The sequence below is a fragment of the Crocuta crocuta genome, unplaced genomic scaffold (assembly GCF_008692635.1).
Source record: "Crocuta crocuta isolate KB4526 unplaced genomic scaffold, BGI_CrCroc_1.0 scaffold371, whole genome shotgun sequence".
Classification (NCBI taxonomy): Eukaryota; Metazoa; Chordata; class Mammalia; order Carnivora; family Hyaenidae; genus Crocuta; species Crocuta crocuta.
The window spans coordinates 150,879-222,967 of NW_027530617.1; the positions used below are offsets into that span (position 1 = coordinate 150,879).

At 35.5% G+C, this 72,089-nt stretch overlaps 1 long non-coding RNA gene and 2 pseudogenes across 1 annotated transcript in view; 1 reads left to right on the forward strand and 2 right to left on the reverse strand.

The window, feature by feature from the left end:
- Positions 1–11,157: 11,157 nt before the first annotated feature.
- Positions 11,158–14,310, reverse strand: LOC144234727 (uncharacterized; annotated as a pseudogene).
- A 321-nt stretch (positions 14,311–14,631) lies between these two features.
- LOC144234728 (vimentin pseudogene) lies at positions 14,632–36,331 on the forward strand (annotated as a pseudogene).
- A 22,421-nt stretch (positions 36,332–58,752) lies between these two features.
- LOC144234743 (uncharacterized) overlaps positions 58,753–72,089 on the reverse strand; it is a 15,330-nt gene continuing 1,993 nt past the window's right edge. Inside the window, exons 2-3 of the long non-coding RNA XR_013336053.1 lie at positions 61,685–61,751; positions 58,753–58,805 (exon numbers count right to left, since the gene is read on the reverse strand). This is a non-coding gene — a long non-coding RNA (uncharacterized LOC144234743). The remainder of the gene's footprint in view (positions 58,806–61,684; positions 61,752–72,089) is intronic.

Below are 72,089 nucleotides of genomic sequence, written 5' to 3' on the forward strand. Positions count from 1 at the left end.
GCATCCATCCATGTCAAACATTCAATAAGGTTGGCTAGCTATTACCTTAAATAGCCAAGCACTTGTACCTGAGAAAGTTGTCACAAATGTGATTCCATCAAATCTTCCCCAAAATGGCAAGTACTTATTTGGGCCCATTTTCTAGAGGAAGAAAAACCCTTGAGGAGGTTAAGTAAATACCGAAACAGTACTTTGGGCTTTATTCTCTGTCTCATGTTCTTTGCACTGTATCATGTACTTACCAATAGCTGAGGTTCTGAACAGTTGGCACTTTTTCTGACCAATAAAATATTATATTGCTGTCAATCTGTGTATTACTAAAGGACAATTATAACATATATTAACCTACATTGTAAGGTGAACAAATTTTATTAAAAACCCTACTGTATTTCTCATTATTAGACAAAGCATATGGAAATAAAGACCTGTGTGTGTGTGTGTGTGTGTGTGTGTGTGTGTGTGTGTGTGTTTGTGAGATTATATATTTTGCATTAGAAATAAGAGTTTCTCAGAGAGTTCAGCATCTTATTAAGGAAATGGAGTCAGTTAAGTGATTTATAGTTTGTTCACCTAATAGACATAATTGGCACCTGAAACTCAATCTCCATAGCTCTATTTATCTTTCTACTATAGTTGAAACCTATTATAATCTCATGAAGTATTCACGAAGGAAACACACGTGGAAATACACCTAGAATGAGAGAGAGAATTCCATCTTCACAGCTAAGCAACTTAGTGTCATATGGCAAGTCAGTGGCAAGGATAGGACTGAACCTGTGTCCCCTCCCTCTTTCTCAAGGGTTTTCCCCAGCATATTGGACTGGTGCTTAATCTTCTCCTTTCATGAGTCTACATAATGCTTCAATTCTAGCATCAGGAAGAAACAAAAAGGACTGTGTCTCATAAGAACTAATGTCAATCAATGCATCAGATAAAAGAGGACCCCTCCAAGCAACAGCATTTAGGAAAAATACTTTTGTGAGATTAAAGCACATGTTTGGTTTTAGTTTGTATATTTGTGGATCAGTGACAGGGTGTTTTGGTTATTTTATTTATTCATTTATTTATGTATATTTTTTGCCACCACAGTACTAATACTAGAAGCAAAATACATAGGAATAGCTAATTAACCCATATAAATTGCTTACATAGTAATAAATATTTATTATTGTTATTATTATATCAGACTACTTTCTAAAATTTTTATTTCAGGGGCACCAGGATAACTCAGTTGGTTGAGTGTCCAACTCTTGATCTCTGTAATAGGAACTGGTATCATGGAAAGAAAGCAAGATGCAACATGAAGGATTAGGTTGTCATCTTTATTATTATTTTATTTTATTTTTATTTTTAGAGAGAGAGAGAGTGACCACAAGTGGGGTGGGACAGAGGGAGAAGGAGCGAATCCCAAGAAGGCTATGTGCCCAACATGCAGCCCAATGCAACGTTCCATTTCATGATCATGAGATCATAACCTGAGCTTAAATCAAGAGTCAGATACTTAACCAATTGAGCTACCCTGATCCCCTTTATTCTTGTTTAAGTATCTCTGTAAACCTGGGCAAGATATTTTGGTTTTGAAGATCTCATTCTTTGTCATGTTTAGAAAATATGCTTTTTTTATTAAATTAGAGGGGAATTAGATGTTCTTCACCCAACATTGGTAACATTTATAGAGCATTTCCCATGAACAAAGCACTCTCTAATCTCAATATTTTCCAAACATACTATCATTTAGTGTTAACATAACTTCTTGAAAGTGGTCATCAATTAATAGATGTAAACATTGGAAATCAGAGAAGATAATGGATAAATGTGACAGAACAGGGATTTACACATAGATCTCTCTGAGAACTGACTTTTTGTTACATTATTCTAATTGTCAAACATCAGGGAAACATTTCCTAACATGTGAACCCTAAAATTCTCAAAAAAAAAAAAAGACACTAGAATATTACAATTTGAATATCCTCTCCACCATCCACAAATGGAAACCTATACTTGGTACGTAAATGATAGAGAAAGATTTGGGCTATTGCAGATAACAACTGCAGGAAAACAATGCAATTTAAGATAAAAGAAGAAGAAGCCTCCATCTCTCCATTCCTTCCCTAATTCCATGGTGTCTCTAAACCTTTAAGGAAATTATTGACACACATCTTAGGCTAATGAGATTCACAAATGATCTTGCATTTTAAGAATATAAAAGGAATGCAACATATTCTAAAAGAAAGGGTAAAGAGATCACATATGATGTCACATGAGTAACATTTGAGGGGCTGGGAGTTGGTTAACCCAGGCAGTAAAAAATTATGAATTATGTTTGTTATATGTGGGTGTTGGGTCAGCAGGGTGAACAATTAGGCAACATGCAAAATACTAATGGTAGGTTCAATAGATAATTGCGAGCAAAATGCAGAAGGATTTCCTAACAACTAAGTGTCCCAGATATGAAATGGTCTGTCTTCTAAGGGTAAACAAACTAGAGAAATCAGCTGATATGCTTGCAGTGAAGATCTGGCATGGATACACTGATAAAATCAGAGTTGGGGTGATGATAGTGATATGAAATGTGAATCTATAACTTTAATAGTTTTGCCTTGTTCAACTCTAGTAAACCTAACTCCTTTGGTATCTTATGTGCTAGTGCCTTTCTTTCCAGCCAAGTGCCCCAAAGACATAGGGATGGTGGTCTTAACATTCTCATTGCTTTGTCGATGGATTTAAAAAAAATTGAGGCTGAGTTTAAACTTGAGTTTAACCCTTGGGGCACCTGGGTGGCTCAGTCGATTAAGCATCTGACTCCGGCTTAGGTCGTGATCTCGCGGTTCGTGAATTCGAGCCCCGCATCGGACTCTGTGCTGACAGCTGGCTCAGAGCCTGGAGCCTGCTTCAGATTCCGTGTCTCCTTCTCTCCCTGACCCTCCCCTGCTCATGCTCTCTCTCTCTCAGAAATAAATAAAAAAATACAACATAAAAAATACCTGAGCTTAACCCAAATAGTATAAAACTTTTTAAAAATGGCTATAAAATTTATACCTAGACAGTCTATTTAGAAGAAAAATTCCAAAGGCCACAGTCTGGCTTAGATGACAGAAAACCATCACTTAACCATTTGTACAGAATCAGTGTTTTCTCTATGATTACCACCCCAAGTTATTTTTTCCTGATCCTTTTGTATTGGCAATGAATCTATCTCTGGGATTGTTTCTCCAGAAGCAAAAATATCCCACTGTGTGATCAACAGCTACAGCCTTCCTATATCCCATCTAGTTTCATTTAAATGGACAACTATATTGCTTTCTTACTATCGCAAAGATCGTTTTTTCTGAAGAGAAAAACTTGCCTGAGAGTTATCTTTGCAAAAGATGTGCTCATTGGTTCTAACTAGTTTAGCTTGTTTTCAGAAACAATGTGGCAGAAATGATTTTTCATTCATCAACAAATGAGAGATACATACCTTCAACTTCCAGTCTCTATCCATCCTCCCCTCTTCTCAACCCTATCCACATACATACATACCTTCTTCATCTGATTATTTCAAAGCCGGCTTAAATATGTTACTCAAGCATCATCTTCTCTAGAAGTTGTTTGTGCCACACTGTGTTTGTCCTTTACTTCTTACAAGCCCTCTTCTAGGCTCCTATAAACTCTGGGAATAATAATCCCTTATTATAATTACTGAAATCATCAATTTACTCATCTCCTACAAGACTGATGATGGATTTCCTCATTTTGTTCTCAGAAACTGGCCCAATACTCCTGTCCCTAGAAGATAGAGTAGGCACTTGGAGAATGATATTAGCCAGGCAACAAATGAGTCAACACCGTTTCTGACAGTATGAACTGCTCTCTGAAGTACAGGCAATGGGAAGGCCTATCCAAGTGGATTTTGCAAGGGAAGTACTGTTATTTTGCTTTATACAGCATAGGATTTCTTGTCATGAGGACCAGCCAGTAGGGTCCATGTGGAGTCTACTGCTTTCACTAGATATGGAATTTTTGTCAACAGAAGAAATCACTTCCTTTAAAGGACATGGTGTCTCATCCTCTTGTTAAGTTAGTTACTATTTATATCCTTAAATCTGCTGTATTTAAAGATATTCAAAACCCACACCATCCAGCACACTATACATAGAATCAGAAAGTTTGACACCTCTTAGTACTTGCCAACCCAGAAGTCTGATCAAAGAAACTTAAATAGTGCTATATTGTATCTGGAGGTATTTTGAGTAAAGCCATTCTGTGGCAATCATGTGGGAAACCATGCAAGATACTCCCTTTGTGCAGCAAACACAGCCCTGGTCTGATGCATTACAATGAAGTATAATAAAACACTTGAAGAACATGCTCATTAATTACAGATTATAAAAAATAACAATTATCTCTCACACTTCACCTAATGTCTCCACATGATGAATCTTCAATAGCAAATGTGTGCCTGTTTTTGACAGCCTCTATTTATCCTCCCTAATAGCCCTCTCATTTGTTTTACTGCATCTATGTCTTCACTACTGGAAAAAGTCTTTCAGACACAGACTGTAAATAGTAGTTACATCTTCCCAAATACAAGCCTTGCATGACCAATTAGACCAATGAGATGCTTCTTTCTTAGAATATGACAATTCAGTAGAAAATAGTTTCTTTTCTATTTCTTCTGACAGGAGTGTTTTAACTGGATTTCTCCTGCTATGGAATTGCCATCTGGGTTCCTATCCTCTACTCCCTGAAACCTGGTGGTTTTAAAGCTTGTTTTTCTAGACTTCTGTACTTTGGAAATTTTATTATCTTCTCTTTGTGTGCTCTGAAGCAACTTTGTCGTTTTCAACAAATGAAGAAAAATGTGAACAAAATATAAATTGTACCCAACGAAAGAAGAACTGATGAAATTAGTACAAAAAGATTCCATTTTGTATTTATTTGATGAGTTATATAGTTTTCATTAAATGTAAGCATGATCAGAGGCAGATATACAGAGCTGACATAACCACAAATTAATGTTTTTTTTAAGTTTATTTATTTATTTATTTTGAGAAAGAAAGAGAGTGTGCACACACATGGAGGAGGGGCGGGGGGGTGCGGAGAATCCTAAGTAGGCTCCACGCTGTCCCTGCAGAGCCTGATCGCCATGTGGAGCTTGATCCCATGAACCGTGAGATCATAACCTGAGCAGAGATCAAGAGTAGGACACTTTCCCGTCTGGGCCACCCAGGCACCCCCACCACAAAGTAAATTCTGATCTCAGGGAGATTTAAGATATATGTATATCAGAGCAAGTGGAGGACATGAGGTATCTACATAAGTGCTTTAATGTGTACTAGAAGATATGATGAAACACTCTATGAAACATCCAGATACAGTGCTATGAAAGTTCTGAAGAGAGTAAAAAGTCCCCTATGGCTTAAGGGACTGAAATAGAGTAATAGCTGAGGAAGAAATAACACACGTTATATATGAATACTAAAAAGGCAAAACTGTGTCCCTGTCATGGGAAACTGAGAAAAAAGATGGAAGTCTGAAAGCATAGATATAAATCAATCTGTAGGTCATTTAGGCACAAAGTCGAAGACCTATAGGGGAGTAGTGGGAAGGGGTTATCAACTCATCTAGAGATGAGATCATGGAAGGCCTTGAATGCATTCGTTTGTAAAACAATCGGGAGAAGCTTTTGTGCTTCAGGAAAATTAGCCCAGGGCTTCTGTGGAAGATGGATGGGAAGCATGGGCAGATGCTAACAGTCCTACTGGGAGACCATCACACTGTCCGTCTGAGGTTTATGGACCATAAGCAAGCCTTTAAAATTTTGAACATGCTCAGCCTTATAAACAGGATTCCTTTTATTCTCTTATCCTTTTAATTTGTTTCCTTAAGCAAGAAGAACAGACTCTGGTACATCAGTCTATTTTAAAGTTGCATTCAAATCTGACAGAGAAAATGCTAAAAGTCCATTGGAGTCAGCAGAAAACTGAAGAACAAGCATTATTTGAATTGTGTGCACCATTGATATATATCATCAATGGATTTTATTCTGAAAAGCACAAAGAATTCTCCTGAAAGACTTTTTTTCCCTCTCTCTCTCTTTCCAATTTTCTCTTTTTCTACTCCTAATATTATTTGTCTCTGACTGTTAAAAGAAATATTTTCCTTCTTCACATACTAGGTAATGACTTGACCACCAACACATTTAGGAGGTCATTTGTATTATGATTTCTCTTTCAATTCAGTGACTGATGATCATATAAAGTGTTTCTTCAGCATACTAGCCCTGAATATATTGACCATGTTTAAATAAGTCTTAGTGAATAATTTGCATTCAGTAGAACATGTTCAGGCATCAAGTCTGTCTGGGAGAAAGACTTTCAGATATAATTTTATAAGCCATATGTTGAAAACCATATCTAAATAATGATAGCTGAGAACTTCTAAAGCTAAAGACATGTCATAAAACATGCTGACTTCTTTAATGAGCACACATCATGATTTTGCACACATTATTTTGTTTGTCCCTTAAATATACAATTGCATTAAAAAAAGTCTTAATGTTGACAGTGTTTTTCTTAGAGGTATGATGAAAAACCAAAACCTCAAATTAAATACAAAAAGGTCCCACAGATATTACTAACAGCCAAGACAATAATAGATGAGTTTAAATGCAACACACAAAGAGATATATGGCACCATATATATTTGGCACACACTGCTGTCAGGCAATGTAGAATCAAAAGTCTTGGCAAAGCCTCCCAATTAAAAAGCTTAATATTTGCTCAGGGCAAAGCACATAAAATCTTAGTGAGAAATGCTGCTGGCTGTATAGTAACTGCACAGAAAAACCCTGGTGTGCTTTTCCATTGCCTGCGTGCATGGTACAGTGCTTTTCCCCATCCATTCTTTGTTAATCTGCAAGGGGCTCAATAGGTATATTATAGGATAGCAACAATTTGCTAAAATGGACTTTAATGAAAAATGGCAAGTATTCATTTTTAATTAGAGGCCAATATGTCCTGGACAACAGATGTCCAAATCTCTTCAGAGAGTATCTGGGAAATAAATATTTCTTAATGTTATTATTGCTATTATTTGTATTGCAATTGGCATTCGGCTTCCCCTAAAGTGCAGCCTGCTTTGTGGTTGTTACTACGTTCATCTTCACAGCGTGGTAAACAGGTGTCAGCTATGATTATTCTGGTTTTGCAGATGGTAAGAAGTAACTCTGAGAAGCTCCATGACCTGATCAAGGTCATAAAACGATCCGAAGCTGCAGCTGCCATGGACCTACTAGGTTTCTTATTAATTTCATTAGAGGAGACCAGTCAAATAGGGCACAGCAGAAGGAAAGGGGTATTTTTTTAAATGACTACTTACCATAATCCTAGTTTGCATGTTATCACTTAACCTTAATAATGGTCCAGATAAGAAAATTAAGCTTTTAGAGGTACCCAGTGTTTTTCAAGTTTATAGGGCAAATCGAAAGGTAGAGCCAGAATGTGAACCAAGAGGATCCCTATGATGCTTCTCTCTCTTCTCGTTTTGAAGGTTGATCTTCACTATTACAACAGTTTGTCTTTTTGCCAAGGTCACTGAAAAGGAACAGCAATTGTGATTAGCTACCTGGAGGTAAGAAGGTGGGGGAAGTAGGAGGTAATTGAATCCATCAGTATCCAAATCTGTCAAATTATACTCCCTCAACCCAGAAAGGCAGCTTGCTTTAATCATTCTATGTATTTTCCTGTGAACTTCCTACTATTGTATATCACAGCTGGCACTTTGAAGTTGACAGAGGATCTTGTCCCCCAAACCAGATTTAATAGATGGAGAATCCATAGAAATGTTTCTCTGAGGACCAGATATTTAGAACGGAACTGCTTTATCTAGATTCCTTCTGCTCTTGCTAGAGGAGACTCCAGAGAGAAATGCTTCATAAGGAGATATTGTGGACAAACTTACTGCCACTTCTCAAGTCACAGTTGCAGATTAACATTGCCTGTGGCTCTCTTCTTTCACATTTTGTTTTTAATTCCACATGTAAGACTCATAAAGCAGTATGTGTTTGAGCTTAAGCAGATATCTTAGAAAGGTCCAAGATTACACAAATTATATTATAATATGAAACATATGAAAATAAGTCCTTATGCTTTTGCTGCTCATTTTGTGCCAAACTTTTCCAAAGAAAGTAGTCTTAATAACAATCTTGTATAAAATCACAGGTTTTGTGGTTGGAGTGTGTGTGTGTGTGTGTGTGTGTGTGTGTGTGTGTGACATGACAAGTAAAATCCCTTCAATTTCAGAAAGGTTTATTTGAGATATAAAAAAATAAAGTCATATAACATACTGTCTGCCAAAAGGAGAAACTGGATAAATTATGACCCAAAATTGATAAATGTGTTTTATATTAACAAAGTGAATAGAAATTGATTTATATAATTCCCTGATGTCAAAGAAAACTAGGAAAAGTACACAAGTCATAGTTGCCAAATATCTTCATCATATTATTATATTCATGGCAGGGTCATTTTCCATAATAAACACTAATCGTTCCCTGGAAATTTCATCCATTTTAACCCCAACATTAAGCAGATCACATCTGACCAGTCCACTGTTATTACAATGAGAATATGATTAATGAAAACAATCCAAGCATGAAAATTTGTGACTTTTAATGGTTATTGCCCCTTTGAAACGGAATCACAAAAGCTAAGAAGTTTTATTTGCTAAATTAGGAGAAAGGATTGGTCTAAATGCAATAGAGAGACAGAGTAAGAGAAAGGGAGACAGGGAGAGGGGGACAGAGAGAATTCTTGCTCATCTATAAGACTAAGTTTTAAAAAAATTTATGGAAAACAAAATTACATAGGCAGATTCCGTAAGAGAAAGCAAGCATCCTGTTTAAAATTTGGAAATAAAAACATTTCCAAATAAGAGTCACAGAAGCATATCTGCTTTAGAAGCAAGTGACAGAGTTGAGAGGAATAGTATAATTTTTAGAGTCCAAAATATGAGAAACAAATTTTAAATTTAATACCTCTTCATAATATGGTTGACTAGATCAGGGTTGGGTGACTGGTTTCCCTGGTTCTAAAGAATGAGTTAATGAATAACTTTCAAAGCAATGGCTCCCTTTAATGTTATTTCTGGGTTTATTTAAATCACTCATTTGAATCTTCATGAAAGTTATTTCAGAAAGAAATGCAAGAAAAATGGCAGGTCATTTTACTAACTTGGACAGGCATGGAAAAAATTCCAAACATTGCATATTTCAATATTAGTATTCATATTTAGTTCCTTTTCTTTGAGTTTTGATTTTCCTTTTGAAATATTTTATGAATTTTCTTCTAAACTCTTTAAAGTAGTTGTAATGATTGATTTAAAACCCTTGCTACTATTTCTAATAAGTAGGTAACCTGTTGATCTACTTCTATTTTTTTTCTTTTGAGTAAGGTTATATTTCTTCTATTTTATTCCATATCTGGTAATTTTTTAATTATATTCAGAACACTATCTAAAAAAACAGCTGGAGACTAATGTGTGGGTATTTCACAAGGAATGGAAAGCCTTTCCTTTATCTGACAGCTAGGACATGGGGTAATCTTTCTAATTTCTTCAGGAGTTGAGTTATTCAGGGATGTGTCACAAATGTAATTCTAACTGAATATTCCAACTACCAACCAACCTACCACCCTGGAAGCATACTACCTTCTTATTTTTTTTTCCTTTCTTCTTTTTTTATTGTTAATGTTTTTATTTTGATAAAATATCAAAAACAGGAAAGTTGCAAGAATATAATGCACTGTTGTCTACTGGTTCCTACTTGGCCCACTTGTGTTCTCTCTCCCTCTCTCTCTCTTTTTGTCCCACTCCTGGAAAATGTATTTGTATTTTTTGTACACATATTATTTTCTATGAACACTTTCAGACCATTTTTTCCCTGCATGATTTATAAATAACTTACAGTCATTGTATCCTATTAACCATAAAAACTCACTTGTGCATTTTCAAAGCAAAGATGTGACTTCTGTGACCGCATGGAATTTGAACACTGCATTTATCATTGATTTAACATTGATTAAACAACATTATTTCGTCCATACTCTTTTGAAACGATATTTTTTTAAAGTCCACAGTCCAATCCTCTATCAACACTGTGTGGCCATGTCTTCATAGTCTCCTTTAATCTGGAACAGTTTATCAACCTTTCTTTATTTTTCCTGGCCTTGATATTTTTAAAAAGTAGGGAAGAGTTGTTTTGTAAAATATTACTTAAGTTTATTTAATGATTTCTCATGACAAGACTTCAGTAACACTTATTTTGGCAGAAATATATTTTAAAATGACATGGTATCTTTTTCAGTAAATCCTATTTGGAGGCTTATGATGACAATCTGTCTCAATATTAGTGATTCAGTTTGTTAAGGTGATGTAGGCCAAGTTGCTTCACTGTAAAGTTACCATTTACTCTTTGTAATTATTTGAATTGGAGTCTTCTGAAAAAGAGGATGGGATTAGATATTCAAGAGGCTATTGGGAAAACCATATTTGATAAAAACAAATGGCAAGAGTCAGATAAGGCAGGGATAGGTGTCAGATCTGGATATGAAGGAGAGAGGGAAGGAAAGATGCCTGGACAGAAGACTCAGCTGAAGCAGAGCGTAAGAAATCTTCCTCCAAGCCAATGGCAGGGATCCTGGAGTCCAAGGTCGCCTTAAGGAATCCAAGTCTTACAGAATAGGATCTTTTAGTTGTGGGGTGGGGAACAGTCTTATGCATCATAGTTTAGCAGCATCCTTGGTCTCCACCCACCACATGCCAGTAGCAGCCTCTCAGTTGTGGCAGTAAAAAAAAAATGTCTCTAGATTTCACCACATGTCACCTAAGCAGGGGGTAATATTGATTCTAATTGAGAACTATTGCTTTGCACAGGTAGGTCTTCTCCTGTCCTCTGATAAAAGTTAATATCTCTGAAGTCCCAACCTTTGCATACATGAGATTTCCCCCTAAAGTTGTCTCTTTTTGCATGATTAAGTATGATTTGTGATTTATCTTTAAAGTCTTGCTTACACTCCTTGTGCATGAAACTTCTTTACAACAAATGTTTTCTGGTGTCTAATAATGAGTGACTTCAACAGAAAACCTTCCTGAACTTACTGCAAATAAGGTTTTTCCCTAGTGTGTTCTCTGATGTGTGCTGAGGGTTGCCTCATCGCTAAAGCCCCTCTTACACACCCTGCATACAAAAGGCTTCCCCTCAGAATGTGTCCTTTGATGTCTTATAAGGGCTGACTTCTGACTAAAGCCTCTCCCACATTGCCTGCACACAAGGGCTTCTCCCTTGAGTTGGCCATCTTGTGCCTGACTAAACTTGCTTTTTGGCTAAAGCCTTGCCCACACTCAGTGCAAACAAAAGCCTTCTCCCCAAAGTGTGTCCTCTGATGACTGATGAGCTGTGACTCGCCTCTCTCACATTCCCAAGACACAAAAGGCTTCTCTCCTGAGTGTGTCCTCTGGTGTGTCACAAGAGCTGACTTATCACTAAAGCCTCGTTCACACTCCACACACATATAGGGGTTCCCCCCTGAGTGTGTCCTCTGGTGTGTAGTAAGGTTTGACTTATCACTAAAGCCTCATACACACTCCGAACACACAAGAGGCTTCTCTCCTGAGTGTGTCCTCTTGTGTTTTATGAGGTATGATTTCTGACTAAAGCTCCAACCACATTCATTACACAAATGAGGATTCTCCCCTGAATGAATCCTCTGATTTTTGCTGAGAGTTGATTTATCTCTAAAAAGCCTCCCACAATCCCTGCATTCATAAGTCTTCTCCCATGAGTGGGTCCTTTTGTGTGTGATAAGGTTTGACTTATCCCTAAAGCCCAGCCCACACTCGTGGCACACAAAGAGCTTCTCCCCCAAGTGTGTCCTTAGCTGTCTGATGAGGGTTGACTTTTGGCGAAAGCTTCATCCACACTCCTCACATGTGAAAGGCTTCTCCCCAGAGTGTGCCATCTTGTGTCTGACTAGATTTGACTTCTGGCTAAAGGCGTGCCCACACTCTGTGCAGAGATAAGGCTTCTCCCCTGTATGTAATCTCTTGTGTGTGATGAGAGCTGATTTATAGCTAAAGCTTCAGCCGCACTCACTGCAAAAACAAGGCTTTCCTCCTGACAGGGTCCTCTGATGAAAAAAGAGGGCTGAATTCTTGTTAAAGCCCAGCCCATAATTTCCACAATTCACTACTTCAAATCCTGAGAAATCTGCCCACTTTAATACTTTGTCTGTTTCCAAACGGTTTATGTTCCCAGCTGAGCTGTGCTTTGTTTCCACCACTGTCTTGCCTTCTCTCAATCTTATTATCTGCCCATCAGGTGGGTTGGAGAAAGTTTTAGAAGTAAACCACCCTCCTGTCCTCTCAAACAAAGATTTGGAGCCCTCTTCTCTGTCTTCATCTTCTACTTTGTTGTTGCAGAAACTTTCATAAGAAAGCAGTTGCTGCTGCTGCTTCTGATATGCTGGGCAGAGAGTTCCTGCTAACAAGCCTGAGCAGAATGGAAGGCAATAATCATGTAGCACATGTTGGCAAAATGGTCAACTGCAGAAGTCCAGAGCAGAGGAGGAACCAAGTTGAATATCTAGCTTTGAATCTTCTGAACAGGGGGTGGGCAGGCATTCTCTCTCCTCTCTCCAGGGCTCTTCCCCCTATTCAGAGTGACAAGTGTTGACTTAGGAAATGGAATTCCCACAGAGACCAGGTTGCAGTAGTTTTCCAGCATCACATTCCTGTACAGCATCCTTTGAACATGGCTCAACAGCTGCCACTCTTCCTGGGTGAAGTCCAAGGTGACATCATAGAATGATACAAATGCTTCTTCTCTCCTGGTTGTTAGCCCCAAGGCCATTTTTCCTGCCTCCTGAATGGTGTCCCTGAAGAAAGGTGAAGTTTTATCTTTGCTCAGTTTTGGCTCCTGTGCAGTAACCACTCCCAGAGTGGAGTCTACATGTCTATGGATCTCCAAGATGTTGAGACTTGTCACAGACAGAGAGGTTAAAGCTGGGAAGGACACAGGTGCAATCTCTGTCCCACAGCAGGTGTATCCACTGTTTCTTTCTCAAGGGTAGGGTGGGGAGAGAGGTACCATTGCTTAGCTGAGTTGGCATTCTTCCAAACTACATTCCATTCCAACCAGATCTCAGCATCCTTACTCCTGGCACAGTACTGTGAATCCAAATCTGGCAATGACCCTCAGATAGAAGTGGCTACTGCTCTCTCCTTCTCTCTGAGGGTTTTGTTTCTCAATAAAATTCAGTTCATTTAACTTCTTCCAATCCACCATTCTTCTCTACTCCATAGGAAAATACAAAATGATTTGTATTTATATTTTGTCTTATTTTTTGTTACCATTAAAACAAAGCTCTTTCTCTTCTTTCATGGTTTAACTGGCAGCAGAAGTATTCCTGGTGGGGGAAAAATGAATGGAGAGTTCAGAATTGTTCATGGAAAAAAGAAAAAGAACTCACAGGTTGACTTGTTTTGTGGTACCAATTTTTTTTATCTTCTTGTTGTTGTGGCTATCCAAAACTGGCTATTTTTTTTTTCTTAAGCCATTGAAATTTACACATAAGCCTTTAGAGCTATCTAATATTTAACTTTTGACATTATTCTAGGATCAAATGTCAATATTTTACCTTGCTTTTGTGATAGGGAAAAATGAAATGATAGTGGTCAATAGGATGGTCAACAAAACAGGAGTCACCTTATCAATTTTTCCTCCTCTTATTATTGTTTGTCCATTGACTATATAATCCAAAAAGGTCTTCTCAATGACCCCTGAGGAAGTTATTTTCAAGCAGAGACTGAGGAATACAAATGGTCAGAAGTTTGTTCGTTATTTGTCAATTAAAAAGGAGCAGGATATATATTATTTAAATAAGAAAGAGACTGGTTAATACAACATTATAAAGTGCAGAAATAAGATAATTTTCAAGAAGTAAGCTAGAGAAATTATCTCTGTTGGTTTCAGTGACACAGTGAGGCATGAATTACAACCCAAGAAGCTAATAGCAGTAAACATTTACTTTGGGTCTGACACTGGCTATTGATTCACAAGTAAGCCTCAGTCTCGGATTCTAGCTGGTAGCATTAGGACAAGCCCAGGCAGACACAGCTTCACTAGCTGTACAGATTGTTTGAAATGTAAAGACAGTATTCACTGTGGTGCTTCTACAGTCTTTCAAGGCATATAAGTCAATTGAGTAGACAATGTGAAGGAATAAAAGCCTCTTCTTGTGTGCTTTCCCTGTTTTTCTCTGATTTACCCATGTTTACACTCCCCTTACAGTATTTCAGCATTTACATTATATGGAGCAGGTATTTGAATGGCAGCACCCTTCACACAGAGGGGCATGATTAAATGATAATAATAACTAATAATCATAATAATCATCATCATATAATAATACTAATAAAAAAATTTCTTTATGTTTCATATAGGGGCCAGCTAGTAGGTATTCAAATACAAGCAAAGATCATCCAATAATCTAAAAGCTCACTGTAGAATTCACTGTGAGTAATATGGAAAGATTAAATGTCTATTCTCAGCCTTTGAGCCACAGAATTGCTACACATTCATCCTAATGCACGATGATTCTCAAAATGGTAGTATTACTCAAGCTACAGATAGGAGGGAGGAAATTAAGGGAATTCTGTGGTCCAGTAAGTTTGAAAATCATTTGACCAACATATCTTATTCATATTTCTTCATTAAAAACTTTTTTCAGATATTTCAATATGTCTAAATCCACTCTCAAGCTTCAAGAGAGAAACATAAGGTGTTGCATTTCTGAAACTTATTTGATGAAGAAAGTCCTTTCCCAAGAATATCTTATAAGACAATTGTTCTGAAAAACATGCTTCCAAAAAATTGGCCTAATTTCAATAAAACATATATTGTTTTTTCTTTGTTTTTGGTTTTGCAAAGCACTGCAAGATCTGGAGTTCCTTTTATCCAAAAAATACAACAAATATATTCAAAAGGAAAAGCTTTATTGCATTCATAGCTCTTTGAAAATTTCTGTGAAAATTGAAGCATTTATTTTCTAAGAAGTAACTGGAGGAACCCAAGATATATGGAGAAAAGTGTATAGTAAAACATTCATAAAAGATTGATCTTGGTCCTTGGTTAGCCTACAAGGGAAGTAATTATTAAATAGTGGCATTTTCTTCCCATACTTCCTAAGTGCAACATGCTTCATGCCTTTATCAGGATGTTTTGAGGTAGTGTTGTGTTGTGTTATTGGTGTAAATGCATGTATATGTGTATGTGGTGTGTGTGTGTTGTGAATTTTAGAACATCTGATGAAACTAAACAATAAATTCCACAAGGAAAAGATCATCTGTTACCATTTTTGTTTTTCAGAATAATGACTATACCTATAAAATAAATAAACACTTCAAAATAAACCACTTCATTTAAACCATTTCATCTAGCTCCTTTTCAAATCAGTAACTTTTACATTCTACAGTTTGCAAGATCATTTTCCTATGAAATGTAATATAACTCAATAAATATTTAGCAAGTGTATAATATGGTCAGGCTATCTAATAGGCTATGTGCAAAGGATTCTTCTGTTACCACTGCCCATGTATCAGGGAGCTCAAAAAATTAGAGCACAATGTATTTCCTATTATGGGGGGGGTAGTTTGAGTTTAATAACTTTAATTAGGAGACCTAAACAACTGTGAAGAAGCTACTACTGCAATAACATTTAGGTTACTGAGAGCTCTCTGCTTGATCTAGAGAAGTTAAGGCATTCATTCACCCTTCACCACATGGAGAGCAATATATCAGAGGTATAATTAGAGAATGGATAGAGACTAGTGTTTTTGTTCCAGGTAAACAATAATAAATTAATGTCAATTTTATCACAAGGCTTAGGGATTAAATATAAAGAGCAATTTATAAATATCACACGTACTGAAGGACATCTGAATGTCATACCAAAATTTTAGCCAGGGGACTGTGGTAATCAGTGATGGGGCCAGGAATTAAAGGCAAGACCATGTGGGCAATGAGAGTATGGGTGGGGGGGAAACAGTTAAAGGTAGATCAAATGGCAAAAGAGTAAAGTGAAAGGAACTAAAAGTAAAGAGGGAAATAAAAGTTCATGTTCTCATAATAGTGCACTAGCAAAAGAATGAAGTTTAATAATATTTAAGAATGAGTCAAAGGAATCCTGGACCATGATCTTTCCAACACTAGTACACAGTACACTCTATGCAAAATGTATTATCCTAAATTCTCCATAAAAATAATATTTGTGTGTGGTGTCTGCGTGGCTTAGTCAGTTGGGCATCTGACTCTGGATCTCAACTCAGGTCATGACCTCACCGTTTGTGAGATCGAGCCCCCCATCAGGCTCTGTGCTGACACTGTGGATCCTGCTTGGAATTCCCTCTCTCTCTCCCTCTCTGCCTTTTTCCCACTTGTGTGCTCTTGCTCCTTCTCAAAAATAAATAAGTAAATAAATAATAATAATGTAATAGTAATATTGTGTGTATGTATTTAAATTTGAGATATATACTATCATGTTCCTCACCTGAGGGATGAGGCACTGACATGGTAAGGTGAAGTCATTTCTGAAAGTCTTAGAATTAAAAACAGATGCGACAAGAGACAGAGGTTAAACTCATTATTACGGCGCATGAAGATAAGCAGGCAATGATAAGGACAAAGGAGAATTGGAAATGAAAAGGGCTAAGTTTCCTTGGACTTATCAAGTAACAATAAGTTGTTTCCAATATAGAAGTGTTCTGTAAATATAGGAAATAGTGGGTGAAAGTTTTAACTACTTCAAATATATATACTTAAAACTGTTACACTGGGAGGAAAAAAAAAAAGACAGAGTTAAGGATTTAAACAAAGCAATCTAGTTCCAGCATCTGAGCCATCATCGATACGATGTACTACCTTTCTGAACATAAATGCTCTAAAATGGGTCCAGACTAATTTATAAGAAGTAACTGAGCCCACAGGCAGAGCCAAGGATAAGAAGACAGTGTAACCCATTTCCCAAGAATTAACTGAGAAATTACAGCTTGTTTGGGGTTCCTGGGTGGCTCAGTCAGTTGAGCGACCGACTTCAGCTCAGGTCACAATCTCAGGTTCATGAGTTTGAGCCCTACATCGGACTCGCTGCTGTCAGCCTGTACTGTGGAGCCTGCTTTGAATCCTCTGTCCCTTTCTCTCTACCCCTCCCTGCTTGTGCTCTCCCCAGAACAAATTCATATTAATTAAAAAAAAAGAAATTACAGCTTGTTTGATTATGTGCTTGTTTTAATTTTGAATTGATTTGGTAATAGCCCTATATCTGTGTGAATAAATAGTACAGACACAGTAAGTGTCTTTTAAGGATGTTTGCTTAAATATTATTCTGCCAAGTATAAAGAAAGGTTGGTAATTGAGGGTAGAAGACTGACAAGAGTTGGCCACAGAGAATTACATGAAAGCACACTCAGTGTTCTCTTTCATGTCATTACTGTCTTTTTCTTCGTTGGTCAAATGAGAAAAATAGCTGCATAGGGTCAGTCTTTTCAAATGCTTGCATCTGTCCACCGCATGCCAGCTATAAGTCCATGGGAAGGATTTAGACTGGTTTCATATGTTCTTTTTCTTCTGCTTCATAATTAAAGAAATAGTCTTTATATTACTATCTTGTAAATTCACTGATAAATAAATGACAAAGGCATATTTTAAAATGTATATACTTTAGCAACAGAGTCACAACTGGAACACTGAACTCAGATTATGCAAGAGTGTAATACATTTTTAAGTTTAGTTCAAATTTTTTTTAAATCTTCATAAAACTTAAAAACTCAGATTGAAGGGTGCCTGGGTGTCTGACTTTGGCTCCGGTCATGATCTTACAGTACGTGAGTTCAGTCCCTGCATCAGGCTCTGTGCTGACACCTCAGAGCCTGGAGCCTGCTTTGAATTCTGGGTCTCCCTTTCCCTCTCTCTCTCTCTCTGCCCCTCTCCTGTTTGTGTTCTCTCTCTCTCTTTCTCTCTCTGTCATGCAAAAATAAATAAACATTAAAAACATTTAAAAAATCAGATTGATTAAAATGGAAAAAGGCTTTTGGTTCTATACCTCTAGTTCTTAAAATTGCTGAAGCCAGAAGTTTCCAATAGAAGATCAGATATATCTCCTTGCAAACTATAGCATCAGTGTATTTGTAGTGTTATCTCTCTAATCTGTCTTCTTACAGAAAACAAACTCAGGATAAAAGTGAGCAAAATTCACACTGCTAATTTTGTGGATGGCCAATGTTGCACTGGTTTGGAAAATTTTTCATGAAAAAATATTTTCAAAACTTTCAAATAGGCTATAGTTAGAGTCTATGAGAAAATCAACATTTTATAAGTTATTGAGAATCCTGATGAATATTACATGATGGTATTCTATGTGTTAGGAAAACACACAATTTACATATCCTGAATTAAAGTAATCAAAAAGAAAATGGCTTGAACTCAGCAGGATGCACTCCCAGCATGGTATGCAGATGATAGTAGTGAGATGTGATTCCTTGTCCCCCTACTAAACTGCTAGGTACAGTACTGGTGGCTACACCTCTTTAAACATCAGCCCTTCACCAATGAAATGGAGACAATACCATATAACATAGTATCTATCATTAACAATATGATGCTGTACACTTCAATATTTTCAGAGATAGATCTCCTTACAAACAACAACTACAAAACAAACAAACAAAAAACCCCAAGAAAACCACAAAAAAAACCCCACAAGGAAATTATTGGAGAGGATGGATATGTTTAGTACCCTGATTGTGGTGATGGTTTATCAGATGTAAGCATATGTCCAAACATCAGGTTATATACATTAAACGTGTGCAGGGCCCACTGGGTGGCTCAGTTGGTTAAGCTTCTGACTTGGGCTCAGGTCATGATCTTGTGATTTACAAGTTCAAGCCCTCTCTTGGGCTCTGTGCTGACAGCTCAGAGCCTGGAGCCTACTTCTGATTAGAGAAAATAATATTCCTACTTCATAGTTTTGCCTCTGAAGAAAATAAAATGAAGAAATGCCCAACAACAGTCAATGATATTATTTTATTTTTGTCCTAGTAAATAGTAAATCTCATCACTTTTATGCAATTCATGGTTTAATAATTACAAAACACAAGTCCACTTGAATTAAAGACATTCTGGGGAAGTTAAACAACCCTAGCAAGGCCATGTTCCAGAGCTCGTGTGCCTTATCCTCACACAATAACTCCTCTGACCATGCAAATTGAGCTGGTGTTCCTAACAGGGATCCCAAGCTACTGTAAGAAGCTGAATCCCAAAATTAAAATAAATTAAATTGGATATAGCATGAACTAATGTTAACTACACTTGACTTTCTTTGGAAATGGGCAAAAAATTCTTTTGAATTTAGCCAAACTAAGCGAACAGTTTGGCATTTACTTACCTCCCATGTTAGGCCATCCTTGCCCTCTTTGATCTAACTCCTTTCTTGAAGACTTCCCTGAGTTCCTAATCCTAATTTTCAGTATCTAGTTCTCCATAGATCCATGTTCTACACCAGGATAGATTATGATATTAACTGGTACTAATTGATCATTCAAAGCTGACTTAGAAACAGCAACCAACACAGAGATATAACCACCAGTCGAGGTTTGGGGTTGAAATATGTGGACATTTTGTGCTCTGAAATAGCACTTCGTAAATACTCACCTACTTTTCTTTGAGACTTTAGCTTTAGAAGTCCCTATGCCTTTTTAAAATTCTAACTATATTATTCCAGAAGACTGAACATGTTTATTGCGTTTATTGCAGAAAAGAACAAATCAACAACAACAACAACAAAGAGAGCAAGGAAACTCTAAACTCTTCCCATCTGGAGACATCCATTGTTAACTCCTTGGTGAATTGGTTTCTAGATTCTTTGGTATGAGATTATGTCCTCTATCCTCTGAGGCATGACATCTCTTTGCACAAACAGTTTTATTTTGAGCCTGTCTTTAATCTTTCCACTCAAAACACTTAAAAACAAACAAAACAAAACAAAAACTCAACACATTTCTTATTAGCATTAAATGTTTGGAACCATACCAATACATCCCAATGTCACTTTGCCAGTAAAGGGAATAAGAGATACTTTCTGTCTCTCTGAAAAAATTATGATGAAGCAACGTTTTATATGCCTAGCAGTCTCTCTTATTGAGCTTTGTCTGAGCCAGGAGTTCAAAATTGAAGCTTAGCGAAATAGCTTAGAATGTTGACACATATTGAAAATTGTACTTTATGTAATTGGCATATAGCCTCTGGGTAAAAGCATAATCAAAATGAGATTTCTATTTCTATTTTGCTTACCTTTAATAGGGCAGCAAAATGTATTAGTTATTTTTGTAATCAATAGAAGGAATTCTAAAACAAAAACTACAATAAGAATTTGTGAGAAATATTTTATTTTCCTCATTTTCAAGATACGAAAAATTGATGAGTTTTTCCTAACAAACACTACATTCAATAGCAGCAACTTAGAATAAAATAATGTAAGAATTATGAAAGTAGAATTAGGGAGACTCATTAAAATCTGTACATCTTCCAAGCATGTACAGTGTTGAATAATTCACTAACCATTTAACACATTTACACACCTTTAAAAACCATACAAACCAATTTTACTACTCGGCTCTTTTTTTTTCATTTCCAAAAAAGATTATATGTTTTTTCATCTGTGAGACTCCAAAAGTTTAAGTGCAAAATAATTAACATTGAGTTCCTGCTAATTAAATCAGCAGAGGAGATTTAACTGGCACTAGGCTAGGTTCTCAAATTAAGAGACTGTCTCATTTCATTTCACAGAATACATTTATCACAAAGAAACTCTCAGCCTATTTATTTGATATGACACTTAATGGGTAAAGAAAATGAATCTTCCTAATGTTGTAGGCAACAAATGCAGGGCTCTCTTGCTTCTAATTGTCCAATCTAGATTTGAAGCAAATAGAGGATATAAACACTATTGTCCTTAAACTGAACCAGAATATAATACCTCAAGTAAGTTTCATTTCAATATGTTGGCTAGTGTCATTGAACTAGATAAAAACATGAAGAATTCTCAAGATGTATGCACGAACATATGTAAATTGTTCCAACATGACTAAACACCAAGGGATGTATTGTGGCTTATCAATTATAGAATAGGCATAAAACTGAAATAATGAGGGTATTCTAGGCATCTTTTAGATATCATAAAATATGTCTATCCTAGAAATTCTGTCACAAATTACTTTTAATATTTTCATTATTTATTTATTTATATTTATTGAATTCCTTTTGCATTCTAGCCATGATGCTAAATGCTACACACTAAAGTATAAGGATCAGCACATACCTGTTGGCTCAAATTCTTCCCTGTAGTGTACTTCATGGCAAAGTTCTGAGAATTTTGTATGGAAACAGTGCAGAGATGAACTCAGAGATATAACTTAGAATTCGTCTCTGTTAGGATAGAAATCTATTGACTGGCAGGGAATTCTGATTAAATNAAATTTTCACATGTGCTTGAGAGTTTTCTGGAAAAATTTTATAAGAATAAAATTAATTCATTTTAGAATGACTAAATTCATTACAATACTTTCTTCATAATGTTTTAAAGTAAACACCAAAGTTGATTTTCTAAACTGCCATATTCCTAACATACAATGGAATTTTTATTTATTTATTTTATTTATTGATTTATGTTTTTTTGAGAGAGAGAGAGAGAAAGAGAGAGAGGGAATGCACGCCGGGGATGAGTAGGGAGGGAGAAGAGAGAGAATCCCAAACAGGCTCTGCACTGTCAGTACAGAACCCAATGTGGGGCTCGTACTCACGAACTGTGAGATCATGACCTGAGCTGACTGAGCCACCCAGGCATCCCTGACTGAATATCTTTAAAAATAAGTGAAAAAAAGTAAATGAAATATATAAATAAATAAGTGATTTTCTTTTTAACGTATTTATCTGCAGAGAGAATATATTTAGCATATATTCCACAGGACTTTGATTTGCTACTGAATATATTTTATCAATATAATATATAAAATGCTTTGATTTTCAAGCAAGGACCAAGGGGGAGAAAAACAAATAATCTCCAATGGTCCTGTGATAATTTCAATAACAACATGATTTAAGGTGTGATCAGAGTCAGGAATATGGATTTGTAAGGCAAACAAATCAACTGTTAAAATGAAGCAGTTTGAGTATTTCTGATAACTCTGTTCCTATAATTCTGCAAAAATATGCTTGTACGCCCCAGAAAAAATGGGGAATGGAAATAGCAATAAGTCAACATTGCTATAGTGACCTTAGACTTCACACACCTAAAATAAATTATATCTTACACTCACAGCATCTTTCTCTTATTCTTGATATTTCACAATCTTCTCTGACAGTTAAACTAGTTCAGTTAAGTAAGGTCAGCCTGGTAAATAGAGAATATTTCCTTTAAGTAAGGTCAGCCTGGTAAATAGAGAATATTTCTTTTATGAGATATCGTTTTTCTATTACTTCCCATTTGGATTATATTAATTTTGTTGGCAACTAAATTACACTCATGTGTAACCATATCCTCAGTTAACTAATATGCCTAGCGTGTTTTTAATATATGCTACATGCACATCTTCTACTTTGGCTGATTTTATTATTGCTGATTCTGATAAGATGTAAGATAAGGTAAATCTAGTCTATCGCCATCGTTTTAGATGCTGAATCTAATAATCCTTGATGGCAGTGAACAGCCCACACTGAGATTTAGGAGTGTTTTCATACACAAACTCAGATATCCCACCAGGCATTCAAAAAATCAGTAACAGGTCATATGTTAATTAAGAAAATATTTTAAAGAAACAAAGTCAAGACTTTTTTGATAGTTTAGTGAAAAAAGTGATGATCAAATTGTATTTTCAAAGGACTTAAAATGGGCTAAATTAAATCTAAGGAAAAACACTTTAAAAAGAAAACGTTTTCCTAAAAATACTATTAATAAAAAGTAAATTGGTAGTTCAAAGTTTTATACACAGTGTAAAGCACAATATTTCTTCACAAAACAATTTCTCATTTTACCATTTAATCTTAAATGTACCCTTTCTAAAATAAATTTTCTTTATTATGAAACATAGTACGACATTTCAAAACAAGAAATTTATTTAATCCTGTTACAAGCCCAGGATGAAACAAATCAGACTTTTCATTTTCGTGTTTTCTTTTAGTCTTGATCCAAATACATGAATAATATACATACATATTTTAAAATATTGTCTTTATTCCTGTGACTATATTTCACAGGATATGCCGGACATTTCATACATTTATTTTTAGAACGTTCAGGAAGTAAAGCAGCCTGGTAGAATATCAAGCTTTGCCTACCCAAACGATTTCAGTTTTCTGAAGCTGCAGTTCTCAATTTAGTCTTTCATGTCCTCCCTGTTGGCACTTTAGATTGGACACAGAAGCTAAAACCCAGCTATGAGCGCTTTAGTGCCACATTTACAAAGAAAAGACAACATCAGACTTTCAGTCTTCTGTATGCTACAGAGTGATTGCACCAGGAGGAAAACAGTTTCCTGTGTGGCCTGCCTCAAATCTTTCTTCTTCAGAACTGTAGATAAAAACACTTTCAAGGTCTCCTTTCAGTCCCAGGAGAGGTAGAGGACACTCATGACTATGGCAATTTCACTCATCTTTTCTGACAGAGTCACCACTCAGGGAAATGGCCTGTTTATATAGCTGAAATGTGAAAATGGATTTTTTCGCACTTAAAATGTAAAAGTGCGGCAGTACACAAAAATGGTGTGGGTGTGGATGTACTGCAGCCCAGCTCACAACTGACATTCTCACTCATGTCCCTGAGTGTGGAACACAGGATGTACAGAATGGTAAATAAGCCTCTGAAAGAAAAAAGGAAGCCAAAAACTACCATTAAACAAGTGGATTTGGGGAAAAAAAGATTCTTGCTATAAAACATGTCCGAACTTATAAGAGTCATTATAATATCTCATAGCTATAAAATGATCTAATTTACCTATAGGCTTCAGTCTAAAAATTGGGTCCTTGTTAAAGATTTTGTATGACTACTTACTTCTTACAAGAACTTGAGAATTTAGAGGTTAACATCAACACTTAGACAAAAATGAAAAACAAACTTCCAATCTAATGATGATTCAGATGTATATTTTTTATTTTATATATAAAAATATATATTTCATATTTTGTTCTTCATGAGGTTCATTCTAATAATAGGAGAAATAAAGGTCTTTAGTGAATGTGTACTAGAATGAAGTACCTTCTATGCACTTCATTATTTACTCATAATTATAAGTATTAAATATATATTTTTCCCATTTTGAATTTAATCTGTTTTAAACAGGTCAAGTAACTTGGATAAAAATAAATAGTTGATAAGCTATACAGCTGAATTTTAATACAGTTGCTTTGATACTAGCTCTGAAAACAATCTTGGCTTTGATATATGAAAATTAACTATATACAAATACATTCCTAACACACACATACTAAAACAGCTTAAGACAGGGTTGGCAAACATTTTCTGTAAGGGACTAAAAAGTAAATATTTTAAGTTTCACTAGCTCTATGAGACCTGTCACAGCTATTCACTGTTGTCAATATAATGTGAAAGCAGTCATGAACAATATGTAATCAAAGAGCATGGGTGTGTTCCAATAAAACTTTATTTACAAAAACTAGTTAAAGACCAGATTTGGCTTAGGGGTGGTAGTTTGCCTACCCCTAGCTGAAAAAAATGTAAAACTTGGGGTAAGGTTGTACCTTTTGCCTTAATAACATGAAAAATAATTAAATGTTAACATAATGTAAAAAGGAATAATTGTGTAATACAATTCAAAGTTAAAAAACCTGGGGCACCTGGGTGCTTCAATCGGTTAAGCATCTGACTCTTGATTTCGGCTCAGGTCATGATCTTACTGTTTGTGAATTCGAGCCCCATATTGGGTTCCAGACTAACAGCGTAGAGCCTGCTTGAGATTCTCTCTCTCCCTCTGACCCTCCCCTCCTCTTTCTCTTTCTAGAAATAAATAAACATTTAAAAAAAAAAAGCAAGAGGAAAAACAACATCAGTTTGGAGGGAGTTTAGAGGGAGTGGATAACCAACCTTCTAAACTCTTCCTAATATTTTACCTATGGATTATGCATGTTTCAAGAGAAAAGCTCAGTTGAAAAGTAACAGGGACTTATCAGATACAACTTACGTAGTGAATTAAAAGCAAAAGAGGTCAGGGACATGTGACCAAAATGCAAAAAGGAAATCTCAAAGTCTCTATGGTAAAAATGCAATTATCTAGAAGGAAAACTGGATATCTGTATATGTCAAGGTGGCTAGAGTCTTGTGTGCAGAATACCAGAGAAGAGATGTTTACACAAGAGAAGGCTCCAGAAATCTGCAAAGACGGTCATCCTAGAGCTCCTGCTGAGAAATGATTCACATGTAATGCTGAGGAAGCTAACCCAGACTAGTGAAAGAACAATATATAAGGATTATATTACCACTTAATCTGAAACAAAACCATAGTCCGGAATAATTCTTATTGCAACAAGCCAAACTAGAAAACAACTAATGATTCACAGAGCATCAGGTAGAGTTCTCAGAAGGATTTTAGCTAAGTCATAGGGTAAAATGAGTCCTAAACCTATGGTTTCCCTGGTTTCATCGAACAGATTTTTAAAGCAAGCCTGCAGGGAATCAAATGCTTTCAAAATAACTGTGCCTTAGAATAAGATCAAGAATGTTCATAATAGACATATGAAACATCCAATACCCAAAAACGCAAACTTCAGAGCATTTGGTATTCAATAAAATACCTGTATGCAAAGAAGCATAAAATCCATAAGGAGGTAAAAACTTAATCGATAGATAGAGACCCTGATGGGGCACCTGGATGGTTTAGTTGGTTAAGCGTCTGACTTCGGGTGCGGTCATGATCTCTCAGTTCAAGGGTTCAACGGTTCAAGCCCCATGTCAGGCTCTATGCTGAGAGCTCAGAACCTGGAACCTGCTTCAGATTCTGTGTTTCCCTCTCTCTCTCTGTCCCTCCCCTGCTTGTTCTCTCTCTCTCAAAAAGAAATAAACATTAAAAAATATATTTAAAAAAATAGAGACCCTGAAAAGACACAGATGATAGAATTAATAAACAAGAACAGGAAAGCAGTTATTATAACTATATATAGTACAAGAAAGTGGAAGAATAATGAGATTTTGGAGGATAGAGAAAATCCAAAACATAACCTAAATCAAATAGAGAGAGAGAAATAAATATTTTCTGAAATAAAACATGCAATAGCTAAGATTAAGAGCAGATCATTTACTTCAGAAGAATATATTAGTGAACTTGAAGACATAACAATATAAGCTATCTAAAATGAAATAGACAAAAAATAAAAGAGAGTGAGAGATTAGAAAGTAAAATATAAACAGATCATCAGTGAGCCATGGGACAAGACTTTAGTCTTGTACACATACACATAATCCTTTTCAGTGAAAAAGATCTGGAAAAATACTTGTAGAAATAATAAAAATATCTTCCAATTTAAAGAAAACTATAAACCCACAGATCTAATAAGCTCAATTAATCCTAAGGACAAATATATTTTGGAATTTTCTCTTAGGATAGTTACTTTAAAACATAGAAACACAATTTTAAAATATTGTTTAAACTTTTTCATCATTATAAATGCTTTTATTCATTTTTAAGCTTATTGTACATCCAAATAATTTTTCCCCAAGGGAATCCACATGAATATACACTTTCAAGATATTATATATAAAAATTATGTTTTGTCAACCACACATAAAAAAGAATTTGGTTGGATATAAAGAGGTCAGGGTAACTAAGTTTTCACCCATTTATGTCAATCTTTACTCACACTTTTGTAATTTAGTGTTTCCATATATTAAAATGTTTCCATATACTAAAATGTTGATTATTTAGTGTTTTCCATACACTAAAATGTTGGCAAACTTAGGGATCCTATATATTGAGGTAACATCCATTCCCTAAGAATGGACCACATTTTCTTTTATGAGGTCCTGCCTCATAAAACAAAAATTTACTCATCCTTGACAATATCATAATTACTTTTTGTGAAAAATTAAAACTTTTTGCAACCTTCATTTTTCCTCCTCAGACTATTAAAAAATACACACAATTGCATTTTTGAATCTAAGAAGAAATATTATTTTTTAAGGATTCATCTTACAGGAAAGCACTATGACATGTCATTCAAATTAATATGAGATGTCAAATTTTTGCTTTATCATTGTAATCAGTTCTATTTTTTCCCTTGCTAAGGCTTTAAAAAAAATAAAAGCAAGCTGTAACATGAACTTCACTATTCTTTAAAAGAATGATCTTTATTTATAAGACCGTAACTATAGATGTGATTTACCATTTCAAAAGTTTTATGATACTTTGGGTAAAAATCAACTTACTTTCTGGTACTGTGACAATTACCCCAGTTGCTCATGTTCATATCATCTTTTATTTTTTTTCACTTAAAAGTGGGGAGAGAGTTAAAGTTAATGTCAGTAATGGTGTGACATCAACTGTCAAATGAGTGACTCCTAGAATACAACTACTGAAAAATTTTGAGTTTTCCTATTTCTTATATTTGTAGAAACAATAGAGTTATAACCACATATTGATAATCTAACTTAGGAGTTAGTTTTAAATTCTACATGAAAAGAGCACTTGAGCACAGACCTCCCCATATCTTTAAAAACAATTTTTAACATTTATTTATTTTTGAGACAGGGAGAGACAGAGTATGAGCAGGGGAGGGGCAGAGAGAGAGGGAGACACAGAATCCGAAGAGGGCTCTAGACTCTGAACTGTCAGCACAGAGCCTGATGTGGGGCTCAGACTCACAAACCGTGAGATCATGACCTGAGCCAAAATCTGATGCCCAACTGACTGAGCCACACAGGTGCCTCCATTTTTTAAAAAAAATTTTTTAACTTCCCCATATCTTTAAAAATTGTTCCAAATACTGCTCTGGAATCCTTTCAAGTATCCTGTTGTAATAAAAGTAATCATACAATTTTGGAAATAGACTCCCCATGCACAATTGTATTCAAAAGCTCTAGGGTACGTGAGGAGATAAGAAACTAACTTATCATTCACTTTTCTCTTTGAATGAGAAAAAAGAAATCTCTATGTTTTAAGTATTAATAGATTCTGGGATTTATTTGGGGCTATCTCTAAAGAAAAACCATGTACCAGCTAAGAATGCATACTGGAGAAGGGTCACACAGGGAGTAAAGTAGTACTGGTCTGGCTCCAGTTGGTAAAATAAGAACCATTAGTGGCAATTATAGAGGGACTTGTAGCAGATTAAAAACAATATATTTGTTTTTAATTGGTTTCATTTCCATCGTGGGAACTCAATAATGGGTGGAAAGTTGAAGAACAATGAATCAAAATTCTGTGTTGAGTCTAGACTCATTGCTCTAGTGAGTTGTTTCCACTACTTAATTTTGTCTATTTAGTAAAATGAAATTCTCAGATAATTGTCCTTATATAATTCTAAAAGAACATGAATAACAGATTAAACTAGTAAAATCTTTTGAAATAAAATAAAACTCCAAAAGTATTCCTCAATGAAACATCCTAAGAATGATTTCAATTCATATTTTTAAAACAGAATGTATGTTGTAGCTTCTGTTTTTATTTATTCCAGAGTAACTTTTATAGGAATTATTAATAGAAAATATATATGAAACGTGTAATGAGATTGATATGTTGTACATGAAAGCAATAAACTGATTCATAGTTATTCATACAACTTAAATCATTGAAGTTTTTTAAAGTAATTTGAATTTTAAAAAGAAATCATACAAAGACAATTTTATAAATTCAATCATCCAGAATAATATTCATAAGATTTTCTAAACCAATGCTTAAATTTCTTCTCCTGATCTCTCTTTTCTGAGCAACTGCAATTTTGTTTCTTTTCTATTATTCTGAATTTCCCAAATGATACCTATAAAATTGCCATTAGCAGCAAACATGAATAGTTGCTTTAGCCAAAAATTTTAGATAAAGTCCTATAATTGGTCTTACTCAAAGGTATAATATATAGCTTTACTATAAGAAGGGCAAGTCTCACAGACATCATTGCTATTTCTGCTGTGGCTATATGCCCATGTCTGTTTCCCAAATGAAATGGTGAGCCACCTATGCATACTTCTAGCTGGATTTAGAGTAACCCTCAAGGCCTGGCATATCTGCTACCTGAAGATATGGTCAATTAGACACAGTTACTCCAATTTGAAAATAAAACAAAAGTATATTTAATCTTTATCAGATATTTTCATAGTCTGGAGTGGTTTCTGGCAGGTTTTTTAAAGCAGAGTAATCCAAGATCTCCCTTTCAGAATATGTTACTTAAATAAAATGAGCCAAATGGAAACTCTTTGTCCTTAAATGAAACCGTTTTCTTGGACAACTATCTTGCATCCGTCTAATATGTCATCTCCCTTTTAAGAGAAGGTGGGGTGGGGGGTAAGTAAATAAATTCACCCTAGCATGAAACAATGTAAGCAAATACAATTTTTTTTAATGTTTATTCATTTTTTAGAGAGAGAGAGGGAGAGACAGAGTGAGAATAGGGGAGGGGCAGAGAGAGAGGGAGACACAGAATCTGAAGCAGGCTCCAGGCTCTGAGCTGTCACCACCACAGAACCCTACACGAGGCTTGAACTCACAAACCATGAAATCATGACCTGAGATGAAGTCACACCCTCAACCGTCTGAGCCACCCAGGTGCCTGGACAAAAATTTTTTTTTTTGCCAAAGTATCAAACTGTTAAGAAAGTCACTATTTGGATTTTTGATGACTGTTTATCCTTTCAGGCAGGATGGGTACATAAAGGAAATACATTTATGTTCATTTTAATCTTATTGGAGCAGAGATTGGATAGTATTATCCTTTATACATTTTCCTTGAGTCCAGTTCCAGATCTTTCTTCCCACAGTGTTTCAGAAAATCTAGCTGAAGATTAACCTCTTAAATTGTCAGGAACAAATAAATGTAATCTGCATTAATCTTCAACAGAGATCTATAAATAACTACTAAACTGCTAAAAGTGACATAGCCATTCATCAGAACAGTGGACCAAATGTTTTAATGACTGGAAGTGACTATTATCTAATTCATTATTAAGCCAATTAACTAGAATATTGCATGGAAACTGTTTTGTGTAATCATCTATCACACTCTATAAAGAGCACTCTTCCAGAATGTCCCTAGGTAAATATTTTCATGAATTTTGGAAATTTATTACCTAGTCTCACTTCCTTTGCTCAACTGCCCTATAATATCTGTATGGGTTTAGTGTTTTACAAGAAAAAATGTTATCTCATGCCTTCCTTAGTGCCTATTTTTTTATAGTTAGTCCTTTAACTTCCACCTCTATGTCCCAGTAAGGTAGTTGTACTCATGAATTGCAGAAGCAGACACACACACACACACACACACACACACACACACACACACACTTGTTTTTTTCATAACATCACAAATGCATATCAAATAGAATATATTTTATATGATACTTAGGTAGCTAAAGGAACATACATGACAAATAACATCACTGGTGGGTCAAAATGTTATGTAATAAATTTGTTATATTTCTAAAGGATGCATGAGTGAAGCTAAACAAATACAGTACTGTTTTTCTTACGTATCAAAAAATGCAAAGGCAAGAAATCCATGGATAGTGAAACTACTCAATATTTCGAGCTCTACCTTTCTTTCTGCTCTGCCATCCTTAATATATTGGTCTTTGTCCTTATGTTTGTCAGCTGACTCTAAGAGATTAAGTAGCATATGAAAAAATAGCATTTGCACACAGATTTTTGGGCCCAAATTATAAAACCTCACCTCCACTCCACCCCACCCTCAAACACACACAACCACTATATGAAGACTAGATAGGGGTAGAAATATATTGACATATGAATTCCTCAAGCTAAAAGGTGAAAGTGGGCATGGGTACATACTCCCTAGTGGATAAATGGTAGAACAAAATTAAAGAAAGATTATAAAACTACAAAAAAAAAAAGTTGATGAGCTTTTGAATCAGTGAAACTTCTGTCTAGAGGCAAGCTTTTCCTTAATCTCACTCTTCTTTCAGGAAGTCTCAATACTGTATTATTAGAAGCATGGAACACCAGGGGTAGTAGATTAACTAAAATACACTGCAAAATTTAAACTAAGATATTCCTTATTTAATAGTCTTTTCTGCAGGTAGTTGTCATATAGACTGAAATAGCTATGAGAGGATGCCCTCGACTCATGACTGATTGTTTTGCTTTGTGCTTTGTGATGGCTACACAAGTTTCATTTTTCAGTCAGACTTTTTCTGTATTGTTTTGTCTTCACGCAACTATATCTATTTAACATTTTAGAATGGGACAATAACCATGTTACAAACATCATGAAAACATCAGTCTTCAAATTCATCTTTCTGCAGCCTCCATTCCTCTGTTATTTACTGAACAGGATGCCACACTCAATAAAGTCTTAGAGAAGACAACCTGAGTTGTTAGCCTGAGGTTTATGTATAACCGAAGCATGAACCTAGAGATGATTTATACAGTTCAGTGCTTATGACATTATCTTGCTATACTCTGAAAACTACAAAATTTAAATATATATCTACTTTGAAATTAAAAATTTCTTACAGTAAGAATATTAAAATGCTTATCTTACATATCTATCAAAGTATTCTAAGTGTCACTTGCAAGTATAATACTCCATTCTATTTTGGAAAAAATTAAAAACTCTCTTTATGTTTAAATGTCTGTGTGTGTGTGTGTGTGTGTGTGTGTGTGCGCATGTGAAAAGTGATGATCAAGGAAAGTCATATAGATGATGGTGATGATGATGACAATAAAACTAAGTTTATTTGAGTTATTTCCTATGTAATACAGATTGTGAAAGCAAGTGCTACTGATTAACTTCTTGTGAGAATGGCGTGCACTTGGCAGAACCCAGTTGGAATCTGGGGTAAAGTGACTGGCATAAAGATAAAATAAACAAAAGGACAGTTTAAGTTACAGTTACAAATTCATCTCATGCAGATCAACAGATTGATAAACTTCTATGTATTTATAATCTTGGCACAATTTGATTAGTTTTTTTGAGTGAGGTCTATATACCTATTAGCATGAAAAACTAAAATAAATTTTCTGAGAATAAAAGCACTGCTAACTTATTTTATTATTCTTCTGGGTGTTACAGATATTAAAATATTTATACAATTTCTATTTCATGAAAATAGTTATATGGAATAAATTGTAAAAAGTATAAATGATATAGTAGGTACATTAAAATTTAATAATACATTTATAATTATTAAAAAGTTATTGATATAACTCTCAAAAGTTATATCACTTTGTTATCTACCTTGGCTATGTAGAACAATTTGCTTGGGACTACTTATTGGTCAGCACTGATATTTTTTTAATTTGCAAGTTTGTTGTATAAGAAAACATTATACTATTATTTTTACTTGTACTTCTTGCATTATTAGGAAGACCAAGAATATATTTATATGTCTAACTTATTTTTATTATTTTCATTATGATTTTTCTTTTTTTTTAATGTTTATTTATTTTGAGAGAAGAAGAGAGAGAAGGGAGAGAGAATCCCAAGCAGGCGCCACACTATGAGCACAAAGCCCGATGTGGGGCTCGATCTGAGATCATGATCTGAGTCATATAAGAGTCTGACACTTAACCAACTGAGCCACCCAGGCACCTCTTATGATTTTCTATTCATATTTTTGATCAATTATTCTGCAATGATACAGAAATAAATTTAATCATTTTAGAACAGGATGAATATGTGTAAGACCTTTTGCTACATCTTGTGGGAATGTAAAGTAATGAACAAAAGAAATGCTATACTAGCATATTTGTGATAAATAAAATTATTATTGAAGAAAACAAACACATAGGTATCTCAACATTATATTTCTTTCATCTAACACAGCTTGCCTTATTTAAAAATAAAACTAGGCAGCAAAATAAAAGTTTCAAATTGTAAACTAAAAACTAAGGTAGAACCTACCTATATAAAGAAGAAAGCTTATTTCATGATTCTTGCATTAGAAAATATGCTAACCCTGATGCATAGGAGCACATGTACCCCAATGTTCATAGCAGCACTCTCAACAATAGCTAAAACATGGAAAGAGCCTAAGTGTCCATCAACAGACGAATGGATCAAGAAGATGTGGTTTATCTATACCATGGAATACTACATGGCAATGAGAAACAATGAAATCTGGCCGTGTGTAGCAACATGGATGGACCTTGAGGGTGTTATGCTGAGCAAAATAAGTCAGGCAGAGAAGGACAAATATCATATGTTTGCATGTATAGGAGGATTAGGAGGAACTTAACTGGGGAACAAGGGGGAGAAGAAGGGGGGAAATGGTGGGGGAAAGGGAGAGAGGCAAACCATGAGAAACTCTTGAATGCTGACAAAAACTGAGGACTGATGGATGTGGGGGGAGGAGGGACGGGCATGGAGGAGGACACTTGTGGGGATGAGCACTGGGTGTTAAGTGGAAACTAATTTGTCAATAAACTATTTGTAAAAATAGAAGAAAAAAATAAAATAAAATTGCATATCCAAAAAAAAAGAAAATATGCTAACCCAATGAAGAATGAAGCTGTCCTTAAGAAAATAAAAATTGGTCTCTTTATTTTTACTACCCATTGTCTCTTTATCAATATAAATATATCTCTAATTTTAATACACATAGCCTCAGTTTAAGAAAGCATATCTCTAATAAAAAATCCATCTTGGGTCATTATTAGAATTTGGAGGGGCACCTGAGTGCCTCACTTAGTTTAGGGTCCAACTTCGGCTCAGGTCATGATCTCGTGGTTCATGGGTTCAAGCCCCACATGGGGCTCTGTGCTGAAACCTTTCTCAGAGCCTGGAGCTTTCTTCAGATTCGGTGTCTCCTCTTTCTGGCCCTCCTCCTCTCCTGTTCTGTCTCACTCCATCTCTCAAAAATAAATGAATGTAAAAACAACTTTAAAAAAAAGAATTTGGAAATGTTTTCAAAAAGTAATCCAAGGAAATAAGTAAAACATTCAATTAAAAAATTGTGATAAAAAGATTTTTACATACATATGCAAAGATCATTTTCAGAAATAACCAACATTTTTATTGTAGAAAGTAGGCTTTTATTTAATTTGTCAGTATTTATTTATTAAATATATCATTATAAGGCCAACAGTTTTATTGTGTCTACAATGGTATTGCAGAAAATGTCAACATTGACTTCTTTCATAGACCTTAGTATAGAAAAATGAAAGACATAGGGTCTATCTTTTATAATTTATGATGGAAAATATCTTAGAAGTTTAGAAATTCAGTTGCCCTACTTCCAATGGTCTGCATTACCAAAGGTCATGCAGAGAAATAGTCATTTCCATATTTTAACTCTTTCCTGATGACATTACCCAGCGTGTTGCTCAACATCAACTAAAGATAATCCTACAAAATAATTGTTTTACACTTGATGCCATGAAAATATCTTTTCTTGCTAGAAATCAGTATGCCTTTATTCTGATAACTATATCAAATGATTAATATTAGCTTATTGAATATTCCTCTCTACAACAATATTCAGAAATGAATTTAATATTCAGTTTACATTACCCTTCTGGAATGTTTCTGTCTCCTCCTTTTTATGATCTTAATATTTTTCTAATTTTTCAAATACATAAACATGCATATACATATATACACATATGTGCATCTATTTAATTTGCACTTTACTTCAAATCCTTTCTACAAAAAGATGTCATATAAAATAAAATGTATGTATATATTTTTAATATGTATATTTATCCTAAAATTTAACAAGGTAAATTCACCTCTTAAATCTTCAACTCTAGCCTGACATTAGGAAAATATAAGAGGGGTTATTGGATAGGATATCTTAATACCCCCCATGGATAAATCTAATACCTTTTGCATTAAATAAAGCTGTGATTTCTAAAAATCTAAATAAATAATATTAGTTCAAAAATTCTCCTCCTGTGTATCATGTACTGGAGAAATAAAGAAGCTTAGGAATAATGTTACAAAAGAGAACAGGAAAAATGTATGGTACCCTCAGTGTGGCGATGAGGGGAAAAGAAAAGGGAAAGAGGACACAACTAAATGGTATAAATGTGTTCAGGGAATGAATGATATACAGATTCAGAGCCATAGACATATCTCATAATAATCCTAATATCTACAGTGTGGCTTTTATCAAATAAGGTTTACACATACACAGACCAAGAGTGAGGGAACATGCTTGAATAAATTACCATAGACAGTTGACAACTTCAGTAATGAAACTATAACTAACAAAAAGTTATTGCTTAAACAAATATTAAAAGAGGCCCTCATGAAATGCTCTGACAGCAGAGAGGTATGATGGTTAGGTGACTGAAAGACATGATACTGTTCAGCTAGATCTTGTTGAGATAACAAATATTTATCTAAAATTCCGGGCATGTCCTTCTAAAAGAGTATCAGCAAAAGAGAGAAAAGTGTTTGGAAAGAAAATAAATTTAGATCTCATAATTTTCATTATAAGTAAAACTAATTTCAAAATATGTAGGTAAGCCCTGCATGGTGTACACCAGCAGTATGAAAGCATGGCTGCCAGGTGCTTTCAGGAGGGTGTGGAATGGTACACGTCCAACTTTACTTACCTTTCTGAGGCTGCTAACCTAAACAATGAGGCCCTACACCAGGTGAAGCAGGAATCAAATGAGTACAGAGACATGTGCAGTCCTTTACCTGTGAAATAGAGGCGCTCAAAGGAACTATGTGAGTCTCTGGAATGCCAGATGCATGCAACAGAAGAGAACTTTGCCATTGCAGTTGCTAATACCAAGACACTATTGGCCGCCCGCAGGATGAGATTCAGAACGAGAAGGAAGAAATGGCTCAACACCTTCAGGAATACTGGACATGCTGAATGTTAAGATGGCTCTTGACAATGATATTGCCACCTACACGAAACTGCTGGATGGTAAGGAGAGCAGGATTGCTCTGCCTCTTCCAAACTTTTCTTCCTTGAACCTGAGGGAAACCAATCTGGATTCACTCTCTGTGGTTGACACTCTCTCAAAAAGGACCCTTCTGATTATGACAGTTGAAACTAGAGGTGCATAGGTCATCAATACAATTTCTGAGAATCATGACGACCTTGACTGAAAGTTGCACACACCTTGTTCAGCAATATATAACCAGCAAGAATAAAAAAGAAATCCTTCCCTATCTTAGAGAAACAGCTTTTAAGAGTCTTTCTTCAGGAGCGCAAGATAGATTTGGAATAGAAATTGCCTCTAGTAATCAACACTCCTAAAAGATTTAAAGAAAAGTTTACAACATAATCTGCTTTATGAAGAAAACTTGTGCTAGAATGCTTTTTGGAAAGTATTTTTGAATACCACTAAAACTACTTTTTTCCAATAAGTATCTGACCAACTCATTTCTGCTTCAATAAACCTTTGGAAAACTAAACTAAAATAAGGAGGCAAGCAATACTCTCCCTTTCTCTCTCTCTCTCTCTCACCCTCCCCCCCCCAAAAGTCCACCAAAGAGAATTTAACTGAAAAGAAACAGCTGCTTAACATAGACTAAGAACAGAAATCACTTTTAGAATTTTTGACTAATTTCCCAGGTTGTAATGAAAAATATATGGAAGCTTCCACATCTAAACCCAGATGAAAAATCTGCAAGATAATCCATATATGGGGAAATACTATGCAAGAATCAACCTAATCAACTACTTGTGGCCCAGCAGGAAGAACAGCCATCAAATGTGCAGGTGACAGGGCAATGTGCTGAGCTGGTCATGTGCAAAGAGCATTGAAATCCTTAAATAAGAATGGGTAAACACATAATGTCAAATGTGGTATGCAGAAGCTAGCAATTAGAATTCTTGGCATATTTGCTCAAAATTTAAGGTGAAATTGCTATGTTGACTAAGATTGTTTCCAGAATGTTCTACTTGATTAAGTGTTTCTTGTTTCTCTATTTTGAAATTCTTTGGGAAAATTAAAAAACTAGAAATAGGGGAGCCTGGGTGGCTTAGTCGGTTAAGCGTCCGACTTTCGCTTAGGTCATGATCTCACGGCTCGTGGGTTCGAGCCCCGTGTCGGGCTCTGTGCTGACTGCCAGCTTGGAGCCTGGAGCCTGTTTCAGTCTGTGACTCCCTCTCTCTCTGACCCTCCCCTGCTCACGCTGTCTCTCTCTCTCCTAGAAATAAATAAAAAATTAAAAAAAAAAAAAAAGGTAAACTCCTTTAAAAAAAATAAAAAACTAGAAATATAATTTTTGATAAAACTAAAAAAAAACATCTTGTGCCATTAGATATTATGATAAATTTCAACTTTATTATTTGAATTTTTCTGTATAATCCAAGCTTTCTACAATGAAAGAAAATTTTTTTACCTTTATTATTTATGTTATGTATAAATACCAAGCTTATTACTATAATTGAAATATATAATAATGGAAATGCAATTCTGGATTTTTTATATTTATGAGCATGTTTTATTTTATGTATATTTTTAATATATCATTTTAATGCTCAATAAAATATGTCAAATGAATGTTTTTCTATTTTTACTTAGCTTCTTAAGCTGTGGAATCTCATTTCAGTACATATCATCATTTTTAATACTGCCTAAAATTCCAAATTGTTTAAACTATTCCTGTTTGTTTATGTTTCTTTCTTTTTTTTAATGTTTTTTTATTTATTTCTAGGAGAGAGAGAGAGACAGCATGAGCAGGGGAGGGTCAGAGAGAGAGGGAGTGACAGACTCTGAAACAGGCTCCAGGCTCTGAGCTGGCAGTCAGCACAGAGCCCGACGCGGGGCTGGAACCCACGAACCGTGAGATCATGACCTAAGCGAAAGTCGGATGCTTAACCGACTAAGCCACCCAGGCGCCCCTGTTTATGTTTCTTTCTAAGTTGGCCCACGGCTTGCCATTAGCATTAATGGTACCCACATGCATGTATGTATGTGCAAGCAAGTCTTATACTTATCTCTTTATATAATGTTCTAGTAGTCTGAAATCAAGGTCAAAAGGCCATAATTTACTTCACTGATTAGTAGAAATCTCCTACATTTGAAGTTAAATATATATATATATATATGTTCTGAATATTATCAGAAATCAGTAAGAATATTGTAAAGAGAAAATGGGATCTTGAGTAGATTTCACAAAATTGAAATCTATTAAGGTAATAAAGGTTTGGAGGGGAATCTAACTCAAGGCATTGCTAAGGTCACCATTTCTTAGACTCAAGAAATATAAGAATAAAAGACTCAAGAAAGAACAGGACTTAACATATATGAAAACTTTTAGGTGTCAAAATTGTTCATTTCAGTCAAGTGTAATTTTTAAGGTATTTTGGTTAAACTGAATGAGTACCGAAATGTAAATTCTTTGTATAATGGTAGGATGGTAGCAATTAGGCATTAACTTGGAATCAGACATCACTAGGATTAAATCCTTTCATCCAGTGGGATTAAGAAAAATGTAGACAAATGAATAAAGCTAAAAGATAAGAAAATGCTCAGTATTTCAATCTATAGAGTCTTGAAAATCAGAGAAAAGTGGCATTTTTACTAATGAATTATCCTCATGTAAAAAAAAGTGACACTCAGTAATAATCAATTTCATACATTTATGAAAAGAAGTACTATAATTATTATAAATCAATGTGCTTAATGTTAAATATTTGAAATATCACTTGAAACCTGAGTAATTGAAAAAGAAAAGTATAAACTAAAAATCATAAGAGGAAATATATGTAAGCAACAGGTGCATGTGTGTGTGTGTGTGTGTGTGTGTATGCTTGAAAATCAAAGAAAGAAAAGTCAAAATAAAAGGAAATACTAACATAATACTCACTGAAATTTCCATATTAAAATAACTCTGGATTTTAAATTTGAAAGCTAGATTTTGTAGCACAATGTTTTAAGGAAAGTGAATCTAAATTTTATCAAGAAGATAGTAACAATTTGAGTTGCATGAGAGCCAGAATGTTTTTGTCCTTGTAGGGCCCCCATAACTTTTAAAGATTGTTTTAGAGACCACATCAAGCAAACTTTTTCTGTCTATCATCTACCTATCTATCATCTATCTATCTGTGCCTTTGTTCTTCTACTACAAAAGTCATCAGCTATATATGATATAATATAATACATAATTTTAGGGGAAAAGTGAAGTATAAAAAATAAAAATACTTGTTGAATGACTCTGTGCAGAAGAATGAGAGGGGATGTCCTTGCTGATATTTGCAGCTGTCCTTAATCTGTATGAGCTCACTAATCATTATGATTCCTTCAGATTCTAAATTTATTTAAGATAATTTAGGAGATGACATCATTATAATTGCCTCTTTCAAATCAAGAGTGGGTTTGATTTAACAAGACTTTTGGACACTTTCCCTGAAGCAACGATTATTATTCTTGGGAGCTTCGTCTGAAAATCTTGAAAGCTAAAAGATGGATTCTTTCAGTTTAACAAAATCAGGACCATTCTGCACATTTTTTAAGTTTGCCTTAATTGTCCTTGCTCCATGATGTATAGCTTACTTCATAAGCTTTGTAAACTAGTTTGCAGAGGTTTGAATGCTTAAAACTGAGTTATGGTCTTTGAGACCATAACATTGGGACACAACAAAACGGTGAAATGCTCCCTTTCTTGTTCTGCAAACTAACAAAAAATACGTGTCCAGTGCATGATATTTGAGGCCAGGCTTTCATATCCTTTCCACAAGCCTAATCTATTGCTGCCTAGCCTTTTAACCTCAAAAATTGTTTTCCAATACTATTTTATAGCTCATATGGTAGATTGATTTCATTTTGGAGCTGTGGTGTCAGTTGATGGCTTGCTTCCTCCCTGGATGCTAAACCAAAGAATATGAAGCAGTTAATGAAATAAGGTGCCACCTATGCTATTTTCTGCTCAATATATGGATTGTTGTTACTGTGTATAGTAGATCTCAGGAAAAGGATTGATTATCATTTCATCTTTAGTTACTTAGAGTCTATATAAAAGGATCAACTTCTGAATTGAAATGAGAAGAAAAAAATAGATAAACTTTGAACTCGATGTCTCAATTGTTGATAGAGTAGAATCTTTCTATAGGGGAGGACCTTCAAGTTGCGCCATGCCTGGTGAATTCAGTCTCTAGTCATTACATTGTGTGGTCACTGTAAGAAGCCAAAAGTCCTGACTGAAATGACAGTGGGTGGCCTATAATAACTATATTGTATTTTGAAATATTCTTTATTCTTTTTCCTAATGAAATATATCAATTAAAATCTCTATCACTTGGCAGAAAATGATGAAACTGGCCAGCTTAACTCCTGAAGCACTTCCAGAATCCAAGATCATTAATCTGACAGCCAGACTCTTATTCCATATAAGTATGTATCCAACAGTTTTGTTTAGGGTAAATTAAATTGTCTCCTTCCTGTCATAGACAATAACAAAAAAATCAATTCAACCTGTCTGTCTCCTTTTGCCTCACCTAACTTGGAGCATTTTGATCAGTTTTCACACAAACAGAATACATCTCAAAATCTTCAACTTACATTGTGTAAACAAAAACACACCTATAAATAATAGTTGCATTTTTAGCTAATGTTTTCTCTTGCACTGCTTCTAAAGTCCAACCTTAGAGATACTTTATTAAAATCAGAGTTAGTATATTACTAAATTTTGATGCAGGCATATACTTAGAATGACATCAACTAAAACTTACCCACTCACAGAAATTAGGTTAAACCTCATTTAAGATATGAAGATAATAAGTTATTTCCTTTGGTTAATTTACTTGTAAATCCTAGTTACCCTGATCCTTAGCTGCAATGAAATAAATAATCTAAGTGTGCTAATCAAATAGGTTAAGAAACATTACCAAAATCTGCATCATAATGTGTCATTAAACTATCAACGTTAGAAAGTAATCAGTTTTTAGAATTAATCAAATCTTGATTTATATCAAGGCATTTGCAACTTAAGTGAACTGATCTAATCACAAATCATTATTCAACTATAATTATATATTGATCTCCTTATTATGAATTGATTTAAAAAATGGACACTGTTAAATTACTAGGATTATAGAAATCTTTTAACTTTTGTCTTTATACTTTTCTATACTTTAAAGATTGTTTAAAATGTACACATGTGTGTGTGTGTGTGTGTAATATTCTGAAAATGAAATGCTTCTTTAAAAAAAAGGAACTCATTTCTTAGGATTGTATATTTGAAGAGGTTCTCTTCTATACAATATGTCCTAGTGAACAAACATATTGTATAGAGCACAATTTTATCTCATAAGGAGTTTATATATAAGAGTAAATAGAATTACATGAGAAATATATAACTGAAGACTTTAATATTAGAATAAATAGAAGGTGTATGGCACATTCACTTTATAACTTGATGCTGGCTGAAAGCTGCTCAGGCAAAGACTTCTCAGAGACAATCATCTGCCTTGAAAGAAAGATGAATTATAATTGGATGGAGTAGGTAGGTACGTTCTAAGAACCTGGGGCTGTCCCACAAGACCAGTCAAGAGGGTCCATGGCTTCACATAGGATAGAAATCAAACACAAGCCAGAGAAAGGGAAAGCAGAGTTTATTAAATAGCGTAAGTGATAGAGTATAGCAGATGGAGTAACTAAGAGACTCAGAAAGGAAAGGAGAGTGAATCTCTCCATCCCTTGGGGCTGGGGGTTTATATTAGAAAAGGGTCAAGCGTACTTGTTCTTTCAGTAATCCAGGGGAGGGTCCAATCCAAGGTGAGTGACAGGTGAACAGTAGGTGTTATTTAGGGAGTATGGATGCCAGCATCAGCTGAGGTTTGCTTGAAGCTAATGTCTTGGAATATGCTTGGAATCTGGGCTTAGATGTTATTAGGTGTTTGAGGGCCTAGGACAAGACTTGGAGAATAGTGAACTTTCTTGCTTTCCCCTTGGAATGGAAAACAGCTTTTTTGGGGGGGGGAGGGGGTTTATTGAGATGCAAAATCTAGACCATAAGTAAATGGAGCCTAGTAGAAAAACAGTAGAGATGGAACCTTTCTAAAATGGAGTCCCTTTAGCTTCCCTACCTCAGTAGCACAGAAAGAAGGTATGTGCAGTTAAAATTATTACGTGGGCGAATGAAACAAGGTAGGAAGCAACAGTTTCATTATGTGTGTATGTGTGTGACTCACAGAGAAAGATAGAGGGAGATAGGTAGAGAAAGAGAATATGGTGGATAAAAAGGAAGTAATTCTTAGGTGAGTAATTTGGAGTAAGCAGGATATTTTTAAAAATTTGTGTTTGTCTACTCCTTGAGGTCAGATATCTGAAATAGTTTTACGACATATAATTTTTTTGAAAATTATCATAATTATATGATTAGAATTAAAACTAGAAATACAACTAAAAAGTCTTGTCAAAAGTATGATCATAAGACCCATGGGAATCTACTACACACATCGCATTCTCCCAATGTATTCCATAAACACCAAAAGACAAAGCATTTTATAAAAGTAGGAATAGTGCTTGGAGGTCACCTGAGAATAAAAAAACTCTGATTTGTCAGAGACCGGCTCTGGCCGGGTCCAGGGGTCCCTGAAGGATGGACGGTGTCAGTGAGGGAGAGATGAGAGAGGCCCGAGAGTCTTTCTGATCACCAGGCAGGCATCTCTGCCTTGACTGAGGCTCAACTTTATTTTATAATTAAGTGTTTGGGGGACGCACGCAAGTGGCATTTGCCTTAGACAATGATTTCTGATGACAAACTTCTTTGGTATGTAACAATTTCCTGGAACATAGATTTGTAGAACACTCCTGCATAACCTTTATCAATAGTGATTGAGGTAGGTGATTTAGATGCTTATCCTATGGGGAAGGATGGTATCTTTAGCATACAAGACAATGTTTTTAGCATATAAAGGGTGAAGTTACTTCTTTGTGAGAAGGGGTCAATAGCTTGTTTAAGAAGTATTAAGAAAAACAGGTCTTTCAGGAAACACGTTTGCTCCCATAATCACAAAAGGAGAAGTTCCTCAATAGATTCCTTACTGTTGCTCACAGGGAGCAATCAGCATATTCAAGGCCAGAATAAGTCACTCCAAATACTGATCACAAATGCCATGGGGGTAGGTTCGGTGCTCCAAGCAGAGACAATTGGGTGGGGATGGATATCTGCCCTTAACTCTAAATTAGGCTCTTTGTCTCAGGGCCAGACTCAGTTGTAACTCTTGTGTTCTTAGCCCCCTTTATTATGTAAGTCTTGGATCTGCAAGGCCCATAGGAAGAACCTTTTGACAATCATCCACAGTGCTTTCGTCTGAAGTCTCTTTTGAAAAGGCAGGAATATGCTTTTCCTTATGAGCAGTCTGTGTGGGGAATATCGGTCTGATCTGGAATATTGTGAGGCCTGGTCAATACCCACAGGCTCATTTCCAACATGAGCCAGTAGTAGCAGAAGGAGATACCAGTTTTGGTTTCTCATGGTAGGAGCTGTGCAAACGCTGCCATTTCCTCGCTGTGACTTTCATCCAGCGAGGCCCGTGCGGCTCCCAGCACTGATTGTTTTCTTAAATATGTATGTATATATATTTAGCACACATGCCAGACTCTTGAAAATGTTGCATGCAAGGCATTAAGAATCCTAACACTTAGACCCTACCCTCAGAAGACTTTCTGCCTATGAGGGAAGCTTCTACTTACTTCATATGTCTGAGATTGCTTACAGATATACTTAACATTGCCAGGGCTATTTTCTCTTTAATCTAATCATATGATTAGATGCATGTTTCAGATTTTTTACTTTTGGGGGAATGGGAAAACACCCAACAATTTGGCATAGATGTTTGACAAAGTTTCTAGAAACTTTTAACTTCATAAAATATATTGATATTCATGCCCAAATCTATATTTTCTGATATAAGACGATATATGTTTTGACACAATTTAAAGCCAGGTACACTGAAGATGATGTGCCTGTTTTGATGACATGAGGGAGAGCAAAGGGGTTCTATGGCTTTCTCACATTGCACATTCCTCATGTCTAACATTTCCAGGAAAATGATACCCTTTTTATTCAAATGTGTTACTTTTCAGCTCTACATGACAAAAACAAAACAGACCCTAGACTAGTTAGTAGCTATTCAAAGTTATTAGGTGAAATTGAATTTGCTTCCATTTTTTTCTTAAAATAATAACAAACAAAACAATATCTCCAGCACCTCAGTTGGCAGAGATGAAAGATTAGTGGCAAAGAGGAAATGTACATTCCTAGGAACATTTTACATTCTTTGTTCAGAAAGTAACCCTTCCACCCCCTAAAGAAACCTCACTGGCATATTAAAATCTTCTAAATATAGGAAAAATAAATGTCTATATTCTGACTCTTCAGAATGGTATAAAAGTGATCACAAATAAGTGAATGTGTATAGATTCATCTGAAATTGTGTATGGAAACCTTATATTGTGAAGAGAACTAAGTAAAACTAGCTCAAATTTCTTTGAGAGGATGTCAGAGACATTAAATCAGAACTGGCTCCAACCTCAAATTTATTTGCTTGATACTAAGGTTGGATTAAGGGAGAGAAAAAGAGGAGCCTGAGATAGCATCAACATATAACATTTCCTTAAAATAGAATACAAATAGAGGTTCCCAGATGACTCAGTCGGCTCAGCTTCCAACTTCAGCTCAGGTCATGATCTCGTGGTTGGTGAGTTCGAGCCCCACTTCAGGCTCTGTGCTGTCAGCATGGAGCCTGCTTCAGATCCTCTGCCTCCCTCTTTCTCTGCCCCTTCCCCACACTCCCACCCTCTCAAAAATAAATAGGCATTTAAAAATTTTTTTTAAATAGAATACAAATAAATGTGTGGTTTGACTGCTAAGGATCTGAGGGCCCAAGAGAGACTCTTAAAGTGCCCCCCATTGAGAGGACTACAATGGATCCTCTGCTAAAGTCACTTGCTTGATGCAAAAATAACCAAAAGTTGGTAGAATTTCACTCCTTCCCCAACAAGTCATTTAATACTTAAGAAAGCAAAGAAACCAACAGTAGAAGCACAGCATAAAAGAACAAAAAGGTTGCACAGAATAAAACACAAGCCTCGTCAAGCACCCCACCGGTCCTTTTCCACTGAGAACTAAAGAACACGTCATATTACTTTTTCTTTGAATATCTAAACTTTTTTCCTTGCGAAGTAAATTACTGGCTGCCTTGAAATAGTGATTTAATACTTCTTCAGAATGAAGTTCTTTTAAAAAGTGCAGTCATTCTAGGCTGCATCTATTAAACCAACACATGTTTATTTTCTTTGACCACGGTTATTTGTGCACACCTTAAATGAGTTTCTATATTGGTTACATTATTCATGTCATTAAAGTGCCTTTTACTGAATTTACCTGCCACCTCCTGAGGGGAACAACCAATTGTCAAGATTAAATAGCTTTCTTATCTCTACGGGATTTGCCACTTCAAAAAAAGCAAAATGCTTGGTTTTCGCTGAAGGCTGAATATTGAGTTTTCCTGTAGGACAACAAAGAGAATCTCACCAGAGCCCTAATATGTGTTCAATATGGGGAAAATTATGGACTAATAAGTGCAGTAGGGCTTCAGCTACTAAAATTATTTGTGAAAGGGTAGGGTTGGGCGAAAACCTTAAAATTATATAAGATTTCATACTTAATTTAAGACCCTCTATCCCTGTCATTATATTATTATACAATGACTATAATTTTTCTAATTGCAGTTAACACTTTACTTTAAAACAATGCTGATCTTTCACCTACTAAGTAAAAAACAGCAAACACTGAGTAATATAATATGCTTTTGAATCAGGACCCTCAATCTCACATTCCCCCAAATCTGAAAAGTATTCAATACTGGCTAAGCACAGATATTGCTTTACATAGGACTTAGGTTACAGGAAGTTCTTTGAGCTACAAAACTGCCCGTTACGGGTGACCACTGAGGAGCTAAGCAGTTTTTAGTGGCAGGAAAATGACTTTGCCACTTAGTGCTACAGCAGGTTTTGCAAGTGCTTCCTGTCTGAATCTGTGCAGTTCAGATTGTAGCCTGCATCATAGTTCTATGCGTATAGGAACTCTAGAAGGAAAAGAAGGAGCAGAACAGGAGGAAGAGGGAGAGGAGAAGCGTGGCCTTCTGGAAAGTCAATTAAATCATAACTTTTGCAAAATGAAACATTGATAGCCAGCCCCATATATTTTCCAATTCTCCTGGTGTTGGAAGGCCATAAGTATTGTAAGTAATTAAACAGTACGACGCCAACAAGGAATGCTTTGATTCTTTGGGTTTTGTTTTTTCAAGGCCATTCTTTCATTTTGTTTTCTTTTCTCAATGAATTGCCAGTGGAGGATAACCTGAGGAACAACAATCACAGTCTTCATATAAATTCATATTTCAGAAGTTTCTTGTCCAAATTTGCTAGTAGGAATGACTATCTAATTTTTACAAAATTTTTTTTTAATTTGAGAGAGAAAGAGAGTGAGAGAGCAGAGCATGAGAGAGGAGCATGAGACACAGAATCCAAAGCAGGCTCCAAACTCCAGCTGTCAGCACAGACCCCAACATGGGGATTGAACCCACAAACCACAAGATCATGACCTGAGCCAAAGCTGGATACTTAACCGACTGAGCCACCCAGGTGCCCCTAACTACTCTAATTTTTAATGCCAATAAACATGTAAATTTTTAAAATAAGTACTTAACTCTTTATCCTGTAAAAACTCACAGTAAAAATTAATTATGGTTCTTTTTCTTCACCTAATTTAACCATCATTAATATTCTGGCAGCCAGGAACTGTACAGATTTCTGAGACAGTTAAATTATAGCGTGTTCAAATATACTATTGCAACCTTAAGAATATTTCTTCTGTCTTGAATATTATTGCATCATGAGCGATTGCAAAATGTATTTTTATAATAAGTTTTAGCATATGATGAGAAGCATCAGCATATGTCCATAATTTTGAGCACATTTTTTCTAGAATAATAAATATGTGATTATTAAATTCAGCTCTAGAATTTGATAAAAGGGCACAAAGTTCCAAAAAATAGCTGTGATTTAAATTTGCATTGTTGTCTCAAGACTATTGAAAATAATTAAATATCTATAAATGGAGCAAGAAAATATGACATTGAGGAACAACATGTTTTCTTTAAGACAATCTATAGTGCATTAACTTTATTGGAAAACAAAGCTGAGAGTGAATAACGTATATCCTTAGCATCCTATTTTACTTTGTGAAGGTCATCTCGATTCAGATGCAAAGAAAGACAAATCCGAAAACTTGGGAGTAATACAACTATCATTTCACTGAAAGGAAAGCCCAAGTATGCTAGGTTGAGTGATAGTGAGAAATACCTTCCTTCCCTTTTAGGTTCTTTGGCTGGCCTAATAATAAAATGGAAAAGGAAGATTAACAAAAGAAAAATAATTAATTTCATACATATGGGAGCCCCATAAAGTAGGAGACTCTGCAGCACTGAGGTAATTGAGGTTTGTATACCATCCAGAGCTCAGAAGAAGGGGCAGAGGTCTGGGGCTTCAAAGGGGAGGAAGACAATCCACAGAAAGATGAGAAAAGCAAGTTTGGTAAGAAATGGTTGCCATGCCATACAGAAAAGTCAGTGGGGTTAAAGTTCTCTCTGGTAATTGCTTTGGGGTTCTGGCCCCCTGTCTAAATTCTGTTAGGTAGTTTAAGGGGAAAGGCATAAAGCTTTCCTAAGTCTGCTGGGTCTTAACTGCCTTATGCTCAAATCAATCCACATGTCAATGTGGCACACTTGGATGGCACATTCTGCTCCCCCTCCAGAGTATAGATTAGGAATGGATCAAAGACTTGTAAATTCTCATTTCTTAAAAGATGACAGAATCCTATGTCATCTTGCAATTTCATATTTATATTTGTTTTTAAGTTTATTCTCCTGCTTGCCTCCAATGCACAAGTAGATAATGTTTCTATTCACCCAAATTCTATCTTCTACAGAGGATTTTGTTTATTTTATTAGATAGTGTTTATTTTATTTTATGTATTTTTGAGAGAGACAGAGAGAGAGAGGGGCAGAGATGGAAGGCGGAACAGAATCCGAAGCAGGCTCCAGGCTCTGAACTGTCAGCACAGAGCCCAACACGGGACTCGAACCCATGAGCCTTGAGATCATGACCTAAGCCAAGGTCAGACACTCAACCAACTGAGCCACCCAGGCACCCCCAGATTTTGTTTTAAATGAGCACCATAATAAAAGTGATTTCTATCAATAGCAAGGTATTCAAAAACCAAGAGACAAGGCCCTGGAAAATAAAATGGTTCAAAACTATGTGGCCTTTTTGGAATGAGAAAGTAAACCTCTCACAAATTCTGGACCTTAAGAGAAGAATCACAAAGTTCTTCAGTCATTGCATTTTAAGTTTTCAATATATATGTATAGTTCAGCTCCATTCAGAATATAAATAATTTCAACAGACAGCCAGCTTCCATTCTTTGTAGAATAATTTATATAAAGCTAAATTTGCTGATATTAAAAATTACATAATCTGGACCAAATATTTTAAAGAAATTCTTGACAAAAAACAAAAATCCACATCCATCCAGTGCACAGCAGACAAACTCATATAGAAAAATTCAGTCTTGTTGTGTTGTGCCCGAATCGTGAGTCCCCTGAGAACCCTAAGGAGCCGTCACCGATGCAAGTACATAAGGATCTTTATTACAAACTCTAGCAGGGGCTCACCTGTCTACCTGCACAGCAGCAGCAAGGAAAAGCCTCGAACAATGGCGAGCAGGTTTTTATGGGGTAAGGGACGGGGGTGTTACAGTGCACACGTTGTACGTTTTGCATCATCACATAAGCACCAATCATAATTGTACAGCACTCATGGTAACAGTTTTGACCATTCAGTATCCGTCTGTTACTTTTGGCGGGGCCCAATCATGACCTTTGAGAATCCTTTGAAAATGACCAATTATAAGGTGAGCTCAAAGGGCCCACGTGGGGTTTTAGGCAAGAATCCTCAGTCCCTGACTCAGACCACAGAAATGTTACACATTTCTTTTGATTGGCTGATCCGAGGGTGGTCCTGAGGGTGGCTTCAGCTGAAGCTTTTCCTGGAACTGAGGCTACATGCAGCCTGAGGTTGCTCTTAATGGAGGACTTAATTTCAGGCTCTTCAGTTGAACTGATGAGGGAGAGGATGGCATTTGGGGCCTGTAATGCTACTTCAAATTGAGGAACTGGACAGAATGCAAAAAGCCACAGAGGGGATCAACTCCCCTAAGCTCTGTGTTTGTGTACTTATTCTTCTACCCAAATGGATTAATAAACACTGGATTTATCCTGCGATATGAAACAACTAAATAACCAGACTTACTATGTGGTACAATGGCTCTTGAGACAGCGGACATTAGGCAACAAATTCCTGAGAAGAGAGAAAACCACAAGAGTGGTATGACTGCCTGCCACTCTACTCCATCCCATTGCATGGAGTAGAGAGAGGGAACCAAAGCACAGCCCCTCAGGCTGTCGAAGTCAAGCACATCAACTTGAGAATTTGGGGAAGCTGTGATTGCTGGGCTTCCCAGGGCGAGAATACAGAGAGGAGAGAACTTCTCACAGTGAGGACACTGGAAATCTGCAAAGAAACCTCCTCAAGTATTAGTTGAGTATCGATCACTATATGCACAGAAGGAAACTATTTTAGGTTGAGGGAAGAAACAACCAGATGGATGACAGAAGACGATTGCTAGCACTCACACAAGACCAAGAATAACACCAATTCCCATGAGCCAGAGTAGAAAACCTCATAATTCACATGGCAGTGTGCTAAGAAAGAACTTTGTCTTGTCAGTGGAGAAAGCTAAACCTAGACTGCACATCCTTTTGGTCTAATCTAGTAAAACATAAAAGCAAGACCTAGAAGGATCAATCTGTTGCCAAATAACTTCAGGGCATTCTAGAACAAGATTCAGGGACAATTTTAGAAACCTAAACCCCTGCAGAATGCAACAAGAGAAACTTTACAATGCCATGCCATCCAATAAAAAAAATTACTATTTAAAGAGGCAGGGAAGCACAATCCACAATGAGAAATTTAGGCAATCCAAACTGAGCCATCAAAGTCACAGATGACTGTCTTAGTAGATAGGAATATTAAATTAGTTATTATAATTTTATTACATACCTTTAAGATGGTAGAGAAATAACTGAACATACTAATCAGAGACATAGGAGATATAATATAGACAGAAATCAAACTTCTGAAGATGAGCTTTTGTTTCCTCATTAACCTCCACTTTCTTAGAATTAAAGCAATAATTTTATAGAAGTCTATAAGCCAATATAGTAGCAGGCAGTCAGATGTGGAAATTGAGCCCTTGAAATGTAACTAATCCAAACCGAGATATGCTGCATAAAGTATACAATAGATTTTAAAGACATAGTTTGGGACACCTGGGTGGCTCAGTGGGTTAAGCATCCGACTTCGGCTCAGGTCATGATCTCATGGTTTGTGAGTTCGAGCCCCATGTCGGGTTCTCTGCTGTCGGTGCAGAGCCTGGAACCTGCTTTGGATTTTGTGTCTCTCTCTCTCTCTCTGCTCCTTCCCCACTTGTGCATTGTCTCTCTTCCTCTCTCAAAAATAAACAAACCTTTAAAAAAAAAAAGACTAGTTTGAGAAAAATATATGACACTTTAATATTTTATATTGATTACATATTAAAATGGCAATAATATTGATATTGGGTTAAATAAAATATATTATTAACATTAATTTCACTACTATATTTTTACTATTTTCAATGGCTACTATAAAATTTTTAAATACTTATTGTTGCATGTGTGGCTCATACTATATTTCCAATGGATAGCATTGGTCCCAGAGATGTAGAAACTGGGTCTTAGATAGAGACTATGATCTGCCCATAATCTGTATGGAAGATACTGCATAGGTTGATACCAAATGCAGATCACTGACTCCACTTTCATAACAGGGATCCTCTTGCTACTGTCCATAAGAATGCTGAATTCACAGGGCGCCTGGGTGGCTTAGTTGGTTAGGCATCCAACTTCGGCTCAGGCTGTGATCTCACAGTTCATGGGTTCAAGCCTGGTATCAGGCTCTGAGCTGAGAGCCTAGAGTCTGCTTCAGATTCTGTGTCTCCTTCTCTCTCTCCCCCTCCCCTGCTTACACTCTGTCTCTCTCTCTATATATATATCAAAAATAAAATAAACCTTAAAAAAGTTTTAAAAATCTAAAAAAAAAGAATGCTCAATTCAAGGATGCACACATATTGTGTACTTTGACATACAATTATAAAGGATATGAAAGAGGAGGGTGTATGGCAGGGCCTGGGTGCTCTTTTTAGCAGAAATTGTTCCCTATGTAATGATCACTGTATTTCTTTAATTAATTTTATTTCTAATTTGTATCCGTTAGCATGAGATAATTATGGCCTTATTAAAAATCTCTTTTGCTCAAATGTGTTTTAAAATTTTCATAATAGAAAAAAAGGCTAATTAAGGGTGTAAAAACTGCTGAGGCATAAACTGTAGCAGCCAAAATTTCAACGATGAAGCATTAAGGGATTAGCACAAATTAGATTTAGCGAGTAGCACTAAAGAGTGACTCAAGTTACATCTTCTCATTCAGAATCTGAATCTTTACATATTTCAGAATGCTGTTTCGATGGCCTTTTCTTAGTTAGGAAAGTAAGAAATCCTTTGGAGAAAGCTCAGATCTCCTACCTAGAAACATGTGCACACATACAATCTTTGAAGTTGCATACAATTTCAAAGGGCTCATGTCAGCCCATCTCCTGACCTTTAGGCGACCACCTGCTGAGGTGCGGGTTAAGAACTTCTCCATCCTACCTTAATGCTCCTACTCACCAAACCTAAGCAGTAAGCACCAGGATAAAGGTGCATTATGTAAGATTTTTCTAGTTAGTACTTACAGGTGATTGGAATAATGGCATAAAATAAGTAACGATCCCAGAGGGAAGAACAGTCTCTATATTGGTAAGAACACCTGAAAATAAAATTTTTTTGACTTGGAAAGGAAAGCAGTAACCTTGAGATGTTATATCAATGTATGTAAAGTGAACTTCAAAAGAAAGAATATTACCAGAGATATGAGAGAAGTTTCGTAATGATAAAATGGTTAATTCATTGAGAAGGAAAATCTAAGAATGTTTGCCCCTCAGAAAGGTACTTCAAAGAACACAATGAAAAAATTAACAGTACTAAATCCTTAATCCATGGATGGAAATTTTTATAAGAATATCAAACCTTTGGGGGCACCTGGGTGGCTCAATTGGTTAAGCATCCAACTTCAGTCACCATCTCACAGTTTGTAGGATTGAGCCCCACATTGGGCTCTATGCTGAGCCTGCTTGGGATTCTCTCTTCCTCCCTCCCTCTCTCTCTGCCCCTCACTTGTTCTCTCTCTCTCATCCTCTCTCTCAGTAATAAGAATAATAATAAGTAAATAAATAAAATCAAAACTTTGTATGTTGGTATCACAGAAATTAACTTATTTTTACACTGAAATACCTCACACACTAAATGAAAACACACACACACACACACATTCTTTTCAGGCACATAAGGAATATTCACCATGATAGATCATATACTGGAAAATAAAATATGTCCCAATGCAGCTTACATGATTAAAATCATGCAGTACATACTCTGGAAAAATGAATTAAACTAGAAATTTGTAACAAAACATATCAGAAAAATTCCCAAGTGATTGTAAATTAAATAGAATACAGTAAAACCTTGAATTGCTAGTAATTTATTTTGTGAGTGCTCGCAAGACAAGCAAACATTTCTAACAAATTTTAACTTGATAAATGAGTAATGTCTTGCAATACGAGCAGTATGTGAGGCTTAATGTCACGTGGTCACAACTGAGTTAATGGCTCTTGAAATTCGCTTTGATATACAAATGCTTTGGATCAAAGGCATGTTTCTTGATCTAATTATGCTTCCAAGCCAAGTTTTTACTGTACTTCTAAATAACCATAGGTCAAAGAGGAATAAGAAAAATTAGGCAAAGTTTTAATACTTAGAAAATAAAACCATTTGAAAGCAATTTAAAAGATTCTACTCTAAGAAACTAGAAAATTAAGAGTAGGTACAAGAAAGAAAATAAGAGAAGCATAAATTTAAATAAACTAAAAATTAACAAACAAAAAGGGAAAATAATTAGCCAACAGAAGCTTTTTTGGAGAAAAACATCAATGAAGTAGAAAAATCCCAAGTAAAACACACCAAGAAAATAAAATTACTAAAATTATCAATGAGAGGATATGTTAATTATATCTATAAACATTACAGTTTTAAAAGGAAATATCAACATCTTCAAGACTATCAAATTCAACAATTTACATATAATAGATACCCTTCTTTAATGAGCAAAACTTATTAAAATGAATTTAAGAAATAGAAATTCTGCGTCTATGAAAAATTGAATTGTTGTCTGTCTTCTGTCAAAGAAAATACTAGGGGCACTTGGGTAGCTCAGTCAGGCGTCCAACTCTTGATCTCATAGCTGTGACTTCAAGCCCCACATTGGGCTCTGAACTGAACTTAAAAAAGAACAACAACAGGGGCACCTGGGTGGCTTAGTCGGTTAAGCGTCCGACGTTCGCTTAGGTCATGATCTCGCGGTTCGTGGGTTCGAGCCCCGCGTCGGGCTCTGTGCTGACTGCCAGCTCAGAGCCGGGAGCCTGTTTCAGAGTCTGTGTCTCCCTCTCTCTCTGGCCCTCCCCTGCTCATGCTGTCTCTCTCTCTCTCCTAGAAATAAATAAAAAACATTAAAAAAAATAAAAAAAAAGAACAACAACAAAACAAAACAAATAAACACAAACCTCACAACTAGAAATCACTAGGCATTAATTAGTTCACTGGTCTATGCTATCAAACATTTAAGAAGGAAATCATCCCAATCTTATAAAAATCCTTTCAGAAAATAGAAAAACAAATCTTCCCACTTATTTTCTGAGACCACTATAATACTGATAACAAAAGATAAAATGAATATTACAATAAAAGAAAACTACAAAGCAATACCATACATGAACATAACACAAAATTCATAAATTGAACATTAAAAATAAAACCTTGCGGGGGTGGGGGTACCTGGATAGCTTAGTTGGCTAAGCATCCGACTTTGCTCAGGTTGTGATCTCGCAGTCCCTGAGTTCTATCCTCGCCTCCGTCTCTGTGCTGACAGCTCAGAGCCCGGAGCCTGCTTTGGATTCTGTGTCTCCCTCTTTCTTGGCACCTCCTCACCTCTCAAAAATAAATAAATGTATTTAAAAATTTAAAACAAAAAGAAGAAATAAAACCTGGCAATATTTAAAATGACAAGGTATTATGACCAAATTAAGTTCATCCCAGGAATCTGCGATCATTTCAACAATATAATAAAACTATAAATAAGAAATATGTAGTTATAATAGATGCAATAAATAACAAATAATACCATAAACATAAAAACTCTCAGCAAAAATAGGAAAGAAGGGACTTTGTGAGTATGATTAAGGGCCCTTATAGCTATCAGAAAACTTAATGGTGAAATATTAAATGATTTCTCCCTGAGACTGTGGAAAGCAAGGGTGTCCACGTTCCACACTCCGAGTCAGCATTGTGCTAATAAATCTTGTGAAATGAAGCAATTCAGTGAAATGTCCAATAGGGTTTTACAGGCACTAATAAACTTATTTTAATATATGTATAGATATACAAAAAAGTTAGAAAAACAAAACATTTTGAGAAGGAGTAAATTTTAGACATTACACCACCTGATTTCAAGAACCTCTATAAAAGCCTGTTAAAATATATACTCTGAAGTTATCATAAGGATATACAAATAATAGGCAAATGACAAAATCATAATGTCAGATATAGACCCATACAATTAACACTGAAATGGTTTTCAATAGAGGCTCTAATGCAATCCAATGGGAAAAGAGTCTCTCCTTTTTTTAATTTTTTAAATTTTTAAGCAAATAATGTTGAAATTATTTACTGGATATCCATATGGAAAAAGGAAAATAGACACCAAAAAACCGTTGATCCCTATTTCATACCAAACACAAATAATTTAAGTTCATCATACACATAAAGATAAAGGCTAAAATAGTGATGCTTCTAGAAATGTATATGGAAAATGGTTTTATGACTGTGATATGAGAACATTTGTTCAATAAGGAAAGTGAAAACCACTAATCCTTAAAAGATGATTTATTGGATTTCACCAATATGAAAAAAAATACTTGCTTTGCAAAGAGTATGATAAATAAAAAGAAAGGGCAAACTGCAGATTAGAGCTGCTAAAATTAAAAAGATTAAAATTCCAAGAGTGATTCATGATGTGGAACAGCTAGATTGCTCTTNAAACAGGTGGCCTGAGTTTTGTAATATTTCACTATGTCTATTTTATAACCCAGCAATTACAATCAGTATGAGAGAGGTGGAGAGATTTCCAAAAGAATGCAAACAAATATCCAAAGACAGATTTACAAGAATGTTCCTAGCGCCTTTTTTTTAATAAGGCAAAGGTGAAAACAATTCAAATGTCCCATGAGCAAGTAAAAGGATAAAACATAGTGTGGTTTGTTTGAACAATGGAATATTACTCAGCATGAAAAAGGAGCAATCTACTGATTCAAAACTATGGATGAATTTGAGACTTTTTACTAAGCCAAAAAAACAGTGCACAAAAGTATCATATACTGTATGATTCTATTTATAAAACTTTAAAGAATGCACAAAACTAAACTATGGTGGTAGAAATAAGAAAAGTGTTTACTTTTCAACGGGTTTTGGCTTAAAAGGGACACTCAGGGAATTTCTGAAGTGATGTAAATAAATATTCTGTATCTTAATTTACATATATTTGCCCAAACTCAATCTGCCTGCACACTTTAAATATGTGTATTCTCCTTGTGGGGATGAGCACTGAGTGTTATGTGGAAACTAATTTGACAATAAACTATTTGTAAAAAAAAAAAAATATGTGTATTCTCTTATATATAAATAATATCTTTAAATAGTCACATCCAGAGTCAGTGAGAGAGCATCAGTACTCTAAATATGTTTCCAACTGGAAGTGCCCCTGTTTGCTATTTGTTTAGTTTGGGTCTGAGGACACACAAATGAAAAAGTATGCATTGTGTCGCCACTAGTCTCTGCCAGAAGTTAAAACGGGTCATTTCAGAGCTGTGTATTTTTCTTTCCCTTCTTCCTCTCTTCCTCTCACTCTCTCCCTTCCTTCCTCTTTCCCTTCCCTCCTTCTTCCCTTCCTCTTTCTCTCCATTCCTTCCTCCCTCCTTCTTTCTTCCTTCCTCTATGCCTTTCTCTTCTTTCCTTCTTTCCTTCCCTTCTTTCTTTCTTTCTTTCTTTCTTTCTTTCTTTCTTTCTTTCTTTCTTTCTTTCTTTCTTTCTTTCNACACACCAATCTCCTTTCTCTGGTTCTCTACATCCTAAAACCAGACACCTGCATTAGGAGGCTGTTGCAGGAACATTCCTGGTAACAATTTCCTCCTTGTATCTTGATTGTATTCCACTTCTTTCGTCCCTGTAACTCGTGGATAGTAGCACTACTTTAGAGGTGGAGAGAAACATGTCTTTGGTAAGAAAAAGCCTCTCCCTACACAGGAAACAGTCCTGAGGCTTCCTCCAAAAGGCCTCTGCTGCTGCAGTAGATCAGGATCCTGATCCTAGCAGCTCTCTAGCCGGGGAGGGGGGAGGGGTGTACAGAGATGAACTGGGTGCCTTTAGCTCCCACAGGTGACTTGTACTAGGAAGAGCCTCGCACAGGCAGCACCCCTCCTTTAGGCTCGGTTTGCAGCTCCTGGACTCAGCACAAGAGGGAGCTAAGTCGTGCGCGGGGTTGAACTGCACGCTGTCGCCCGCCTGGATCCTCCTTCCCTCAATGCCTTTGTTCTCCAGCGGGGCCGACAGAGAGACTATCCGATGAAACCAGGAGCCTAGCACCTGGGATCCGCTTCGCCGGTGATGTCACTGGCGGCCAAGGAGAGCCCTGCCCGGGATTGTTGGGCGCCACTGCTCCCCAGGCCCGAGGGTGCGCTGTGTCTGTAGCTGGAGAGGGAGGGGAAGCCCAGCGTGGGCCCTGCGCGCTCGGGTCACCTGGGTGCACATCCAGTGAGGCCGATCACTCATTCCCGATGCTCTCAGGAATGGGGACGGTCGGCTGGGGAAGAGAAATCCAGTCTGTGAGTAGTGGAGCCTGAGTACTTCGCAGGAGGGGACGCCGAATTCACTGGGAAGGCCTATCAGACGCCTCGAGTGCCAGGCAGGTGTCCCTCGCCTGAGGACAGAGTGTTTGGAAGAATAGTGTTCTAAATAGAGTGTTTAAAATATTGTTTTTGATTAAAAAGGCATAGTAATCTGAGACAGACTCTAAAAGGGGAGAGGGATTAAGGGAGCAGGAGGGAACAGCGTCCAGAAATGTACACTGAGGCCAAATGCATTTGCCAACTCCATATTTGGGCTCCTTTCCTCTGGTGAGACTCCTTCATAGGAATAAGCAAATAAAAAATACATCAGTAATTAACTCACAGAGGTGGGGTTGCAGGACTGGGCTTATTATGCATTGTATTTTTTTAATCTCTTCCAAACATTGAAAAAAAATCTCATATTCTTTTTTTTAAATTTCAGTTTGCTATTTGTTGGAACAAATGCACATCCTCTCCTATTCAAAGTTTTATTTTGAAGAGAAGCAGTTTTGCTAATCCATTGTCTTCTTTTAATGAGATTTAAGTTTAAAACATAAATACAGAACAGACATAATGATTTTAATAGCCATTAAAATAGATGAGTAGTTTTGCAAGCTGGGCACCTGCCTTTGGGTAACAGTAGAATTCACAACAGATATAACTAGGCATATCTAAATGGACTCACATGTGAATTCCATGTTATTTGGTGGAGAAACCACAACACACTTCATTAACAACAGACTGTGGAGACTTCTACTTCCAGGAAAGATGGACACTTTCATCTTTATTTACATTTACATTTAAAATTACATTTAGCTGTAAGTTTCTCTTTTTTTCTCACTAAACACAAAGAAAACATTGTGTAAAAACATCAGAAAAAGATTCTTGGGGCACCTGGGTGGCTCAGTCGGTTAAGCGTCTGACTTTGGCTCAGGTCATGAGCTTGCTGTTTGTGAGTTCAAGCCCCACATTGGACTCTGAGCTGATGGTGTGTGCAGACAAATAAACTTTAAAAAATAAACAATTAATAAGATTCTTAAGGGCAGTGACTATAAGGGTCATCATAAGGGAGATCTTTGCCATGATGAAATAGTTCCATATCTTGTTTGCATTTGCATTTATCCAATCTCTAAAATTTACCATCTTTAAAATTGCCATCTTTAAAATCACCATCTTTAAAATTGCCTTTTTTCATGTTTTACTGAAGACACTTTCCTGTGCTTTATTTTGTTTGGTTGTCATTTACTCACACAGAAAACCTGTAGTATTAGAACAGCATTAAAGAAGACATTAATATTCACTAAATCAAGTCTCCATTGATAGATTGACTTATAAAATTGCTTCAGTTCTTTTTGAAATTCAGCTGCAAAACCTAGAATAAAATAATTTGTGTTAGATCTTTGTGGCCTTTAAGAAATGTCAGGGGTCTTAATTACACTGCAGGTCATCTGACTCATGAAATCAGATCACCCAAATGTGCCTCTGCACATGCTATTTTGTAAAATCAAAACTGAAATCTCGGGCAAAATCCCACCCAAACTTGCCCTCACACAAATATCATTATCATTAAACACCTGGCACTTAAATAGTTTTAGTTGAGTAAGAAAGAAGTGAGTTATTGTAGTGTGTGTGTGTGTGTGTGTGTGTGTATACACATATAAGTATACATGTATATTCATATATTTGTTTAGATATAATATGTAAAAACACTCTAAATACATGTATACAAACACATAAATACAGATATAAATATAAATAGTCACCTAAAATATCTTTTACCCATCCAATCTCCATTATATCACTTCTAAAACAAACCCTGATTTTCCTTTGAGAAAAAAATCCTCATCTTTTTAATCCTGTGTGTATTTGGTTGTTTATTTGTTCTCATACTTTTATTGAGATATGCTTGACAGATGAAAATTCTATATATTTAGGTTTCAATTGTGAGTTTTTCAAGGTGCACAGCATGATGGTTTTATATACATTGTGAAATGATGACCACAATTGAGTTAATTAATATACCCATCATCTCATGTAGTTACCATTCTGTGCGTGGTGAGAAAATTTAAGATCTACTCTTTTAGAAAATTGCAAATATACAATATTAACTATAATTACCATGGTGTCCGGTAGATCCTCTTGCGTTTAAATGGAGTTAAACACACTACCAATCTTTAGAGATACAAATGTGCCTCAGCCCTGGTCGATTGCCATATTCTCTCTCAAGTCACAAAGTTAGAGTCAGGCACAGACTTTTAATCAGTATCGAAAAAGATAGCTTGTGTATAGATTTATAGTACAAAAGTGCACATAAAATATCCCGTCAATCTCTGAGGACTTTCCAGACCACATTTGAAATTCCATTTGACTTTATTCTTTCTGGCTTCTGTGAAAGTGACGGCAGCTGTCTGGTCCATTTAATTTTTCCTCCTCTCTTTATAACGTTTGATTTCACTCTTTGACAAACCTTGGGTTCATTCAATTAAATGAGTCTTCAAAGTTCAATTCCACACTAAGTCTTGTCTTGAAGTTTATTTTTTGTCTTTATGATCCTCAGTTTGTGGTCATAAATATTGGGAATTTGTATATTTCCCTGCATTGCCTCATTGGATGATCAAAGACCCATTTCCTTTTATGGTATTGTAGTCTGTAAAGGGATTGTAAAAGCCATGTACCATTTAAGTCTGTATCTAACTCAGGTCTTTATCTTTTTTATTTTATTATATGTCTTACTATTACATCCACTGTACTTTATTTCCATGCTGTCTAAGGAAATCAAGCCGCCCATAAACAGCTACCTGGAGTTAAACCGAGACCTCAGCCATTCATGGAAAAATCTGACCTTTCAAATGGGGAATGTGTCTCTTTGAAAAGAACTGATTGAACAAACTTTTGGCTAAAATTGAATACAAATGTAATTGACAATAAAGCTTGGTCTTTATAACACTCTGACACCCTCAAAGCACGCAGGACATAAACCAAGTAGTAGTATCCTGTATGGAAAATGAAGCACAGGGAGTTAAAGTAATATCCCTCAAGTCACCCTGAATGATGATCAGTGAGTTGCGACTGTGATACAGAACCACAGAATCCAATTTACTGCCCTAACTGCTATAACCTCTCTACAAGTATTTTTTTTTATTGAGTGTTCCTATGTGTTAAGCATTGTATTAGGTGTTGTGAAGACTAGAAGGATTAATAAAAGTGGTAACTCACAACATAGGTGCTACCTGGAATATTTTGCTTATGTCCCCCTTCCCGCTTTCTTTCCTTAGTCAAGCATGAATTAATTATTTTTTAAAGCTCTAAATGATTTTAAATAATTGGGCTCCAGTTTCCTCCTCATGTTATTTGTATTTGAAAAATGCTACAATTTGTTTTTATAGCTAATTTCAACACAGTATGCTAATGATACAGATACCACTTTTCTAAAAAGACTAAAGAAGTCTAGAGGGAGACTGGGGAGTAGAAGTGGGTTCAGGGTCACAGTCCCAAACAGGCAGATATAATTTATGTGCTTCAGTGTTATGGATGGCAGGGAGTTTTCTGCTTTTTGCTTCTAAATTCCTTCCTGAATTCTACGAGTGGACACAGCATCAGGAAGGACAAAGTATTGAATAAATTATTCCCTGAAAAAAGCATGTATTATTGATATGAGTGGATTTCACTATTTTAATTTTATAATGTTCAGGTAGGAGGTGTTGCATGTTAAGAAAGTGTAAATGCTCATATTCTGCAAATATTCGGTATTAGAGGGAAAAGAAAGTGAATCAGATCATATCGAGTTCTGTTTTCAAATCTTCTATATCTCCTAAATATCTTAAAGGTGACTTAACCTGACATTTGTGAAATTTCAGAGGAATTACAGCTCTCCAGTAAGTTTTACTTCAGTGTGTTTTACACACTGGTGGTAGAGGGGGTTGAATACAGAGAGGAAGTAAATTATTTAATTGAAGGAAAGAAGTACAAATTATTACAAGGTGGTTGGTCTGGGTAATTTCTTGGTCTGTAAAGTAAGCATGATTAGTAGCATCTTGTCCACAGTGTCACTGTGAGCATTACATGGGATGATGACTGCAGACTGCTAGGTGCTTTGCTAGGCACACAGTATGTATGCAATACTAATCTCTACTAGAGATGATGATATTGACAACAGCAAGTGGTGATGCTGATATTTGTATCTATGCCCAGCATTCCTTTATTACCAGCTACTCCATAGAGGCCTAGATTGGATTTGGCTCTCCCACTCACCAGTGAGAAGAAAAGTAGCTTCTGACAGCCAGGACTTTGTCTGATGAACAAGCCAGACTGTGGACTACTGTTGAACATAAAAATGTCAAAGATACCACATCAGTATATGTCAAAAATAACATTACCTGATAATCATGTATGAACACAGACAAAAACAGGAACATTGTCTAAACCAAAAACAAACAAGCCTCCATAATTTATTACTAATAAGAGTAACTGCTGTGTCTTTACAAATTAAATCTTTAAATTTACTTTATTCTTCTTTAAACCTAGATTAGAATTAAAAAGATATCAAATCATAGAATTATTCTGCCTTTCTGTCAGCATCAATCCACAGAACAACTTAAAACACAAGTTCAAATAATGCCTTTTATGACACACTCTTAGTGAGACACCCCCACAGTTCTTCAAGCTGTGAGTTTTTCCTCATTGAACAAAACATAAAATCTAATTTTATGAAACTAAAGAGGTATTTCTGGTGGTCTTTGGAAGGACGTGTCCTTCCTTGCACTTAATAAATATTTAAATTTAGCACAATTAGTAACAAAAATTTATCTCAAGATTGTTACACGTACATTAAAAAAAAAAAAGACTGTTACATATACAATATTGTCTTACATGCCAATATGATTTAGACCTGGTCTCTGGCCACAATCATCTTATTCAGTGCAAATACAGACCTATCTACTGAGCAAATCTAAATGAAATGTATGCTGCAACTCGATTTAGTACGACCAGTATTTATTGAAAATCCAATATATCCCATGTATTAAGCTGTAGTGTAATTATTACCAACATGCTATGTGATTAAAAGTTGATAGAAATTTTATTTGATATAGTTATTGAGGACTAGGAAGATTTTAATAGATGGAGGGAAAAACAATAATTGTGAGATTAGGCTTTTGAAAAATCATGACTAACGTCAAAAGCAAGAATGCAGAGATATTCAGAGAATAAGTGTCATTATTATTGGTGCTTATACCACCCTTGGTTGGACAAAATAGAAGATAATGAGGCTAGAAAGGTGGGTTTGGGCATGATAATGAGGCATTAATGTCATAAAGGAGAATTATGGAAATAAAATATGAAGGTCAGGAACAGTACTTAGGAGGGCATTCTAAAATCCATGTCAAAGATGGAAAAGAACTGAATTTACATTGTTGCATTAAAAATAGAAATAAGTATATATGGAGGACTATGTGAAGTTCCATGCTTATTACTAAACGAGATTCAGATATAAATAAATACATTGCGTTTGACATCAGGGTGCTCCTAGACCAAGACAAGGGGGTAGATAAGACATTGGCCGTTACTACTATACATATACACCAAAGTGGAGACATGTTACAAAAGATGTTTGAATAGGGAAGATAGTATTTAGACCATCTTAGGGTCCCTTAAATCACAGCATGTGCATCACTTTCTCCAGGAATTACAAATCTCATTTTGCAGGAGTTAACCATCAGGAGAACTGAAATTGGTTGGTCATCTTAAATAACATGATTACACACATCACAGGCTCCACAGTCATGCAATTTTCTCCATGAGGCTCTGACTGATAGGGGAAAATCTGTTATAAGAGGGCCAGCAGGACTGATAAGGAAATACCTGTCCCTGATCAAAGGCTCCCTCTTCCAGATTCTTCTTCCCACACTGCTTGTCTCATGCATTAATGAGGAATGCGGAAGTAACAGGCTATAAAGTACTCCCTCTACTGATGCTCTGGGCTCAGACCTCTGGAGAATGATCTCCTCTGAGTCCACCGGTATTAAAGAAACCTCCTCCCTTCCAAGATCTCCGCATGCCCCTTGGTTCTTCTGTCAGTGATCCAGACCAGATTTCCACAACATGATGACAATTCTCATGCAGACTGCTTAGGAGGCAACAATGTTTTTTGAAACTACTAAGTAGTTTTGTTAAAAACATATTGGAACTGTTTTGTGCTATTGGTGTTGTTATTGCTGCTGTTGCTGTTGTTTGCTTGCTTGTTTAATGTAGGACCCTAAATAACCAATAGAAATGCTTAATTAAGTCACAATCTATGTGTAGGGGAGGAAAACAATTTTCTCTCTACCTTTCTAGCTTCTTGGTTGAGATGCCTCTGGTAATCAAAGATTAGCAGGAGAAAAATTGAAGTTTAATAATATGTATACCTCCTGTACACATGGGAGAGATTCAAGAAAACTGAGTAACTCTTTCAAGTGGCCTATGCCATCACCTTAAATACCATCTCCAGCTAAAGACAAAAGAAGGTTTTTCTTGGCGGATGGGTTGGGGGGGCAGGAATTATGGGAAGTTCCCTGGAAAAAGCACAGTGCGGAAGGATAAGGTTGTTATGCAAACTTCAGTTATTGCCTTTCCATTGATAAGGTTCTAGAGATTTAGAGTCATCCATCTCTTCTTGATACAGAGAGAAAGAAGAAAGGAGAGAGAGACCCTTACAAATGGAAATTTCCCCTTAGAGATGTAAATGTCCCTTATAAAAGGGTAACTCCTCAGTTTTCAGAGCTTTTCCTATGGCTACTATTTTTTAAAAAATAATCACTTCAAGATAATCTTTATGTCAAAGAGGTATATTTTCAGTTGTAATTTGGACCCCCTTTCACATGGCATTCACTATGGCTCCAATGTCTCCCTTATACCCTAATTCCATTATTTGTCAAGTCTTATTGATTCTACCTGTTAAATAGCTCTTAAAATTATTCTCATATTTCTTGATCATTATTTCCCACTGCTCTAATGCAAGTCGCATTCTGTCTAAATGATACTTTTCAGGTGAGTACTGAGATGAAAGCATAGATTACAGCACCAGAATTCAACCAGGACTTTTTTTAAAAGCAGTCAGAGAGGGAGACAAAAGGATCAGACTATGTTCATGTAAAGCCACAAGTCAGAACTAAAAGAAATACACACACACAAACACTATATGTACACACACACATATATAACATATATAATATGTTCAACATTGTTATATATATAACATAATACATATATAATAACACATATATATAACATTATATATAATATATATATGTATATATAAAGTCCACAAGATAACAGTGTAGACATAAATGAAAGATGGGGCATGGTAAAAAGATAAAAGTAAGCTCACTCATTGTTCCATTAATTCATTCATGCACTGGATACTTCCTAAACATTAGGCATTTGGAATTCAGTTGTAGCCTGATTTACTGATGGCTATGTTCTTAAAAATGGAATATAATGTACACAATTGCTCATCTTTACATTCCCTAATTACCAGAAGACTGTGTTCCTGATGATATCCTCTTTCTGTAACTATTTTATGTGATGTTTATGTTTCCCATTTAACCCTGAATATATTTTATCCACCTTTCTTACTATGTTGTGCACCCTAGGATTTTGACCCTTAAGGACAATATCAGGCCTCTTTGTCATCTAGTTTCTAGTAAAATTCAGTTGATTAGGTACCAGAATGAATTCACAAGAGACAAGAAGAAAGTGAGACTGGGTTGTTTATTCTCTTTATCTTTTCCTTATGAGGACTCCTGTGTCTCACTCTCCATAGCTCTCACTCTGAATTCTGGTAACTGCTTTCTACCCATGTTCCTAGATTGGGAGTAATGCTCTTATCTTGTGATTACTTCCATCACCTCCCAAATATTTGAAAATAACCAGCTTTTAAAATTCACCAAAGTAATCCAGAAGCTCGACTTTGTCATCAGTTTGATTCTGGGACCCAGGATGCTATTGGATTAGAAATTGGTATGTTTTTCACTTAGGCTCAAAGATTTCCTTATGCAATTCTCAACTATTATTCTTAATTGTTGTGGTTTTTGTTTAAGTATTTCTTAAATTTGATGTCTGTTTCTCCTTTTCTTCAGATTATGTATGATGGGTGAATGTATGTAACCCATGGGGACATGATTAAGAATGACATTCATCATCCTTTACGTGGATATGCCAAGTTTCCCCACTTGTCTCTAGTCTTTCAACCTCAAGACTTCCCAAATCTCACCCAACTTTAACAGTATGCCAGAGTCATCTTTTTTAAACATGAATAACTGAAAACCATGGAAATTTAAGTCCCACTCTGAATTTTTATTAAAGGAACATCTTTTTTTTTAAACCTCCTTATGTAATTTTGAATACAATAAATATTTACATATTACTATAAATTCTAGAAATGCATATGTAATCCTTATTAAAAAGGAATCCAAATATACTTAAATATACTCTTTTCCTTGATGAAGAAACTGAGAAAGAGATGTTTAATAACTTGCCAATATTACAGAAATAATCAATAAAGTAATCTTCACTCTTTACAATACCACTAGAATATTTTTTCAAATTTGAAATATTAATGTAGTTATCACAGAAAATATTACCTCATTAGCTTTTTGCCTTCATCTTAATAAACACTTAACTTTGTAAAGGCTAGTAATCTTGGGACTCTAATATAAAGAGTAATTAGAAATGTACTCATAGAGGCACCTGAGTGGCTCAGTCAGTTGAGTGTCAGATTTCGCCTCAGGTCATAAACTCACAGCTCATGGGTTCAAGCCACGCATCAGGCTCTGTGCTGACAACTCAGAGCCTGGAGACTGCTTCATTCTGTGTCTCTGTCTCTCTCTGTCCCTGTCCAGCTTACACTCTTTCTGTCTCTCTCTCTCTCTATCAAAAATATTTTAAAAAATTAAAAAAAAGAAATTCACTCATAGATCAACGATTACCCATTCGGGTTATATCATACAAATTATACATTGACATAATATCAGTGTGATACAGATTATTATTCTGTATACTTTTTTTTAAAGTAAGTTGCTATGTTGACAATGTAACTGTAGTTTTCTTAGATTTTAGCAGAAGTATTCAATAATGTTTGTAGGAATTAGACTCTTTAGAAGAGTCAATTAGTATAATTTTAAGTTTGGTGCTTTTAATATTTTGATAGTTGTAGGTAGATATGATCTATTTCTGTGTAGAGCTTCCTTATTACTATTGTTATTTAAAATATAGTTTATGCACCATAAATCAAATTTAAAGTTTGAGATATGGCATGTTCATCTGAATGTTATATTTTGACAGTGAAATACGAGAATCATTATTTAGCAGACATAGTATCTAAAGATAGATTTACCATAAATCTGATGAGACACATGTTAGTATTCCTATTCTTTGAGTCAATTTTTTAGCAAAACTATGGCATCAACATTTATAAATTTTCCATTTGAAAGTTGAATGAGAAATTGTAAAATACGAGCATGTAATATGTTATAGAAATGATTGTCTATGGAATCAAAGAGAATTGATTGAAGATAGAGAAAAATAAATAGGGGAAGGGGAAATATGAGAAATACATAATTTATTTGCCAAATGTGATCTTTACAAATATGTATCTTTAGTTACAGATGTTACTTTGTGTTTGAATGATCTGTACTCATTTGGGAGTCTAGGTCATTATCTTGCCTCCAATCTCATGAATTGTTTCATTCTTTTCCCCCACGTTGCTATGGGTTTTTTTGTTTGTTTGTTTTATTTTGTTTTGTTTTTTAATCTAATTTGATCATGTCATACTCTATATGTCTCCATAGTGTCAGAGAGTAACAACTCCTAATCCCATTCAAGGGTCCTTCTAGCTGGACTAAGAATCAAATTGACATGACACAGATTTCTGATCATAACCTCTCATTGCCTTGTCAATTTATTACTACTACCTGGTGTATCTTATTATTATTTCCACTGGATGTCAGAATAATCTCTGGTTTACTTCTTCAGACTGTGAGCTTCTTGCATAGAGAGACAGTATCATTTTTCTCCCTGTCTCAAATACCTAGAAAAAAATCTGACTCAAAAAATATATACAGGCATTCAATGAATGTATATTGGATAAATGAATAACTTCCTTTCACTCTAAGAGTATAAATTTTAATAGGGCAACAAAAATATTCCTTTGATTGACCATTATCAACTTAGGGTAAGTGTTCAATAAATATTGAGTGGCTAACATCATGAGTAATAGCAAAAAAACAAGAATTCATGGTTCTACTGACTATAAAATTCAATGATTTTAGAGTGTGATTATATACAAAAAAGCATTGCAGAAACAGAGCACATTATAATTTCTTTTCCATGGTTCAAATCTTCCTTTTTTGAAAACTCTTAAGCTAGTTCATAATTATAGTACAAGTGCCTATGGGATACCAAATAAAATAAGACATTTTAGTGTCTCTTGATCTTCATTATTCTTGGTTTTGTGAATATAAAAGCACAGATTCTGGTCTTTTAGATATGTCAGCAACAATCAGAGAAACAATAGTCAAACAATAATCATTTATATTTTTTTCTTCAAAGATATATCATAAGAGTTAAAGGAAAATATTTCTATTATTATATTTAAAAGGCTTTACCTCGGGCATAATAAATGACACTGTTCCCATTACTCAGAATATAGCAGAGAAGATAATAAAGTCCTACTCTTAGAAATTTCATAGGAGACTGAGATAATATATAAGTCTAAAAACTGTAACTGGTATAATTTCAGTTGCTGATAAAAACTTAAAAGAAAATAAATAATAACTCAAAAAAATGAATGAGATTAAAAAATGAAGATGGGTGGGGATTACTCTTTATAGAATTACCAAGCACATATAATATAAAAAGCAAGCAGTTAGGTTTTTCAATTCATTTTTTAAATTAGGTCATCATAACTCCCAAGGGGAGAGTTTTTAAATTCTTGTTTTACAAATAAGGACTTTGAGACTCAGAGAAGCCAGGCAACTCGCTTACAGGCACACAGACAGACAAAGGCAGGGTTTGTATTACACTGCACTGCAACTCTTCTGGAGACTAAAAGCCTAGGAGATTTCAGGAGATCCTCCAAACTTTACAAATTCTTATTTTATGTGAACTTCCAAAAATGTTTTACCATTACTGACAAGGACAACCCAGAGCTTCATGGGCCCAAGACTTCAGATGGGTCATAAAACTGAGTACTAGCCAAATGTCATTGAGAGTGGAGTTGTAAAAGGGAAGGGATAGAAGGCTTTTCAAAGGCCACAGATAAAAGAATTCTCCAGTCAGCAGGGAAATCACCTGAAAACAAAGAAAGGTGTCTCTTTATGTCAGCTCAAGACTGAAGCCAGTGCAGTAGAGGTAGGAAGACATAAATCAGGGGGGAAAAAAAGAGAGTCCAAAAAATCCCAAAGGGAGGGAATCAGTTTCCAGTTTTCAGAGTTCATTTTGTTCTGTATAAATATAGAGCAAGAAATAAACCAGATGGCCAAATATTGCAGTAGTTTTATGAATGTTAGCAACACTGCATTAAACATATCTGCTTTACATTTTTATATGACTAGATAATTTGAAGAATACATTTTTAACATTTTTGAAGTATGCCACCTCTATTAGTTTGCCAGGGCTGCCACAACAAAATGCCACAGGCTGAGTGGCTTAAAGAACAGAAGTGAATGTTCTGACAGTTCTGGAGGCTAGTGGTTCAAGATCAAGTGCCTGCCTGCATGGTTGGTTTCTTCTGAAACTTTTCTCCTGGGCTTGTAGGTGGCTGTCTTCTCCCCATATCTCCAAGTGGTCTCGCTTTGTACATGCCTCTGTCCAAATATCCTCTTCTTGGAAGGACACCAGCCATACTGGATTATGGCCCACCCTAATGACCTCATTTTAACTTAATGACCTTTTTAAAAGTCCTGTCTCCAATTACAGTCACCTTCAGAGGTACCAGGGTCATATGAATTGTTAAGGGGCACAATTCAGCTTATAACACCACTCCTCCATACATTTTATTTTGAGAATGAAGAATAAGCAGAGAAGCTAGAATCTCTGAATTTTAGATGTAAAAATGATCCGAAGATTATTATAGATTATAATTTTATTAAGATTATATATCAACTCAACCCCAGAGTTTGCGGGTAAAACTGAATCCATGAGAAGTCAAATGAGTCATCTAAGAGAAAAGAGCTTTTCAGTTAGACACAGAAGGACTGAGATTAAGAAAGAGATGGCATCAACAGAGAGAAAGGCTAAACTAGTCAGTACTGAAAATAGGAACAAAAAAGTAAAATGAGATTTATACTTAGTACCATTCACAGACATAATTATGGTTAACTAAAAAACTGAGTAAAATCATTAAAACTCTGAATTAAATACTGAAAGAAAACTCTTGATGACATATAATGACATATACACTCAGGGATAATATTACATTTAATATCTTAACATGTTTTCTAAATGACATGGTTAACTATTCACTCCAGCCCATGTCTAGGCCCTGATGACTCCCTAGGAAACTATAAGAGGTAGGAGTCAAGGAACACACTGACCAGATAATCTTTAAGGAAGATAGTAACCAGCTCTTATCTGGTATGTTTTCTCTGACTTTTAGAAAACATTGTGAACTGAACTGGGCTTATATATTTCTATTTCACAGATGGTAAATTAAAACTCAGAAGCAGGATTAATATTTGCTTAGTGCTGTGCAGTGACTGACACTGAGATAACTTAAAATAATTCAATAATCAAAAATCTTGGCTAAGCATTGTACTTAAAATAACAGTCGATTTTTTTTATTCACAAATTAGTTAACATACAATGTCGTCTTGGCTTCAGAATTGGAACTCAGTGATTCATCACTGACATATAACACCCAGTGCTCATCACAATAAGTGCCCTCCTTAATGCCCATCACCCATTTAATCTACTCTCCATCCCCCAGCTCCATCAACCCTCAGTTTGTTCTCTGTATTTAAGAGTCTCTTATGATTTGCCTCCCTCTATTTTTATCTTATTTTTTCTTCCCTTCCCGTATGATCATCTGTTAAGCTTCTCAAATTCCACATGAGTGAATTCATATGGTATCTGTCTTTCTCTGACTGACTTATTTCACTTAGCATAATACCCTCCAGTTCTATTCATGTTGTTGCAAATGGCAAGATTCCATTCTTTTTCATCACCAAGTAGTATTCCATTGTCCATATATATCACATGTTCTTTATCCATTAATCTGTCAATGAACATTTGGGCTCTTTCCATAATTTGGCTATTGTTGATAGCATTGCTACAAACATTGGGGTGCATGTGCCCCTTAGACTCAGCATTTTTGTATCCTTTGGAATTTTAACCTTCAAGTGTTTTAGTGTCAGTTTTTTTTTTTTAATTTTTTTTTTAATTTATTTCTAGGAGAGAGANTTTTAAAATTGTTACTTAGTCTTTTCTTAGAAGTTAATTATTCTCATTCTAGCAGCCCAAATTCACAATATTTTGCTTCCGAAGAGTAGTTTGCTGATAGGTGTGGAAAAAATAAAAAGCATTTCAGCTTCAGTGGAAGCCACATAACTCTGATGCATTCTAGTCAGCACCAAGCATAAATTGCCTCATCACCCCACCCTAAGTACTTCAACTCCAACATGCAAAGTCCTAGAAGTACAATTTTTCTTAATAATTTGTTATATTCATGAGACTGAGATTTTTGCCCAGTTTCACTGGAGCATGAATCTGTCATCTGTTCCTTAAGCTTATTTCTTTTTATTCTTTTGAAGAGCAAATGCAGTCAAATGTAGCACGCATGACGCTCCTTAAATAAGATGCATTGAAGAATTTATAGACATTTGGTGGAACACAGAAATCCTTTTATATTGATTTGTCTTGTAAGTAAAACAGACTTTTAGTGCAGGAGTTGATCAATCACAGAAATCTTTCCGCTGGCTGGCTCTATGTGTTAAAATAAAATTATACTAGATCAGCCTGCCAGAATTAATCTCTCCAACTATCACACCTCCATTATGGCTCTTTGTTTTAGAGTATTTATGTAAAAGTCTAACTCAGACTATGAGTTTCTTGAGAGAAGGAACTTTTCCTATCACTTTTCAAATCTCTAATAATTTCTCATGGCCCTGATGATCAAACTATAAAATTGAAGTGATTTTCCAGATAGCAACAAAAAGAAGATTATGGTGTAGATTATTTCCAAAAATAACTGTGTTGTAAAAGGCTTAACTCTTACTTCTTTTTATCTGAAAGATTAAAATAATAACTGTAATTTATAGGAGTGCTTACTAGGTTCCAAGATTTGTGCTATGGAATTTGTATATTTTATGTTATTGAGTACTCATGATAACCCAATGGAGTCAATATTACTATTTTCCTTTTAGGACTTAGGGGTGAAAGTTCAGAAAGGATACATAAATGGTCTAAATTCTAGTAAGAATCAGTAATGGGATTTATATCTCTTTGGTGTTCAAAGGCAGTGCACTTAATTAGCTTGCCTACCAAGGTTGAATCTATGCAATGTACTTATGCTTGCTACATCCTATGCATGTATGTCATTTTCAAGAACATTTAATTCAGATAAGGTAAATATCAACCTCCAAAATTATTATATACAGGCTTTGACATTTTTCCATTTAGT